This window comes from Lutra lutra, chromosome 9 (assembly GCF_902655055.1).
Source record: "Lutra lutra chromosome 9, mLutLut1.2, whole genome shotgun sequence".
Lineage (NCBI taxonomy): Eukaryota > Metazoa > Chordata > Mammalia > Carnivora > Mustelidae > Lutra > Lutra lutra.
In genome coordinates, this window is record NC_062286.1 from 88,859,614 (window position 1) to 88,931,702 (window position 72,089).

The 72,089-nt window shown below is 39.0% G+C and overlaps 1 long non-coding RNA gene across 1 annotated transcript; it reads right to left on the reverse strand.

Moving 5' to 3' along the window:
- Positions 1–9,629: 9,629 nt before the first annotated feature.
- Positions 9,630–44,664, reverse strand: LOC125109200 (uncharacterized). The gene is made up of 4 exons (XR_007130149.1): positions 44,442–44,664; positions 43,982–44,179; positions 42,128–42,186; positions 9,630–10,043 (listed from the first exon to the last, which is right to left on the reverse strand). It is a non-coding gene; the product is annotated as an uncharacterized LOC125109200 (long non-coding RNA).
- Positions 44,665–72,089: the final 27,425 nt, after the last annotated feature.

Consider the following 72,089-nt stretch of genomic DNA (forward strand, 5'->3'; position numbering starts at 1 on the left):
TTTAATCTTGGAACTGATACTAAATAGCAATGTAGCCTTGGCAAGTCAACCTAATTTCTTGGACCTCAATCTCTTGAGACAGGATATTTTAGATTAAATTTCTGAGTTCCCTTCCCACTGAAAGTTGGTGTTCATGTGTGTATATCTATTTTATAGTAGCCAAATAAATCACATAAAAATTAATCATACTGGGACACCTGGGTGGCTCAGTGGGTTAAAGCCTCTGCCTTTGGCTCAGGTCATGGTCCCGGGGTCCTGGGATTGAGCCCCGCATCGGGCTCTCTGCTCAGCAGTGAGCCTGCTTCCTCCTTTCTCTCTGCCTGCCTCTCTGCCTACTTGTGATCTCTGTCAAATAAATAAATAAAATCTTTCAAAAAAATTAATCATACTCATGGTTTTAAATAATTCTACCATCTGCTGGAGTTCAGAAACATTTCAGTGCTCTGTAGCTAGTTTAATGCTCCAATTTTATGGGAATTATCATCATGACATTTTTCAATCCAGGTAGTTCTATTTCCTACAATAAAAATCTAGTTCCAGTTAATAACTTCTATAAATAGAAAGGGAGGAAAGGGGCGCCTGGGTGGCTCAGTGGGCTAAGCTGCTGCCTTCGGCTCAGGTCATGATCTCAGGGTCCTGGGATCGAGCCCCGCATCGGACTCTCTGCTCAGCAGGGAGCCTGCTTCCTCCTCTCTCTCTGCCTGCCTCTCTGCCTACTTGTGATCTCTCTCTGTCAGATAAATAAATAAAGTCTTTAAAAAAAAAAGGGAGGAAATACATCTTTATGTTCAATCTAAGGATTAAACCTGTAAAAAAAAAGTTGGGGTGCACTTGGATGGCTCAGTTCATGATCCCCAGGACCAGGGATCAAGCCCTGTGTCAGGTCTCCTGCTCAGCAGGGGAGACTGTTTCTCCCTCTGCCCTTCCCTTCACTTGTGCTTTCCCTCTCTCTCTCTTTCTCAAATAAAAATAAAAGTTGGACAGACCAAACACAGTTAGAGATAAAACTTCCCAAAACAAAAATTCCTTCACATTTTCCAGAAGTTTTCATCTTACATTCTTTACCTGCTATCGGTTCAGATCTTTGAGGCTATTACCCAGAAGCCAAGCCAGTGGAAAATAGCTCATTGGTTTGGCAATTTTAACTCTGTTATTGTTTTCTCAAAAAAAAAAATTAACTGGATCAACAGATAAGACATTTCGAGGTAGATATTATTGTTCCTCTTTCCTTATGAACATCCACAAAAAGAGTTCACTATACCATACAGCATTTTTTAACACAAGCTGTTTCTGTGACTTCTACATGGAGGTAAGAAAGTCTTCCTGATGGGGATCTGAGGGAATCAGAGCTGACTCTGTGGAGTCCTTAGGAGGAGACTGCTTGGGGGAAATGGTGGGGAACTTTCACAGAACATGTCCTCAATAAATGGCTGTGAAACTAAAAAATCTTACTCAAATTGAAAACATCATTTCGTGGGCAAAGATATCAATCTACAAGTTCTACTAAGAATCTTGTTGAACACTGAAAGACATCATTAGTGTCAATTGAGAAATCTGGAATATCATCACCATTTCCTAATGAAACTTGGATGTTTGTTTCATTTTGTTCCTTTTCTTCCTTGTTTGGTTGTTTTATAAATCTGCCCATATCCTATTCTGTCAAAACTAATCATGAGGGGCACCTGGGTGGCTGAGTGGGTTAAAGCCTCTGCCTTCAGCTCAGGTCATGGTCCCAGGGTCCTGGGATCAAGCCTGCATCGGGCTTTCTGCTCAGTGGGGAGCTTGCTTCCTCCTCTCTCTCTGCCTGCCTCTCTGCCTACTAGTGATCTCTGTCTGTCAAATAAATAAATAAAACCATTAAAAAAAAACAATCATGAGCCATACTGCTCTCACATTGTGTGTCTTTAGCTTGGGGGGTGAGTTAAAAAGGGGTGTTATGACCCAAAACAACAAGACACATGTAGCAACACACTGGAAATATTTTAAGTATTAAATACCTTACATCCACACCAACTCTTCAATCTGAAAGGCTACCACTTTTATGGGCTAACTTTCATAAGCCCTCGGAACACTGTTAGAATACTTGTTAAGCTTTTATTTTCATTGTTACTAGAATCACCATAAAAATGCCCTTACACAAATGAATAAGTCCCAAAATTAAAAACAGTAGAACAGCAGCATATCTATTTAAAGATTTCTATTTTTGTATTATCTCTGCTCTACACATTCAGTCTGACTTTACTTAGCATAGTCATTCTTCTTCATTAGCTTGTTTGTGCATAGGTTTCCAAATTAAATGCAATTACTTAAAAGGAATCAATAGCACAGCTAAGACAGTTCAGGCCATGGCTGGTTCCTAAAATAATTCTCAGTCTTTTTCACCAGAGCAATGTTTAGTCAAGTTGGAAGAATATTTTAAGAGGCCCTAAATCAGATTAAGTGCTGGCTTTCAGGTCTTGATATCTCGGAATACTGCCAGGTAGCAATCTCTGCGATTGAGTCATTTTGCATTAAGAGAGCTTGTTCTGATGAGGCCCAAATGACTCATGGTTTCTAATTCTCTTAAAAAGAGCCTTGAGACCTGCAATGTTAATTACATTATGGGACAGAGTAGAGGAGTATTGAATGGAGATGTTTCCAAATTATGCATCTCAGGCTCCTGTTTGCAGAGTCATTGTGGAACACAGGTTTGTCCTCACAGTGAAGGCATCTTGGTTTCATGGTATCTACAGTTGTTAGTATTTTACTTTGCAAATATATCTTTAACAAATTAAATACTAGCTAACATGGTCTGAGTAATTAGAATGTATAACACTTGGCCTCATCTGACCCAGGCTGCAGTAGAAAGCAACCATGTCAGGAAGCAGCTGCGGAGTCTCTAAATGAAATACTGGATATAGATCCATTCTGAAAGGGACATATTATAAGAAATGGTCATTTCCCCTGGGTATGAATGATAAATCTGATGGACAGCCTGCTCCAGACATCATTTGTCTGATGGAAGGAGATTTTGTTATGCCTTAACCAAACTGACACTATCTCTATTAATCAAGGGTTGTTTGATTTAGGTGTTCTTAAGGGAATAAAACAAAGGTGTTTTATTTAGTGAAATTCATCCAGAAACACTGACATTTATCCACAAGAAAATCTCTTCTACTTCTCATTTTATGCAATTGCTTTGGTAGGAATGTGCCTTTGCTGAAATAAAGTAATCAAGTTATATCAATCCAAGACCTATATTCCCAGTAGCTACGTAGACTGTACAGATATTGGGATTTATTTTCAATATACCCAGAGCATGCTAGGGTCATGAGTGATCAAATGCATTGGGAGGGTTTTGGCTTTTTCCAGGCTGCATAGAATTTAATTCTGTTAAATAAAGAGGGCAAACCATACTAGACACTCTAAGTTCTAGGAGCATCTTAGAGAAGACAATATGAATCAGTAGCAACTAATTAACTGGAAGATTTATAAGTCAAAAAACTACCTATCATAAGTAGAAACCTGTGAAACCTGGGCCAGAATGCTCATAGCTGTGAGGAAATAGCCCCAGCACCCTGGACCTTCTGAATAACAGCAAACAAAGGGGGGCTATAGAGAATGGTTTTTCTGAAGTGGGGAGACCAACCACAAAGGAAGAGAACAGCTCAGCATCTGACACAGGGAGAGAAAGGAGAATGAGAGGTGGAATAGAAATAGTCATCGTAAAACAAAACAAAACAAAACAAAACAAAAAACCAGTGCCTGGGAATTGTAAACCCAGCCACTGTTGTGGGTTTTTGTTTGTTTGTTTGTTTGTTTTTGCCTTTATATGTATGTATTGTATGTATTTAACATATAATGTATTATTTGTTTCAGGGGTACAGGTCTGTGATTCATCAGTCTTACACAATTCACAGCACTCACCATAGCACACACCCTCCCCAATGTCCATCACCCCAGCCACCCCATCCATCCCACCCTCCTTCACTCCAGCAACCCTCAGTTTATTGTAAACCACCTATTCTGTCACAGATTCCCCTAGCTCTTGGGAATATCACAATAGTTTTATTTCATTTTATCTAATAACCCAAATAGTTTATAAAAATATTCAAATAATAGAGAGTTAAAGCAAAAGTACTCCTTAACTATCCTTCCTCAAATTCTAGAAGCTTCATTAGGGGTCACCACTGAGACAAGGTTAGTACCCTTCCAGAGCTCTGCAGATGATTTGGGATGGGGAAAATGGAGTCTAACTTCATCCTTTTTATCTATGTTTTTTATGTTGACCCTCAACTAAGACCACAAAAATCAATTTAAGCTGTTTGCAACATTTTGCTACCATACTTGATATCATAAATATTGTTCTTCATGAAACCATTCTATGAGATGTGTTGGAGGAATGGTGAATTCAGGTAGGTTTGTTTTACAGGACATCTCACAGACAGCAGTGGGGTCATTGGCAGCATTGTAGAAGATAAGTCTTCAGTCTAGGCAAGAGGATTCCCCATCCTCCAGGCCCGAAATTGTACAGGCCATCCAAATCAGTAAAAGATAAATGGGCTAAATCCTCTCTTGGTCACTTGGGATCCAGTGCTCTCTGGTGGCCTCACTATTCATAGCCCAGAAATCCACTCAAGTGACTAACACTGGTCAGGCCCCAAGGAAACACTGCTCCACATTTCATGCCCTGTTCCTTTAAAAAGGCTACTGTTCCTACATGCTGAGTAGGTTTGTCGATGTGCCACTGCTGTAGTGGAGACAAACACCATTCCACAGTGCAAGCACAGTTTGAAGGGAAGACAGGAAAGAGAAGACTAACTTGTCAAAATTTTCCTCTCAGATAGCATGAAATCAGGGCCTATGATACTACCATTTTCCAGAAACACTGAGCACCCATTGCCTTGCTTCCCTTCCTGCTCCCAGAAATAATCACAAATTACCACAGTATTCACACTAGTTACATACGGCAGTTTAGAAATGTTTTGCATTGTTAAATGAGTAATATAACTCTTAAAAATTATATTATAAATATATGTATAGGGACACCTGGGTGGCAAGATCAGTTAAGCCTCCAGCAAATTTATGTTATAAATATAGTAGTATATGGATTATACACATGTTTATTTTATTACTCATCTGAACATTGCTGGCCCATCGTCAGAACACCCAGCCATGTGCAATAAATAACAGTTTACCTAAAAAAATAAAAAAATACTAATTCAAAGGGATACATGCACCCTGATGTTTATAACAGCATTATCAAAAATAGCCAAATTATGGAAAGAACTAATCGACTAATGAATGAATAAAGATGTGGTGTATATATATATATACACAATGGAACACTACTCAGCTATCAAAAAGAATGAAATCTTTCCCTTTGTAACAACATTGATGGAGCTAGAAAGTATTATGCTGAGTGAAATAAGTCAGTCAGAGAAAGACAAATACCATATGATTTCACTCATATGCAGAATTTAAGAAATAAAACGAACAATCATGGGTGGGGGGAAGAGAGAGAAAAACTACAGAGAGCAAACTGATGGTTGCCAGAGAGGAGGTGGGCCAGGGGATGAGTTAAGTGATGGGGATTAAGAAGGACATGTGTAAGGAGAAAGTGGGAATTGTATGGAAGTATTGAACCACTAAATTGTATATTTGAAACTAATATTACACCATATAAACATAAGTGTTGATGTAAAAAAAAAAGAAAAAGAATAAATTCGGTTCTCATTGATATTTTGCAGTTTCAGTTATATATACACATATTGCTGTGATAAAATATGATTTATAAAGATAGAAGACTCTACATGTGTGTCTACATATGCAAACATACAGGATCCAAATATATGTTCACTAGCTTGATTCATGATTTATGACTTAAATGTTTGAATATATGGCATATGGGCCTCAACTTGTGCTTCTACCTTATGTCCTGCAAGTGGGCTGGGCCCACTTGCAGTGGTCATTTCCTACATTAGATTTTGTTTTATTTTGTACATTTATATTTGTATCTCACTTATTTGCAAGTGTATCTCACTTGTTTGAGGTAATACACAATAAAAACATGTGTTTTTGAATGTAGTCAAAACTAAAGTAATTAGAAACTACATAGTGGGGGTGCCTGGGTGGCTCAGCGGGTTAAAGCCTCTGCCTTTAGCTCGGGTCATGATCCCTCAAGCCCCACATCAGGCTCTCTGCTTAGCCAGAAGCCTGCTTCCTCCTCTCTCTTTCTCTGCCTGCCTCTCTGCCTACTTGTGATCTGTCAAATAAATAAATAAAAAAATCTTTAAAAAAAAAAAGGAATTACATAGTGTGTCTACCAAAAATACTCACTGTGAAGAAATATTGTGATATAAAACCATATGAAAATACAAAAGTGCTACAAAGTCAGGCTCAAAGAAAAGAATTTGAGAAATTCAACATTTTTTTTACTCTGCTGATGACTTCTTGTTAGCCTGTGCCCATATGAGAGCAATTAATTATACATTTCTCCTCAAATAGAAAATGAGAAACACACAAATTTCTCAAGAAAAGGAAAATTCTAAAGGAGTTCCTCATGTGAAAGTCCACATATAGCAAGTGCTATAGTGAATAATATGTAGGACTTTAATTTTTCATGGAAGCTTACAATAAAAATTGAAATAAATTAAAATGCAAGTTAAATGAAATGCTTCTTATTATCCAGCAGGTGATTTTCCTGTAACCCAATCCGAGAAAGATCCAACTTATTTTTAGAAAAAGCCAGGAGATTACCGTTGCCCACAAATTTGATGGTGGTTTTTTTAAGTCACTGATGAGTAGGACAGGTTATAATTATGTAACTATTGCTTTAACTGTTCTTTTTTTCTTTTAAGGTTTTATTTCTTTATCTGACAGAGAGAGAGAGAGAGAGATCACAAGTAGGCAGAGAGGCAGGCAGAGGCAAGGGAAGGAAGCAGGCTCCCTGCTAAGCAGAGAGCCCGATGTGGGGCTCGATCCCAGGACCCTGAGATCATGACCTGAGCCAAAGGCAGAGGCTCAACCCACTGAGCCACTCAGGCACCCCTGCTTTAACTGTTCTTGACTGCCACATGCAGATAAGGAACTAGAAATTGCTAGGTGTACAGTAAGTCCTCAATAAACAGTGGTGACTAAGAACAATCCCACCAGGACATAAATGGACATGGGGTGAAATCTCTTTAGCACCTGCTGGGGAAGGCCATGGAGGTCCCCTTGCTGGAAAGCGCTTTAGCTCAACCTGGAGTTCTGGGAATTGCTGACTGGTCTGGAAGATAGTGTTCTACCAATTTGTGCATCATTACTTTCCTTCTTTAATTTTCCCAAAGTTCTTATCTGGCTCCTGGAGCAAAATACTTTTGTGATAAATTGACCTTAATTAAGCCTAAGTTATGTTAAAAGAACATTTCGTTGCCAGCAAATCCATTTAGAGATTAGAAATATTTACCTCTTGCTGAATATGGCAGGCTTTACATATTTAGTCAGAATAATAAAGTTTTCTCAGGAGTTGCAACCAGAGTCAGTTGGAGTAGTTTCCATAGTGTGAACTAAAACAATATTATTATCAACGGAACCCTGGGAGGTATTTATCATTCCCTCTCCTGCCCACTGCAGACTGACTCATCATGCAGGACCCAAATTAATCCTGATGTGAACTCCCAACTGCTCTCCATGCTCTCTCAGCAGGGCCTGGCTATGCTGCACACTTTGGAAAGTTTGATTGAAGTGCTGCCTTTTTATACAACTAATTTTTTATGGGTAACAAATAGGAGAATTCATTTGGGGATGAAAATAGAACATTCTGATGCTAGACTCGACATCATCATTGTCTGTAACTGTCAAAACAAAAACTGATGGGATGGCAGATCATCTTGTTAAGAGAGCATCGCTTCACTGGGCAGGCACTGACAGGCAATTTAGTCCCACTGGCCATCTCACATCAGGGCATCATCCAAAAACCACATTACACATTCAATATGCTTTTTATTTATGAAAGAAACTCTATGAGCTTATTCACATGAACAGGAACTGGGACTCACAAGGAAGATCACAATGTAAGATCATCTTTAACATTAAATCTCTACAGATATAAAATTATTCTTGGACAAAACTCTCTTCCATGATTCAAGGAGCTTATATAGGATACACTTTATTTTACCACTGGAAATAACTGTGTGAAGTATAAAAATGAAATATTTTGGTATTTCATTATTGCAGATTTACGGTCATCTTAATCTTGATTCAAACTTTTCATCTTATTTACAGATGTTATAATGAAATCGTAAAGATTTCACAATAAGACATTATATATATGCCCACATTCTCTTTTCACATGTAAGAGGACAAGTAAAATAGGAGCATCATCTCAGGCCAACTACTCTGCATAATGTCATCACAGTATGAGTAAATATTTGTATTTTCATGAAGCAGACCTGTAAGAATGTTCATTCATTCAGCCACAAATATTTATTGTGTGCCAGTGTTATGGGAACCATGAACAGAATTCTATGAGACTGACTAGGGGCAATATTATGCATTAGGTAACAGATTTCAGAACTCCTCATTCCTCTTTTTTTCTATCCCTCTGTATTCCAGAAGGACACCCTCTCCTTGCATTATTCCAAGGGAGAAAGAAAAACATTAATGATACTTAGAGCCTGTGTGGTTTAAGAATTTAATCCCCTCTCATAATACTTACATTTCTTTAAAAAAAAAAAACTATAAGAGAGGATTCTAAGGGCATAAAAACTTTGATGGTGGCCAAAGTTCTTGCCATGAACTATTTCACCATGAACTAAAATTTTTCTGAATTTTTCCAGTAATTCTCACATCATCATGCAAAGATCACTTGTCATTGTTCTCCCAAGATCATCCATTTTGCTAAGTTAATAAAATATCATAAACCAGTCCCATTATTTACATATGATGGCATTTAAAGAAGCTCAGCAATACATTATTCTCCACTGGGCTTGGATAAATTGAAGGCTATTCATTAATGTTAGATAGAAAAAATCAAAATAACAGGCTTAATACTTACAAAACCTTGAGTGGAAATGTAGTTTAGGTATATAGCCATAGTGGGCTGTATTAAATGTGTGTCTCCAATCCATAGGCAAGGCAAGAAAGTAAATCCTTATAGGCAGGTTGACTTAGAGAAAAGCAGGAACTGAGGACAGCATGCTCAGCCTGTTTTCCTAAACTTACCAGTTTAGGGTATATTGTGGATAATTCACTTCTCTCTCCAACAGGGGGAGAATGTGTATAGAGGTTAGGAGTTTAGTCTAGCTCTTAAGATCAATTAGCAAAATCTAGTTGGTGTAACATTTAATAAGCCCTTACTAAGAACCAGAACCATGGTTCCACACTTCACCTTTATCATGATTCATTTTTGTTAAACTTGTATGAACTACCTATTATTATTCCCTATTATACTTTAGGAAAGAGAAGCTATTAAGATATAGTGAACTTGGGGTGCCTGGGTGGCTCAGTGGGTTAAGCCTCTGCCTTCGGCTCAGGTCATGTTCTCAGGGTCCCCCCACCCTCCTCTGCCTGCCTGCCTCTCTGCCTACTTGTGACCTCTGTCTGTCAAATAAATAAATAGATAGATAGATAGATAGATAGATAGATAAGGTGAATTCCCCAAGTGGCAGAGCTAGGACTCAAAGTTGGTTCTCTAGCCATCAAAAGCCAGAATGCTTCTTGTCTCCACACACTACCTTCTAAGTCATTTTTAAGGGAAACTAAAACCATTCTCTCTTTCAAGACATGCTTTTATTCAGATCTTAAGCAGGTGAAATGTTTATGTGTATCATTTTCAGTCTTGCATTACTAACATCTGCAGATTGTGTTTGAATCAGGACTCCTGATTAGGCAGACTTTCCATCAAGGAAACAAAAGGCAGTACATTAACATAGGTGTTCAGCTCCTGGTCTATGTTGTTCATCCCTCCCCGAGCTCATTGTGAGTAGGTAACAGACGAGAAACAGGTACAATCACTGCATTTCCTCAGAGTTCAGTTGGATCAAATATATCTTCTTTCTCCTCAGCTAGATAACAGATTACTGAAAGAACAAACAAAAACATTAATATTGTGTCTACTTTCCAAATTATAGAAAATGCACATGTATTTCAGAAGACACTGAGTTATAAAAAATGAATATAGGAAGTTTATAGCAGTGGGCCTCTTATCCTGAGAGACACACACACACACAAAATCTGAAATCTCAAAAACCAGAATTTTACAAAACCTGGTAAAAGAATGGATCTTTTGGTTCAGGGATATAAAATTACAAATCTAAGTATTATCATCAGTTGATATTAATTACATCTCAAGATTAAAATTAGTTCATTATTAAGATAGTACAAAGTCAGGGTCAAGTAAAAAGTAAATCTTTTTTAATGATTAATTTGCCTTCAGTGACTCTTGGTAAAGCCCCCAGCCACTGAGAACTGCACTGTGGTTTTCCACCTCAAGCACTTTAAGGAACTGGCCTCTAAGAAAGAATGTTTGATGCTGATGGATTCAGGAAAATCATACAAATTGCTGAAACACTAACCTTAATTAAAAAAAAATCACTCCTCCAATGTAATAATGAATTGAATAAGGGAAGGGTCACTAAGTTAGATATGTGAGCTGGAAATATGCACAAATGGCTGTTAGGAAATCTCTAACCAGAAGTAAAATAACCCAACGGAGGTAAGCCATTAGCCATTCTCTGTCTAATTTTTCTACTTTGACCAAAAGTCAAATTATTGGCAGCAGAAAGAGCTTCAATTCTGGGATCACAGATACCTGGGGTCAAAGTCTGATTTTACCCTGGTTCTCCCATCTCTAAAATCAGGAAATTAAGTCTTACCCTTTCTGGGTTGATTGGAGTCACAGGAGTTGATACATATGTCTGACATAATGTGAGCCACTGAAAATACCAGTTCCCTTCCCTCTCTCCTCTATAAGTCCAAAGTCAGAAGACACAGATTGCCACCAGTGGGTCCACTCCCCCTGCTCAGCATGTCACAGAGTTGAAGCTGTACCTCACTGCAGAGCCCCTGGGAATTCCAACTCCAATTTGAGGAAATAAAATTTAAATGTAGGGAAGTGGAAAACTATTTAGCAGACACTATTTTAAGCCTCTCTACATATCATTTCATTTCATTCTAACTGTAACCCTCTTAAATAGAGGCTCTAGTAACACCCAGAGGAGGAAACTGGGGCACAGAGAGGTGTCCTGGACAGAATAAGTTCTGGAACTGAGGGTGGTGAGCACTGCATCTATTCCTTGGGGGAGAATATTAAAACTCTCATTAAAACTGAATGGCATTAAAGAGGGCACAGATTGCATGGAGCACTGGGTGTTACATGCACACAATGAATCATGGAACACTACATCAAAAACTAATGTTGTACTGTATGGTAACTAACACAACATAATAAAAAAATAAATTAATTAAAAATAAAAATGAAGGGGCGCCTGGGTGGCTCAGTGGGTTAAAGCCGCTGCCTTCAGCTCGGGTCATGGTCCCAGGGTCCTGGGATCGAGCCCCACGTCGGGCTCTCTGCTCACCAGGGAGCCTGCTTCCTCCTCTCTCTCTCTGCCTGCCTCTCTGCCTACTTGTGATCTCTGTCTGTAAAATGAATAAATAAAATCTTTAAAAAAATAAAATAAAATAAAAATTAAAAAGATTAAAAATGTTAAAAACTGAATGGCAAGTCAATATTTAGAGCCTTGGACATTGATAACAGTTGAGTTCATTAAAGAAACTGTTTTACCAAAGCGTCTATACATCTTTAACTCTTAAACTCATTAGTTTTTACCTAAATCAGACAGGGAGAAGGTACTATCCATTATTTCCACAAAAAGGAAGCATGTTGACTTTTAGTAATGGCCAATGAACTAGAAACCTGCAGTCTTCCTCCTTTATTCTCAGTTGGTCTACAGCAGACAAGCAAGACTGAACTGACCTCGGCAGGGCTGGAGCCAGGGTTTGTTCTGATAAGATAAGATATACCACTCCTAACCAAGTCAGAGGGTGCCTTCATCATAATGGGTAAGAAAAGCTGAAGGCTGCTGGGGAAGACAGGCCCATGGAAGAGCACAGGCTATCAACGACTCAGAGGGAAGCAGAGGTGGGATCAGAGCAAGAGGCCTGGACAGACACACAGAAGAAGGTGAGCGTGAAAAAGCTGGGAAAGTGAGGACAAGAGAAAAGGAAGGTGCTGTCCAGAGTGCTTTCCTCCAACATCAGCTGGTCCATCATTCACATGTGCTAGCCTCACGAGTCCTAATAGTGAATAAGATGCTTTAACTTAAGGAGTAAAGGGAACAACAGAGAATTCTCAGTGCCTAGAAATAAGTGCTCTCTCCACTTCACACTTAGAGTCTCACATGGGGCTAGTAGCCAGCTGGTAAAACTGTTAGTTTTCCAGGCATGGACCCAGAAGTACCAAATCAACTTCTGTATATACAATCTTCGAAACCCACACTTATGATGTGGCTTAAGTATCGTACCCTTCAACCTCTTGAAAATTTATTTTCTCATGTTCCATCTCCCCATGCCTCAGAGAAAGAATTTGATTAAAGAAAATAATTCATGTGTTACACATAGGCATTTAGCCATAATTTTATATTAAGATCTCAAAGATCTAATACCCCCTTTTTCTCTTCTTGCCTGGTGGATCACAAAAGATAATGACTCAAATAATAAATAGGAAGGAACATACCAGAAAGCAGAACCAAATTTCTCTGTGACTCTTGGATGACCCACTGCCCTCACCAAGTACCTCTTCCCAGAAAAGCTTGGTTTTTGCTGTAAACTGATTTGTCTCTCTCCAAAATGCATATGTCAAAGCCCATTGTTAATTAAGTTTAAAAGAGGCCATGATGTTGAAGCTCTAATGCTTCAGGACTGTGACCTTGTGAGAAGAGGAGGACCTTCACCAGGAATGGAACCCTGGAAGAACCTGAATCTAGGACTTTCCAGCCTGCAGAAGGATGAGAATATAAATTTCTGTTGTTTAAGTCACCTGGTCTATGCTATTTTGTTATGGCAGCCTAAGCTGACTAAGACAGCTTTCAACAAGGATTTTGTCAGTAAGAAAGGTAAAAGTCTACCATGAAATTTGAAGCAGCCCTAGAGGAAGCTGCAACATTCTAGAAAGAGTCCCAATAGGATTAAAAGTATTAGCTTTCATCTACTGAATGACCATGTACTCTGATTTACACACTCACACAGATACAGACACACATGAAAGCATGCACAGGCACATAATGTACACGCTCACTATCACAATAAGTCTTCAAAGTAATCCTATCAGATTGATATTTAATTCCCCCATTCTACTGACTGATGAAAATGAGTCTCAGAAATGTTGATCAGTTTGCCAAAATATGCATAACTAGTGGATCCAAGATTTAAAGCCAGATCTCCAAAGCCTATTCTTTCTACCATTATGTTATACTGAATCTAGGCAATGGGTCCATCTTTGACATTATTTCAGAATGTCTTTTGTACTCTATGCCTTCATACCAGTCAGAATCATCCTGACCCCAGATCCTGTTAAACCCAGATATGCTCATTTCAGTCATGTGTTGGGCACTGGAAGGAGGTAAGTTCCTCAAATCAGGTTATGGAGGAAGCTTCAAACCCAACCTCTAAATGTTCTCAGTCTTTTCAATATTCACCAACAACATAAACTCTTCTGAAAGTCCTGCAGGGAAACCAGCATAGAAGCATTTAAGTCTGACATGTTACATCTATAAAGAGTAACCAAAACCTGCTTTTGTGGCCTTTCCTTTCTTTTCAGTCATCAGTAGACCACCATACTTGCCATACAGCCAACACATGCCAACCACAACTGCTACTTCCACTACCTGAAGGAAAAGCCTTCTAAGCACAATATCCAGCAGACAGCAAAGTGGAATTCAACCTGCCTTAGCATAACAGGAGCCATTTCCTTACAGACTCTGGGGAAAACAAGCTGTATTTCCCAGCACCATTCATTTTGTCCTAAAGCAACATTGCAGGGCTGGAAACTTAAAATAATCCAGTTAATGCAAAATATTTCCTCTGCCCCTCACTGAGCCTACTCTGAATGTGTGCCAAAATAGCTATTAGCAGTGATTAAAACTGTGAGACTACCTAGCGGAGATTCTCTCAGGAGCAAAGAGAAGTGCCTTTCTACCCTGAGCTCATCAACGCTAATGAAAGATCAGCAGAGAGCCCAGCCAGGCATGGACTAAAGAAACCAGGAGAGAGACAGCTCAAGAACATTGCTTCTGATTAATTTACCAATAGCGTGTTGTGAGAGAAAGTCAAGCAGAGGTTTTGTTTTTTTCATGTGGCTCTTTTTGATGAGAGCCAGAAACAAAACAAAGCAAAACCATAACTCTATTATAAAGAGACTTCATCTTATTCTGAAACAATGACAGTTTAAGCTATTGCCACTTACATGTGAGCAACCCAAGTTCACCAAATTATGGGTAGCAACCTATGCTTAGAACTATAAAACTCAAGCATTGTAAAAGATGGTGCCACCTCAGCTCTTCCTGGAAACATCCCATATTCTCTGCCATCACACAATTATACCTAGAAGGCAGAGAGAGTAGAGCATCTTCCATATTCCCACCTAATTTTGTTTGGGTCCTGATAGTATTAAAATTAAAATCAGGCTTAGTATTCCTGATTAACCAATCCAATTCTGGGAAAAGAGTTAATATGAGCCCTGAACTAACCTCTTCTCACAGTAGTACTTGAAAAAGGAGTTCAGAAAAGTATGGAATGTTGTGCCTGTCTTATTTGCTGTGAACATTTTTTTTTCCCTGTGTTATGGCACCTGAATTTGGGGACCATGAGTTGGCAGGTAAGGCTTGGGCCTATGTTATAGAATCATTTTTAAATGACAGGAAACTTAGCCACATCTTCTCTGTCAAGGTGACACACACACACTGGTTTCATCTACAGCTGGTGCACGTGCCCCATAAGTGTGAAGGCACTAAAGATCCAGAGTACCCACAATACTGTACTGCCCAATGACATTGGAATGTTATGTGAAGAAAAAAGGGAGAGAGATAACAAGAGAAAAATGAGAAGATAAAAACTCATTCTGGACAACATAACCCAATAGGTGGAATAAACCTACAAATGCTTTAAGCTATAGAAGAACTTCAGAATTCAAACTCGGTAAAACTTGAAAAATTCCAAATCCAGATGATTAAACAGAAGAGTAAGGTGAGAAAAAAGAAAACAAATTAAAAATGAAAGGGTCATTAGGATTCAGAGAAAGGGGAACCCTCTCACACTGTTGGTGGGAATGTAAACTGGTGCAGATGCTCTGGAAAACAGTATGGAGGTTCCTCAAAAACTTAAAAATAGAACTACCCTAGGACCCAGTAATTGCACTTTACTATATAAAAGATTCTATGTGAAAAAGCAGAAGGCTGCCCCCAGGAAGAGAAATTACACCAATAAATGCTCAAATAAGGACGCAGACCAGGACTTCCTAGTTTATAGCCTTAGATAAGAGGAAAAGGACTAGAAGGGACAACTTAGAAGAACTAATAGCTTTTAGGAAGAATTAGACTAAACAGAAGTGGTAGACTTTGAAGACAACTCAGTGGGGAAAAGGAGGAAATGAGAGGGAAAATTAAAAATTTTGCAGATATGAAAGGCATGCTAACCCTTCCCTATTATGAGTGTGCTACCAACACTACCATCTGCAAAATAAACTGCACAGATGGAGCATGGTCAAACTAAAAATCCCTTTCATGAAATGAGTAGGAGTAGCATAGCAGATCACCTTCATATAAAATGACTGCAATGTGTCAGAAAATGGAAGGAAATAAATATATACATAAATAGAAAATCTTTTCTGCTGATGAAAACACTTGACTGGCAAACTAAATATTACACTGAAGAAAACTGTAGTAGAAAGCTTCAAATTATATCAAATATCCTCAGTCAGGAAGGTGGGGATATGGCAAAATACCCTGAATCAGAAATACAAAAGCAAAGAACAAAAAATGTATATAAAGCAGAAAGAAATGAAACAGAAATGAATTTGAATTCAGGAAAGAAATAGAAGATAAAACAAAATCATCTAAAATTAAGATTAAATGTCAAGATACACAGTGGAGAACAGAATCAAATAAAAACTTAATAGCATTAAGACATTTTTTTAAAGAACAACAGAAGAAATATGAGGTAAAGAAGGGAATAAAAGTATCAGAAAGAAAGTGAATAGAAATGGAAGATAGACTTAAGAAGTATTATCAAGACAATCGAACAGAACTAATATTTAAAACTATAAATTCAAGAAAATCTTCAAGAAAAAAAGAAGTGCCCCAACACAAATTCTAGTAAAACTATTACTTTAGAGATAAAGAAAAAAAAAATTTTCCATCATCTGCGGACAAAGGAGGAGGAGGAGGAAGGAAGAAAGAAAGGAAAGAAAAAATTTAAAGGGCAAAGGAATCAGACTGAGATATTTCAAAATAACATACAAAGAAAAGCAACAGAGGACTATAATTTTCAAGAAACTTAAGGAATTTATAAATTTTCATATTTATCCAGCAAAACTTCCTAAAAGTAGTAAGGCCATAGACAGAGTTTATTGTATGCCAGAATAAGGGAATACCTGAGCACTTCCATAGGAATCTGACAGAGAAAGGCTTTCATCCAGCCAAAGGATGGCCTCAAAACTACACAAAAGGACTTTCAGTGAGTATTTCACATTTTTAATTGAAGAACTAAGAACAATAAAAGAACATGGTCATGAATTAAAGATAATATGTAAACATTATGTTCAGGCAAAGTAAGAAAAAGCAACTAAAAGAGAAAAGAGAAAAGGGAAAAGAGAAAAAGTAAGTTGTCAGTGGAAGGGAAAGAGTACCATTTCAAGCTGGCAGATGGTGAAAAGTTAAGTAAGAACAAAAACATTAGTCACTATAAGAAGTATTAATCCAAAGGTAACCCTTACAATATTTTTACCTTCTTAAAAACCAAAAGAAAAATTTTAAGAAGCAAATGACCAAGCCAAATACATAGAAATAGTATATATAATAAAATATGTAAATAAATGTCTGCATAAGATAATAGACAAAATTGAGGCCATATATATTAGTCATATCAATAAATATGAACAAGATTAATGTGCTTATGAAAACAAAAGATTTCAAATTGGGTCACAAACAAAAATACAACTTTTTACTATATACAAGACACACTTAACATGTAGTGATTCAAGTAGGCTAAAAATAAAGAGATTAATGAATATGTACAAGACAAATAGAAGCAATAAGAAACCAAGGGCTGCAATCCTGATTCCAGACAAAGTAGACTTCAAGGCAAAAAGCATTAAATTAGACAAAGGACACTTTATAATATTAAAAGACACATTCTACATAAAGATGTGATGTTCATGAATAACTATGCACTAAATAACACAACAAACTAAGTGATGCAAAAAGAAATAGAAACACAGTAATAATAAAGATTTTAACATACCACTGTCAGTAGGAGACAAATCAAGTAGATAAAAAAATAAGGATATAAAATACTTAAATAAAATAATCAATAAGACTGACCTTTTGAATATACACCAAACATAATTTACTAATAATAAAGCATATTATTTCTTTTCAAGTGCACATAGAATGTTCACAAAAATTGAAAATATACTAGAGCACTAGTAGGAACATTTAAGGAGACCTTTTTTTTTAAGATTTTATTTATTTGGCAGGGATCACAAGTAGGCAGAGAGGCAGCCAGAGAGAGGGGGGGAAGCAGGGTCCCTGCTGAGCAGGGAGCCAGATGCAGGGCTGGATCCCAGGACCCTGAGATCATGAACCAAGCCGAAGGCAGAGGCTTTAACTCACTGAGCCACCCAGGCTCCCTAAGGAAGCCTTTCTAAGAAAAAAAAAGAAAGAAAGAAAACCTTTGTAACTATGACTAATATTCCAGAGTCACTGGCTATTATACACAACTAATGAATCATTGAACACTATAAAAAAACTCACGATGAACTATATGCTGGCTAACTGAACATAATAAAAAAAGAAAGAAAAAGAAAACATTAATAACTTTTACTACGTAAGAGTGAAAAAAATTGCATAGTAAAAATACACCATAACAATATGCAAAAGACATGACAGACCAAGAGATAATATTAGCAGAATATTACAAATAAGAGACTAAAGTCCCTAATTTACAAAGAAGTTTAAAAAGAATATCACTCCTAGGCAAGATAGAGTAGCAGAGGATGAATTTTTCTTCCCCTCAAACAACTTTTAAAAAGCATAAAAAATATGTGAGAGAGAAAAAGGGGGTCTTCAAGACATGGTCATCAAGCAACAAAGTGCAGTGTTTCCTAATATATGAGGAACAAATAAGGTAAGCCATATGACAGTCCCAGTTCACAGCCTGCAGTAAGTTTCCAGAACTTGGCACAAGGAGTGGAAACAGATGGAGCTGGTGGACTCCCAGAATGGAGGACATGGAGCTGCGAATTAGGAACCAAGACATCAACAGTTTGTAAAACAGAGCACTGGGACCACAGAGCTGCACCAAGACAGCTGCAAAGATGTGCAAGTTTCCCCTTAAGTGTTCAGCAATAGTGACCAATGTATGTCTGCCAGGGAACTATCTAAGGCCAAGAATCACTGAAAGGACTAGAAGGAGTAGTATCTGCATTCGCAGAGGGCCAAAAATAGTCCTACTCCCACCAGCTGGACTGAATAATCTTATCATCTACAGGGCTTTGAGTAAAGTACTCAAGAAGGTCTTGCCTCAGTAGTGGGAGAATAATAAGCACTAGAATGAGCACTGCACCAGACCTACCTAATAAATCATACAAGCAAGAGCAAAAAGATCAAAGTGTTTCTAAGTAACTTCACTATATCCCTGGATCATGGAAGAAAAAAATCCCTGGATAAATCAAGATTTACTGAAAAACAAACATATCCGGTGTCCTACCAGATTAAACAACCAGGTAAAATGTACAATGTTTGGTGCCCAAAGATTATCAAACATGCAAAAATCAGGAGAAGATGACCCATATGGGGAAAATAATCAATTGATTGAAATCAAGCCAGAAGTGTTACAGATGTTAGAATTAGCAAATTGGACATTAAAACAGTTTTAGTAGCTGTATCACATAAGTTCAAAACATTGAGTACAGACATGGAAGTTAGAGAAAAGACCCCCCCAAAACATTCAGAGATGAAAACTCTAAATTCTAAGATGAAAACTGTCCTGGATATAATTAACAGCCACTTAGATTTCAGGGAGGTGGGGTGGAATGATCAATGATAGTAAAGAAACACTTCAAAATAATAAAGGCCACATATGACAATACATAGCTAACATTATCCCAATAGTGAAAGGTTGAAAGCTTTCTCTCTAAGATCAAGAACATAACAAGAGTGCCCATTTTCACCTCTCCTCCTCAACATGGTGCTAGAAGTCCAAGTCAGAGCAATCAGGCAAGAAAAAATCTATAAAAGGGATCCAAATCTAAAAGGAAGAAGTAAAATCGTGACTGTTTGCCTAGAACACCCTAAAGAGGCCACCAAAAAGTGTTATAATTAACCTATAAATTTCTATTAAAGTTGCAGGATATAAAATCAACATATAAAAATCAGTTATATTTCTATATACTGATAATGAAATATCTGAAAAGTGATAAAGAGAACAAACCCATTTATAATAGTATCAAAAAGAATAAAATACTTAGGAATAAATTTAATCAAGGCAGTGAAAGATCTTTACACTGAAAGCTATAAGACACTAATGAAAAAAAATCAAAGACACAAATAAATGGAAAGATACCCATTTTCATAAATCAGAAGATTTAATATTGTTAAAATATTCATTACCCAAAGCCTTGGGTTCATGTAATTTCTACCAAAATGCCAAAATTCCAATGGTATTGTTCACAAAAATAGAAAAAGTAATCCTAAAAGGAAATGAAATCACTGTCTGGAAGAGGGATCTACAACCCCATGTTCATTGCAGCATGATTCACACTAGTCAAGTCATGAAACAACCTAAATGCCCATCGACAAATGAATAGATTATGAAGATACAGCATATCTAGACAGTAGGATATTCACCCATAAAAAAGGAAATGCCATTTTCAGCAAGATAAATGAGCTTTGAGGACATTATGCAAAATGAAATAAGTCAGACAGAGAAAGACAATTACCATATGATCTCACTATATGTGGTGGAACAAAACAACTGGTGGAAACAGAGTAGATGGTGGTTGCCTGAGGCAAGAGGTGAGAGTGAGGGCAAGAAGTGAAGGTGGTCAAAGAGTACAAACTTCCAGGGGCGCCTGGGTGGCTCAGTGGGTTAAGCCTCTGCCTTCAGCTCAGGTCATGATCTCAGGGTTCTGGGATCGAGTCCCGCATCAGGCTCTCTGCTCACAGGGAGCCTGCTTCCCCCTCTCTCTCTGCCTGCCTCTCTGCCTACTTGTGATCTCTCTCTGTCAAATAAATAAATAAAATCTAAAAAAAAAAAAAAAAAAAAGAGTACAAACTTCCAGTTATAAGATGAATAAGTTCAGGGATCTAATGCATACATCAGTGACTATAGTTAACAATATTGGATTGTATACTTGAAAGTTACTAAGAGAGTAGATCTTAAAAGTTCTCACCACATAGGGCACCTGCGTGGCTCAGTGGGTTAAGCCTCTGCCTTCAACTTGGGTCATGATCTAAGGGTCCTGGGATTGAGCCCCACATCAGGCTCCCTGCCCAGCGGGAAGTCTGCTTCCCTCTCTCTCTACCTGCCTCTCTGCCTACTTGTGATCTCTCTCTCTGTCAAATAAATAAATACATTTTTTTAAAAAAGTTTTCAACACACACACACACACACAAAATGCTATGTGAGGTGGTAGATGTTTTAACTAACCCTATTGTGATAATTATTAAACAATTTATATGTATATCAAATCAATACTTTGTACATCTTAGACTTGCAAAATGTTATATGTCAATTGTATCTCAATAAAGCTGGGGAAAAAATAAAACACTCAAAAAAAATTTTTTTAAAGAAGGCCACTCATTGGCCATAGATGAGGGAGAAAAATTGAACACACCCTGAAATACAATGTCAGTCAGCAGGAACCCTGGAATTACTCATACCCAGATAGATATCTAAAATGCTTATAGTAAGTAAGAATTTCAACATCTTTTATTCAATAAAGTTTTAAATTTATAATGGGACTAATGTATGTTTTTTCCTGAGGTCTGAGAGCCAGATTCTTAAATCCAGTTAAAGTACTTTTAAGTCTCCAGAGTATACTTACTATGCAAGCACAAATGTCTTTTTCCCTAAGTGGTAACATCTGCTCAGAAACACAGATGAATCATCTCATGTGTAAGTCCTATAAATGAATAGAAACTGATATAAACAGTTATCATTGTAAAAGCATAGGGCATTGCCATAGTGTCACAACTTATTAAAATTGCTTTTATGATTTCTTCTCATAAAAACAATTAAAAACTTAAGGAAGATGTTAAGGAACAACACAGATTTAAATACATGCTAGATACCTAGATTAGAAAAAATAGGGAAATCTGAGAAACTGCTTGTGATTGAATTATTTGATTGATTTGATTAAAGTATGAGAACATGAAGTTTGAGGCAGGTGGCTTTAACCAGCAGAAACTTTCTCTATAGGAATAATGTGTCAACAGTACACTTATTTCTAGTCATTTTATTTTTGTTTTGATTTTTTGTTTTTCCATTTTGTTTTGACGTTATTTTTCTTTTTCAATACCTGGAAAATCTCAGGAACACATGCATGCAACTGTGCAATGGGAACTCAAATATATAATTGACTCAAAATGTAAAGAAGAAAAAGCATAGATCTTATCTAGCTCCAAAATTTTCTCACACATTTCAAAATACTAAATCCCAGCTAAGTGGAAGCCATTATCTCCCTGCTAAATATATTTTTTGAGTTGAAAACAATAAGGTAAGAAAATATGGTTAGATAACAGATCATGTGGAATCGTGCCCAAGACTTTCTTTGTAGTTTATTCTAAATAACAATGGAGACAGTATCAGGAGCCTGGGAATTATTTTGCCATCACTAGTACATCATCACACCATCTGTAACTGGAAAATACTAACAATTTCAATATGAGAATGTGTGCAATTGTGCTTTGAGCCTTCTTTCCTTTGTTTTGTTTTGTTTTATTTTTGTTTTTGTTTTTTGTAAGAATCCTTAATGTAAGATCTACTTTCTTAACAGATGTTTAAGTATACATTATTATTATCTCTAGGCACAGTACTGTATATCAAATTTCTAGAACTCATTCATCTTTCATAACTAGATTTTACCATTGATTAACAAACTCATTTACTCCTTACCCAGCCCTTGGGTATCACCAAGTTCTATTCTTTGCTTTTATGAGTTTGACTATTTTAGATATATCATAAAGTGGAATCAGAAGTTGGAAGAACCCTTGTAGACTATTGGTAGAAGTGCAAAACAGCACAGCTGCCATGGAAAACAGTATGGGTTCCTTGGAAAAACAAAAATAGAACTAATTTATGATCCAAGAATCCGACTCCTAGAAATTTCTCCAAAAGAATTAAAATCAGGATCTCAAGGAGGTATTAACACTCCCATGTTCACTGCAACATTGCTCACAACAGCCAAGATGTGGAAACAACATAAACACCCAACAGCAGATGAATGGATAAAGGAAATGTGGTATATACATAAAATGTAATAATATTCAACCTTAAAACAGAGGAAAATCCTCTACTGTATGACAACATGGACGAACCTTGAAGATATTATGCTAAGTGAAATAAGCCAGTCACAGACTTGCTTTTTTCTTTTTTTTATTGCTTTTTTTTTATTTCTTTTCAGCATAACAATATTCATTGTTTTTGCACCACACCCGAGCTCCATGCAATCCGTGCCCTCTCCAATACCCACCACCTGGTTCCCCTAACCTCCCACCCCCCGCCCCCTCAAACACTCAGGCTGTTTTTCAGAGTCCATAGTCTCTCATGGTTCACCTCCCCTTCCAATTTCCCTCAACTCCCTTCTCCTCTCCATCTCCCCTTGTCCTCCATGCTATTTGTTATGCTCCACAAATAAGTGAAACCATAGGATAATTGACCCTCTCTGCTTGACTTATTACACTCGGCATAATCTCTTCCAGTCCCGTCCATGTTGATACAAAAGTTGGGTATTCATCCTTTCTGATGGAGGCATAATACTCCATAGTGTATATGGACCACATCTTCCTTATCCATTCGTCCGTTGAAGGGCACCTTGGTTCTTTCCACAGTTTGGCGACTGTGGCCATTGCTCTATAAACATTGCGGTACAGATGGCCCTTCTTTTCACTACATCTGTATCTTTGGGGTAAATACCCAGTAGTGCAATTGTAGGGTCATAGGGAAGTTCTATTTTTAATTTCTTGAGGAATCTCCACACTGTTCTCCAAAGAGGCTGCACCAACTTGCATTCCCACCAACAGTGTAAGAGGGTTCCCCTTTCTCTACATCCCCTCCAACACATGTTGTTTCCTGTCTTGCTAATTTTGGCCATTCTAGCTGGTGTAAGGTGATATCTCAATGTGGTTTTAATTTGAGTCTCCCTGATGTCTAGTGATGATGAACATTTTTTCATGTGTCTGATAGCCATTTGTATGTCTTCATTGGAGAAGTGTCTGTTCATATCTTCTGCCCATTTTTTTTCTCCTGTCATATACTTTTATCAGTCTTTTTGCTTGTCTGTTTTTGATTGTATACTTCATAAATCTTACCTTGGGGCCCATTTGGGCTGAACCTTCTCTTTTATCTTCCCTTTTTTTCCTGTCTCTCTCTCTCTCTCTCTCTTTTTTTTTTTCCTTTTACTTTTCTTTTTTCTCTCATTTGGGTGGAGAATCCTGATTGCTCAGAAGTGTTCCAGGGTGCACCTTGACTGCACCACGGTCGATACGTCCAGCTACATCTATTCAGTCATCTCTCACCAAAATGAAGAGGAGGAGGAATGCACAACAGAAGAAAAATACAGAGGATGGACCTTCTGCAACAGAGCTAATGGCTATCAACATAGACAATATGTCGGAAAGAGAATTCAGGCTAACAATTATCCAGGCAATAGCTAGGTTGGAGAAAGCCATGGGTGACCAAACGGAATTGATTAGGGAAGAACTGAAAGCGACCAGAGAGGATGTTCACAATGTTAGGGCAGAGCTAAAAGCTACCAGAGATGAGGTTCATAATGCTCTCAATGAATTCCAATCTAATCTAAATTCTCTCAAAGCTAGGGTAACTGAGACAGAAGATAGAATTAGTGATCTGGAGGACAAACAGATAGAGAGAAAGTATCAGGAGGAGGCATGGAACAAACAGCTTAGAAGCCACAAAAACAAAATCAGGGAAATAAATGATGCCATGAAACATTCCAACGTCAGAATTATTGGAATCCCTGAAGGGGAGGAGAAAGAAAGAAGTCTAGAAGATAGAGTGGAACAAGTTCTTCATGAAAATTTTCCCAATCTCGCGAATGGAACCAGCGTTCATGTACTAGAGGCCGAACGGTCTCCACCCAAGATTATAGATTCCAGAAAAACATCAAGGAACCTGATAGTCAAATTGAGGAATCATAATTGTGGATATAATCTCTTGAAAGCCACTAGGACAAAGAGGCTCCTTACTTACAGAGGAAAGCCCATCAGAATAACGTCAGACCTGTCCACAGAGACCTGGCAAGCCAGAAAGGGCTGGCAAGATATATTCAGGGCACTAAATGAGAAGAACATGCAGCCAAGAATACTTTATCCAGCAAGACTGACATTCAAAATGGATGGAGAGATAAAGAGTTTCCAAGACCGGCAAGGCTTAAAAGACTACACAACCACCAAGCCGACACTGCAGAAATATTAAGGGGGGTTCTATAACAGAGGAAAAATCCTAAGAAAAGCATTGAACAGAAATATGGAGACAACCTACAGAAAGAAAGGCTTCAAAGATCACACGATGACAATAAAAACGTATCTATCAATAATCACTCTCAATGTGAATGGCCTAAATGTGCCCATAAACGACACAGGGTTGCAGATTGGATAAAACGACAGGACCCATCCATATGTTGTCTACAAGAGACCCATTCTGAACCTAAAGATACACCCAGACTTAAAGTGAAGGGATGGAGAAGCATCTTTCATGCCAACAGGCCTCAAAAGAAGGCCAGGGTAGCGATTCTCATATCAGATAAATTAGATTTTAAACTAAAGACTGTAGTCAGAGATACAGAAGGACACTACATAATTCTTAAAGGGACTATCCAATAAGATGAACTAACAATTGTAAATATCTATGCCCCCAATATGGGAGCAGCCAATTACATAAGAAAACTGTTAATCAAGATAAAGAGTCATATTGATATGAATACATTAATAGTAGGAGATCTTAACCCGCCTCTCTCAGAAATAGACAGATCATCGAAGCAGAAAATCAATAAAGAAACAAGAGCATTGAATGACACATTGCACCAGATGGACCTCATAGATATATACAGAACATTCCACCCTAAAACAACAGAATACTCATTCTTCTCAAGAGCACATGGAACCTTCTCAAGAACAGACCTCATACTGGGTCACAAATCAGGAATCAACCGATACCAAAAGACTGAGATCATTCCCTGCTTATTCTCAGATCACAATGCTTTGAAACTGGAGCTCAATCACAAGGAAAAGTTCCGAAGGAACTCAAACACCGGGAAGCTAAAGACCACCTTGCTTAAGAATGCTTGGACCAACCAGGAGATCAAAGAAGAACTGAAACAATTCATGGAAACCAATGAGATTGAAGACATTCAGTCCAAAACCTATGGGATACAGCAAAGGTGGTCCTAAGGGGAAAATACATAGCCATCCAAGCCTCCCTCAAAAAAATGTGGAGAGAGGGGTACCCTCTTTTTTTTTTATAATTTTATTTTTTTTTTCAGCATAACAGTATTCCTTGTTTTTGCACCACACCCAGTGCTCTATGCAATCCATGCCCTCTCCAATACCCACCACCTGATTCCCCCAACCTCCCATCCCCTGGTGATTCAAACCCCTCAGATTGTTTTTCAGATTCCATCCTCTCTCAGGGTTCACCTCCCCTTCCAATTTCCCCCAACTCCCTTCTCTTCTCTAACTTCTCTTGTCCTCCATGCTATTTGTTAAGCTCCACAAATAAGTGAAACCATATGATAATTGACTCTCTCTGCTTGACTTATGTCACTGAGCATAATCTCTTCCAATTCCGTCCAAGTTGATAGAAAAGTTGGGTATTCATCCTTTCTGATGGAGGCATTAAACTCCATAGTGTATATGGACCACATCTTCTTTATCCATTCGTCTGTTGAAGGGCATCTTGTTTCTTTCCACAGTTTGGCAACTGTAACCATTGCTGCTATAAACATTGGGGTACAGATGGCCCTTCTTTTCACTACATCTGTATCTTTGGGGTAAATACCCAGTAGTGCAATTGCAGGGTCATAGGAAGCTCTATTTTTAATTTCTTTTTTTTTTAAAGATTTTATTTATTTATTTGACAGAGAGATCACAAGCAGGCAGAGAGGCAGGCAGAGAGAGAGGAGGAAGCAGGCTCCCTGCTGAGCAGAGAGCCCGATGTGGGGCTCGATCTCAGGACTTCGAGACCATGACCTGAGCCGAAGGCAGCGGCTTAACCCACTGAGCCACCCAGGCGCCCCTCTATTTTTAATTTCTTGAGGAAGCTCCACACTGTTCTCCAAAGTGGCTGCACCAACTTGCATTCCCACCAACAGTGTAAGAGGGTTCCCCTTTCTCCACATCCCTTCCAACCCATGTTGTTTCCTATCTTGCTAATTTTGGCCATTCTAACTGGTGTAAGGTGATATCTCATTGCGGTTTTAATTTGAATCTCCCTGAAGGCTAGTGATGATGAACATTTTTTCATGTGTCTGATAGCCATTTGTATGTCTTCATTGGAGAAGTGTCTGTTCATATCCTCTGCCCTTTTTTTGATATGATTGTCTGTTTTGTGTGTGTTGAGTTTGAAGAGTTCTTTATAGATCCTGGATATCAACCTTTTGTCTGTACTGTCATTTGCAAATATCTTCTCCCATTCTGTGGGTTGCCTCTTTGTTTTCTTGATTGTTTCCTTTGCTGTGCAGAAGCTTTTGATTTTGATGAAGTCCTAAAAGTTTATTTTGGCTTTTGTTTCCTTTGCCTTTGGAGACATATTTTGAAAGAAGTTGCTGTGGCTGATATCGGAGAGATTACTGCCCATGTTTTCCTCTAGGATTCTGATGGATTCCTATCTCACGTTGAGGTCTTTTATCCATTTCGAGTTTATCTTTGTGTACGGTGTAAGAGAATAGTCGAGTTTCATTCTTCTACATATAGCTGTCCAGTTTTCCCAGCACGATTTATTGAAGAGACTGTCTTTTTTCCACTGTATATTTTTTCCTGTTTTGTCGAAGATTATTTGACCATAGAGTTGAGGGTCCATACCTGGACTCTCTACTCTGTTCCACTGGTCTATGTGTCTGTTTTTATGCCAGTACCATGCTGTCTTGGTGATCACAGCTTTGTTGTAAAGCTTGTAATCAGGTAATGTGATGCCCCCAGTTTTGTTTTTTGCTTTCAACATTTCCTTAGCAATTCGGGGTCTCCTCTGGTTCCATACAAATTTCTAGATTATTTGCTCCAGCTCTTTGAAAAATACCGGTAGAATTTTGATCGGAATGGCATTAAAAGTATAGATTGCTCTAGGCAGTATAGACATTTTAACAATGTTTATTCTTCTGATCCAAGAGCATGGAATGGTCTTCCATCTTTTTGTGTCTTCTTCAATTTCTTTCATGAGTGTTCTGTAGTTCCTCGAGTCCAGTTCCTTTACCTCTTTGGTTAGGTTTATTCCCAGGTATCTTATGGTTCTTGGTGCTATAGTAAATGGAATCGATTCTCTAATTTCCCTTTCTGTATTTTCATTGTTAGTGTATAAGAAAGCCACTGATTTCTGTACATTGACTTTGTATCCTGCCACATTACTGAATTGCTGTATGAGTTCTAGTAGTTTGGGGGTGGAGTCTTTTGGGTTTTCCATATAAAGAATCATGTCATCTGTGAAGAGAGAGAGTTTGACTTCTTCATTGCCAATTTGGATACCTTTTATTTCTCTTTGTTGTCTGATTGCTGTTGCTAGGACTTCTAATACTATGTTGAACAAGAGTGGTGAGAGTGGGCATCCTTGTCGTGTTCCTGATCTCAACGGGAAGGCTGCAAGCTCTTTCCCATTGAGGATATTTGCTATGGGTTTTTCATAGATAGATTTTATGAAGTTCAGGAATGTCCCCTCTATCCCTATACTTTGAAGCGTTTTAATCAGGAATGAATGCTGGATTTTGTCAAATGCTTTTTCTGCATCAATTGAGAACCATGTGGTTCTTCTCTCTTCTTTTATTGATTTGTTCTATCACATTGATTGATTTGCGAATGTTGAACCATTCTTGCAGCCCGGGAATGAATCCCACCTGGTCATGGTGGATAATCTTTTTAATATGCTGTTGGATCCTGTTTGCTAGGATCTTGTTGAGAATCTTAGCATCCATATTCATCAGGGATATTGGTCTGAAATTCTCCTTTTTGGTGAGGTCTTTGCCTGGTTTGGGAATCAGGGTAATGCTGTTTTCATAGAAAGAGTCGGGAAGTTTTCCTTCTGCTTAAATATTTTGAAACAGCTTCAGGAGAATAGGTGTTATTTCTTCTTTGAAAGTTTGGTAGAATTCCCCAGGGAATCCATCAGGTCCTGGGCTCTAGTTTTTTGGGAGGTTTTTGATCACTGCTTCAATCTCGTTACTAGATATCAGTCTATTCAGGTTGTCAATTTCTTCCTGGTTCAATTTGGGGAGTTTATAGTTTTCCAGGAATGCATCCATTTCATCTAGGTTGCTTAGCTTATTGGCATATGACTGTTGATAATAACTTCTTTTTTTTTTATTTTATTTTGTGTAAACATATAATATATTTTTATCCCTAGGGGTACAGGTCTGTGAATTGCCAGGTTTACACACTTCACAGCACTCACCATAGCACATACCCTCCCCAATGTCCATAATCCCACCCCCCAAACCCCCTCCCCCCATCAACCCTCAGTTTGTTTTGTGAGATTAAGAGTCACTTATGGTTTGTCTCCCTCCCAATCCCATCTTGTTTCATTTACTCTTCTCCTACCCACTTAAACCCCATGTTGCATCTCCTCTCCCTCATATCAGGGAGATCATATGATAGTTGGCTTTCTCCGATTGACTTATTTCTTTAAGCATGATACCCTGTAGTGCCATCCACACTTGGTCGTGGTGAATAATCCTTTTAATGTACTCTTGAATCCTATTGGCTAGTATTTTGGTGAGAATTTTCGCATCTGTGTTCACCAAGGATATTGGTCTGTAGTTCTCTTTTTTGATGGGATCCTTGTCTGGTTTTGGGATCAAGGTGATGCTGGCCTCATAAAATGAATTTGGAAGTTTTCCTTCCATTTCTGTTTTTTGGAACAGTTTCAGGAGAATAGGAATTAGTTCTTCTTTAAATGTTTGGTAGAATTCCCCCAGGAAGCCATCTGGCCTTTGGCTTTTGTTTGTTTGGAGATTTTTGATGACTGTTTCAATCTCATTACTGGTTATGGGTCTGTTCAGGCTTTCTATTTCTTCCTGGTTCAGTTGTGGTAGTTTATATGTCTCTCGGAATGCATCCATTTCTTCCAGATTGTCAAATTTGTTGGCATAGAGTTGCTCATAGTATGTTCTTATAATTGTCTGTATTCCTTTGGTGTTAGTTGTGATCTCTCCTCTTTCATTCATGATTTTATTTATTTGGGTCCTTTCTCTTTTCTTTTTGAGAAGTCTGGCCAGGGGTTTATCAATCTTATTAATTCTTTCAAAGAACCAGCTCCTAGTTTCGTTGATTTGTTCTATCATTTTTTTTTTTGGTTTCTATTTCATTGATTTCTGCTCTGATCTTTATGATTTCTCTTCTCCTGCTGGGTTTAGGGTTTCTTTCTTGTTCTTTCTCCAGCTCCTTTAGGTGTAGGGTTAGGTTGTGTATCTGAGACCTTTCTTGTTTCTTGAGAAATTCTTGTACCGCTATATATTTTCCTCTCAGGACTGCCTTTGTTGTGTCCCACAGATTTTGAACTGTTGTGTTTTCATTATCATTTGTTTCCATGAATTTTTTCCATTCTTCTTTAATTTCCTGGTTGACCCATTCATTCTTTAGGAGGATGCTGTTTATTCTCCATGTATTTCGGTTCTTTCCAAATTTCCTCTTGTGATTGAGTTCTAGCTTCAGAGCATTGTGGTCGGAAAATATGCAGGGAATGATCCCAATCTTTTGATACCAGTTGAGACCTGCTTTAGGACCGAAGATGTGATCTATTCTGGAGAATGTTCCATGTGCATTAGAGAAGAATGTGTATTCTGTTGCTTTGGGATGAAATGTTCTGAACATATCTGTGATGTCCATCTGGTCTAGTGCGTCATTTAAGGCCTTGATTTCCTTGTTGATCTTTTGCTTGGATGATCTGTCCATTTCCATGAGGGGAGTGTTAAAGTCCCCTACTATTAGTGTATTATTGTCAAAGTGTTTCTTTGATTTTGTTATTAATTGGTTTATATAGTTGACTGCTCCCACGTTAGGGGCATAGATATTTAAAGTTGTTAGATCTTCTTGTTGGACAGATCCTTTGAGTATGATACAGTGTCTTTCCTCATCTCTTATTATAGTCTTTGGCTTAAAATCTAATTGATCTGATATAAGGATTGCCACTCCTGCTTTCTTCTGATGTCCATAGCATGGTAAATTCTTTTTCACCCCCTCACTTTAAATCTGGAGGTGTCTTCGGGTTTAAAATGAGTTTCTTGCAGGCAACATATAGCTGGGTTTTGTTTTTTTATCCATTTTGATACCCTGTGTCTTTTGATTGGGGCATTTACCCCATTAACATTCAGGGTAACTATTGAGAGATATGAATTTAGCGCCATTGTATTGCCTGTAAGGTGACTGTTATTGTATATTGTCTCTGCTCCTTTCTGATCTACTACTTTGAGGGTCTCTCTTTGCTTAGAGGACCCCTTTCAATATTTTCTGTAGAGCTGGTTTGGTGTTTGCAAATTCTTTCAGTTTTTGTTTGTCCTGGAAGCTTTTAATCTCTCCTTCTATTTCAATGATATCCTAGTTGTATAAAGTATTCTTGGCTGCATGTTTTTCTCGTTTAGTGCTCTGAATATATCATGCCAGCTCTTTCTGGCCTGCCAGGTCTCTGTGGATAAGTCTGCTGCCAGTCTAATATTTTTACCATTGTACGTTACAGACTTCTTTTCCCTGGCTGCTTTCAGGATCTTCTCTTTGTCACTAAGACCTGTCAATTTTACTATTAGGTGATGGGGTGTGGACCTATTCTTATTGATCTTGAGGGGGGTTCTCTGAACCTCCTGGATTTTGATGCTTGTTCCCTTTGCCATATTGGGGAAATTCTCTCCAATAATTCTCTCCAGTATACCTTCTGCTCCCCTCTCTCTTTCTTCTTCTTCTGGAATCCCAATCATTCTAATGTTGTTTCGTCTTATGGTGTCACTTATCTCTCGAATTCTCATCTCGTAGTCCAGTAGCTGTTTGTCCCTCTTTTTCTCAGCTTCTTTATTCTCTGTCATTTGGTCTTCTATATCGCTAATTCTTTCTTCTGCCTCATTTATCCTAGCAGTGAGAGCCTCCATTTTTGATTGCACCTCATTAATAGCTTTTTTGATTTCAACTTGGTTAGATTTTAGTTCTTTTATTTCTCCAGAAAGGGCTTTTATATCTCCCAAGAGGGTTTCTCTAATATCTTCCATGCCTTTTTCGAGCCTGGCTAGAACCTTGAGAATCGTCATTCTGAACTCTAGATCTGACATATTACCAATGTCTGTTTTGATTAGGTCCCTAGCCTTTGTTACTGCCTCTTGTTCTTGTTTTTGTGGTGAATTTTTCTGCCTTGTCATTTTGTCTAGATAAGAGTATATGAAGGAGCAATAAAATACTAAAAGGGTGGCAACAACCCCAGGTAAATATGCTTTAGCCAAATCAGAAGAGATCCGAAATCATGAGGGGGGAGAAAGGGATAAAAAGAGGTTCAGAAAGAAAAAAAACAATTAAAAAAAGAAAACCAATTAAGAAAAAATATAAAAAGGAAAAAATATATATATATTAGATAAACTAGTTAAAAATTGTTAAAAAAGAAAAGATTAAAAGTTAAAAAAAATTAGCAGAAGAAGAGAAAAAAAGTGAAAAAGAAAAAAAAATTAAATTAACTGCAAGGCTAAAGAATCATGGGGAGAAAGCCATGACTTCCGTGCTTTGCTTTCTCCTCCTCTGGAATTCCGATGCTCTCCTGGTATTGAACCTGCACTCCTTGGTAGGTGATCTTCGTCCTGGCTGGGTTTCTTGTTGATCTTCTGGGGTAGGGACCTATTGTAGTGATTCTCAAGTGTCTTTGCCCCAGTCAGATTTGCACCACCCTTACCAGGGGCCGGGCTGACTAATCTGCTCGGGTTTGCTTTCGGGAGCTTTTGTTCCCTGAGCGCTTTCCATAGAGTTCCGGAGGACGGGAATGAAAATGGCGGCCTCCCCGTCTCTGGCCCAGGGGAGCCGAGAGCCTGGGGTCCCATTCCTCAGTGTGCCCTCAGAGAACAGCACCCAATTACTCCCGTCACCCTGGCCTCCGGCCGCGCTCTGAGCTGACCGAGCCTGCGACCGGTTCAAGGTAACCCAGAGCTTAGAGCTCACTCCTCGGCTCTGTCTCTGTAGCCGGCTTCCAGGTTCTAATACCTGTAAGCTCTGCGACACTCAGACACCCCCAATCCTTCTGTGACCCTGCAGGACCTGAGGCCACGCTGACCCCGCTTGGGCTTCACCCCAGTTAAGCCTCTGGAGCGATGTCCCTCAGTGGAACAGACTTTTAAAAGTCCTGATTTTGTGCTCCGTTGCTCCACCGCTTGCTGGGAGCCGGCCCTCCCTCCGTGGTCTATCTTCCCGTCACTTTTGATTCACTTCTCCGCCAGTCCTACCTTCCAGAAAGTGGTTGATTTTCTGTTTCTAGAATTACTGTTCTTCTTCTCTTCGATCTCCCGTTGGATTTGTAGGTGATTGCAATCTTTTGATAAGCTATCTAGTTGATCTCCCGCTACCTGAAGTGGTCTCAGCCTGCTACATCTTCGCCATTTTGACTCCTTGTTAATAACTTCTGATTATTGTTTCTACTTCCTTGGTGTTAGTTGTGATCTCTCCCTTTTCATTCATAATTTTATTAATTTGGGCTTTCTCTCCTTTCTTTTGGATTAGTGTGGCCAATGGTTTATCGATCTTATTGATTCTTTCAAAAAACCAGCTTCTAGTTTCATTGATATGTTCTATTGTATCTCTGCTTTCTACCTCATTGATCTCAGCTCTAATCTTGATTATTTCCCTTCTTATGTGTGGAGTTGATTTGATTTGTGTTGATTCTCCAGTTCTTTAAGGTGTAGAGACAGCTAGTGTGTTCTGGATTTTTCAATATTTTTGAGGGAGGCTTGGATGGCTATGTATTTCCCCTTAGGACCTCCTTTTCTGTATCCCATAGGTTTTGGACCGAATGACTTCATTCTCATTGGTTTCCATGAATTGTTTCAGTTCTTCTTTGATCTCCTGGTTGGTCCAAGCATTCTTAAGCAAGGTGGTCTTTAGCTTCCCGGTGTTTGAGTTCCTTCGGAACTTTTCCTTGTGATTGAGCTCCAGTTTCAAAGCATTGTGATCTGAGAATAAGCAGGGAATGATCTCAGTCTTTTGGTATCGGTTGATTCCTGATTTGTGACCCAGTATGAGGTCTGTTCTTGAGAAGGTTCCATGTGCTCTTGAGAAGAATGAGTATTCTGTTGTTTTAGGGTGGAATGTTCTGTATATATCTATGAGGTCCATCTGGTGCAATGTGTCATTCAATGCTCTTGTTTCTTTATTGATTTTCTGCTTCGATGATCTGTCTATTTCTGAGAGAGGCGGGTTAAGATCTCCTACTATTAATGTATTCATATCAATATGACTCTTTATCTTGATTAACAGTTTTCTTATGTAATTGGCTGCTCCCATATTGGGGGCATAGATATTTACAATTGTTAGTTCATCTTATTGGATAGTCCCTTTAAGAATTATGTAGTGTCCTTCTGTATCTCTGACTACAGTCTTTAGTTTAAAATCTAATTTATCTGATATGAGAATCGCTACCCTGGCCTTCTTTTGAGGCCTGTTGGCATGAAAGATGCTTCTCCATCCCTTCACTTTAAGTCTGGGTGTATCTTTAGGTTCAGAATGGGTCTCTTGTAGACAACATATGGATGGGTCCTGTCGTTTTATCCAATCTGCAACCCTGTGTCGTTTTATGGGCACATTTAGGCCATTCACATTGAGAGTGATTATTGATAGATACGTTTTTATTGTCATCGTGTGATCTTTGAAGCCTTTCTTTCTGTAGGTTGTCTCCATATTTCTGTTCAATGCTTTTCTTAGGATTTTTCCTCTGTTATAGAACCCCCCTTAATATTTCTGCAGTGTCGGCTTGGTGGTTGTGTAGTCTTTTAAGCCTTGCCGGTCTTGGAAACTCTTTATCTCTCCATCCATTTTGAATGTCAGTCTTGCTGGATAAAGTATTCTTGGCTGCATGTTCTTCTCATTTAGTGCCCTGAATATATCTTGCCAGCCCTTTCTGGCTTGCCAGGTCTCTGTGGACAGGTCTGACGTTATTCTGATGGGCTTTCCTCTGTAAGTAAGGAGCCTCTTTGTCCTAGTGGCTTTCAAGAGATTATATCCACAATTATGATTCCTCAATTTGACTATCAGGTTCCTTGATGTTTTTCTGGAATCTATAATCTTGGGTGGAGACCGTTCGGCCTCTAGTACATGAACGCTGGTTCCATTCGCGAGATTGGGAAAATTTTCATGAAGAACTTGTTCCACTCTATCTTCTAGACTTCTTTCTTTCTCCTCCCCTTCAGGGATTCCAATAATTCTGACGTTGGAATGTTTCATGGCATCATTTATTTCCCTGATTTTGTTTTTGTGGCTTCTAAGCTGTTTGTTCCATGCCTCCTCCTGATACTTTCTCTCTATCTGTTTGTCCTCCAGATCACTAATTCTATCTTCTGTCTCAGTTACCCTAGCTTTGAGAGAATTTAGATTAGATTGGAATTCATTGAGAGCATTATGAACCTCATCTCTGGTAGCTTTTAGCTCTGCCCTAACATTGTGAACATCCTCTCTGGTCGCTTTCAGTTCTTCCCTAATCAATTCCGTTTGGTCACCCATGGCTTTCTCCAACCTAGCTATTGCCTGGATAATTGTTAGCCTGAATTCTCTTTCCGACATATTGTCTATGTTGATAGCCATTAGCTCTGTTGCAGAAGGTCCATCCTCTGTATTTTTCTTCTGTTGTGCATTCCTCCTCCTCTTCATTTTGGTGAGAGATGACTGAATAGATGTAGCTGGACGTATCGACCGTGGTGCAGTCAAGGTGCACCCTGGAACACTTCTGAGCAATCAGGATTCTCCACCCAAATGAGAGAAAAAAGAAAAGTAAAAGGAAAAAAAAAAAGAGAGAGAGAGAGAGAGAGAGAGAGAGACAGGAAAAAAAGGGAAGATAAAAGAGAAGGTTCAGCCCAAATGGGCCCCAAGGTAAGATTGATGTAGTTTACAAACAAAAACAGACAAACAAAAAGACTGATAAAAGTATATGACAAGAGAAAAAATATATATATATCTATATCTATCTATCTATATATATACGTATAGATATAGATATATATAAGCAAATAAAGGAAGAACCTCATCAAAAAGAACCCCAAGTATAAGATTTATATACTATCAGGACAAACACAAAAACACAGAAACACTGGCAGAAGAAAAAAATGGGAGAGTGGTTATAATTTCTCAGTGTGGGCGAGGAAGGTTGTTTTGATTCTTCCTGGATGTATCTTGATATCTTTGTTAAAGGACTCAACTTTCCTAAGATAAAGGGGGATTAAAAATTGGTTTACCTATAGGGGTAGCATTGTTTGGGGAAAGGGGATTACCTTGACGTTTAACTCTATATGAATATTAGAAAATAAAAATAAAAAAGGAATAAACTAGACTAAACTAAACTAAAATTTTTAAAATAATTTAAAAAATAGAAATGCAAAAGAAAAACACAGGTGTATGTATCAAAAAGTTCAGGTTAGAAGGTTATTATGGAATTTGATGTGCTGGTCATCTCACTGTGGTGGTAAATAGGTTAAAAAATTATCTATATAAAAAAAATGAACCAGAATAGTGGGAATTAGTTAAAAATAAAAGTTGTCCTATGAAGTATTGGTGGTTGTTCTCTTGTAGTCTTTTTTTTTTTCTTTCCTGGTTGGTTTTCTGGGGAGGGGCCTGCCACGTGGGTTTTCAGTCAATGATGTTCCCTGAGTTAAGTCCTCCCGACCCCTTCAAGGGGGTGGGCTCTGAGGGAACCAGTTTTTTTCAGGCTTTTGTTCTCTGGAGGTCTTTATGTTTGTTCACTTTTTTTTCTCTTTCCTTGACCACTTTTGATGGTTTTGTAGGTTTGGAGGAAAGCAAACTGCACCCAGACCTCCCTTTCAGAGAGAAGCCTCAGTCTGGTCCCCTCTGGGTGCTGCAGAGGCCATATAAATTCCTTCTTGGCCACTGGCAGAGCAGGTTCCAAGTCACGGTCCCTGGGGACATAGGATCTTCTGCTTGTACCCAAAACCACGGAGACAGCGGCGGCTGTCTGGGCAGCTCCATACCACCAGAGAGGTTCCAAGCAGCGATTGCACAGATTTTCCTGCTGGCCCCGCCTGGGAGAGCCTGGTCTTTCTGGGTCTAAGAGTGCTGGGCTTGCTCACACCTCTCTCAGGGGAGGGTGTGGGTCATGCGCACGTCTCAGGCTCTGTAGCAGCTCTGTAGCAGCTCTGTAGCTACGCTCAGATAGCAGGACGCGGGTCTGAGAGCACCAGGCTGGGCCTTTGCGCACCTCTCTCAGGGAGGGTGAGGGGCACGCGTGTCTCAGGCTCTGTAGCATGGCTCGGCATTCTGCCAACTGGCAAGGCTCCCAGTCCCTCACAGGAGCCAGACCCCACAAGTTCTCAGGCGCGCTGGCAGCTCAGGGACCAAGATTTGGTTTCTCTGCCGCATTCTCTCTGGCTCAGGGCCAGGGGAGGCTGTCCTGGGTCCGGAGACTTAAGCCCCTGTCCCTAGCCGCCCGGATTCCCACAATTCCACCCCCCCCCCACTGCGATCCTTTGCTCTTTCTGAGTGCTTTCAACCAGTCTCCAAGTTAATGCTGGTCCCCAGATGCAGGGCACTCTCGTATTAGGGGTATTACTTTCCAATCGGTCGCCTCTGGTGGCTCCCTCCCCCTTTTGTTTATCTTCTGATATCAGTCCGACGTTCCCACTCCGCTTTACCTGCCCACTTGCGTCTTCTGCCCCTGTAGAGATCCAGATGTGTATAATTCTGATCTCAGGCTGATTTTATGGGTGATTGAGTTCTTTGGCAGGTAATCAGCTCACTTTAGGGTACAGGTTGAAACGGCTCCTCCTCCTACTTCCCCGCCATCTTGTCTCCCCCACAGACTTGCTTTTTTTACAGAACTTTTCCATCTCTTTCTCCTCCTCCCTACCTCTACTCCTTTCTTTTCTCTTTCTCTCTTTATCCCCCAAGTCCTTTTCTTACAGGGCAATTACGGTTTTGCTTGCAGGGAAAGTCCTACAGATGCCCAAGTGCTAACACTTGTATTACCTGCCCAAATTCCATTAAAGCTCTCTTAAAGGCAGAACGTTTGAGCAGAGGAGCAGTGCCTGGGAGTCAAGAGAACTTCTTTTCAGCCCATTACTACTGTTTGTTCCCTGAGTGACTTTAGTCATTTGAATACCAATGAGATTCAACAGGAGAATCTCAAACACATCTTGGAGTTGTTAACATCTCAAAGTCTGGTGCTTCTAACATCAAAAAAGACTTCACAATGCAGAAACCTAAAGTTCTATGGTGGAGCACCTAGGGCTTAGTAAGATCTGGGACTTCATCATCCGAGTGAGGAAGGAAGAGCTAGAAATGGAGGCAGGGAAGGGTGGTGTGGGACCTAAGACACAGCTGGCCTAACTACTTCAAATGAAGGAGGTGTCATGAGGGGAGGGGTAGAGAAGGAAGCCAAAGACCAAGAGAGAAAGTGGGCAGTTGGAGACAGCTTGTCTTCCTTCCAGTTTCAGGAACATGGCTAGGGTTCATAAAGTGTTTATAAACAAAAATATGAGATATAGAATAAAAGAGAAGGACTGTGTGGAAAGGGTCTGACACCCAACCTGGAGAAAATACTTGTAGTACAAAGGGGGACACGTGTTGAGATGTCACCAATTTAGTTCAAGTCATGGCATGGAATTTTAAGTGTCTTGAACTCGTTTATTCATTTAAAAATGATATCATGTATTCAGTGGTCACTCTGTGTCCAGTATTGTACATGGTCAAGTAAAATGATGGTGGAGTCACATGCACTTACCATGAGAATGTTCCCTAATAATGTCTCCCCACTTCTGTAAGGACCTCAACAAATTGCTAAAGATTGCATAACACAGGTGGCCTTTACTGGCTAAAATCTATGCAAACAGAAGGACATTATTACAACTAATAGGAACAATGAATAGAAAGGCACTTTCCTCCCCACTCTGAGCCTTGTACTTGGAGACACTCTGTGGAGCAGAAAGGTGAAAATTATCATTGCAGTGTAGTGAGTTGTAACTGGACTGAATTCATTTGTGAGTATGCCCAGCAGGCTTTACCATAGAAAACAAGCTTCCCTAACTCTGTAAGCTTAGCTTTCTAGCATTAGAATCTTCCAGTGGCTAAAACTGCCCTTAGAGTACAATCACAGATGCTTGTGATTCTCTTATTATTTTCAGAACTCCATAAAGGCCACTTGACTAAATGTTAAAGAGAAGAAAGGAAGTGCTCATGGCCCCTTGACATCTATAAATTCAACACAGGAAATTTTAATAATTTAAGGTATTTATTTACAGAACTCTCAAATTTGGCAACTTTAATTTCCTTTCCAAAATAAAAGGGAAACATTTTTCCTGTGGCCTACTACAGTGAAAACAGAAAACAAAAAAAACCACCACTCCCAAATTCCCCACCCCAATTACCTATCATCCACGCTAGCTGTTGGAAGAGACACAAATGTTCAATGATTTCTGTCACCCATACCCATCTCTTGAGATGATCATGGACATAATTCTCTTAAACCAATTTCTTTTAGATTTCAGAGAGTGTGTATCTTGGCACTGTACAACTATAGCAGTTCCTAAGCAGCCTTATCACTAATCCCTCTGGCCACCTCTATCATAATACACTTACTAAACCCAATAAGTAAAAAACAACTTCTACTAATCTCTACCTTAACATATGTGCACACCGGGTAACCATATTGATTTATGGTTATGTGCTTATGCTTCAGACAAATAGTGCAGCTGTGTCTTTCCATAACAAACACCCAGGAATACAGAGGGAATTTCATTTCAGTCAGTGTTGCCTTGAAAATCTCCAAAGGAGGTTGATAACATGTAACTTTGGATGGTAAATTATTAATGGTCAACACAGGCTAAAGTAAAACGTGAGATCATGGTGAAAGTCTACAGTGAAATCAAGTTTACAGGAAGTATTACAAAATTAAGGAAAAAAGCACAGCATCAATAATTCAATACCTCATATATTAAATGAGCAACCCATACCTGCAAGAAAAATTACACACGGTTTCTGGCTTTTAGGATGTCAGGAAAATAATTTTTTTATTGGAAAAGGCAGCACGGATACGTCTGTCTTAATCTTTTTCCTTCTGCTCTGGAATTAAAGAGAACAAGAAGGGGGAAGTGGTGAATTTCAGACACCAAGGTCATTTTCTCTCTCAAGAGAGCACCAGCTTTGTTAAAAGTCAGACAGAACGATTAAAATATACAAAAAAATTCTGACTTTGTACCCTAAAATAGAAATAATCGTTTTGTTAGAAAGAGTACAGTTATTTTAGATCTTTAAAGAAGAGTAAGATCTGAAGGGAAAACATGAGACGTGGTCAGCGTGGACCCCATAGGTATTAATATTAAATATAAATATTACAATGTTTTTGAAGAATTCTTTCCTAGACATCCAAGTCCAGTATATACTACACCCTTCTCCCTATTCTGGTTACACTGAGGCTGGGACCCGACAATGTACAAAAATGAAGTCAGAACTGGGCAGGTTGGGCCTACTGCATGGGCTGCCCCCTCTATTGAGTCTTCACAGAAGATTTCCCCCAGAAATGAAAGTCACTTTCTATATCCTTCTGTGGACAGGGTCATGACAGCAAGTGGTTTAGGGCCTTGGTGAAAGAGCTTTTTCCATTCTTCAGCCAGTAAAAACTGAAGTGTAAATACCTGAACACCAGTTTCCTATCAATGTGCAGTATAGTTGAGCTCTGGGCCTGTCTAAGCTAATGGGCCAGTGACGAGCACTGTCTTCCTTCAGCTCTGATCAGGGTCAGCAGCTTCATGCCCCTCTGGGATTAGGAATTCTGTTCCAGCCCCCTCTTGCTTTGTTATTTGCCTAAGTCATGTCCCATATCACCTCCAAGACTCTAAACTCCAATAACAGAGCTGTTGGGATTATATCCTTATTAAAATAAATGCTGAATAAATGACCATATTCTTTTCAGCAAGCCTGAGACTTATATCTGCAATATTTAGCTGTCACTCGAAGGACCAAACTAAGAGAGGCTCTTGGTATCTATTTGCCCTCTCTGGATTTCAGTTTCTTCACCTTAACAGGAAAGATGTTGAATTAGACACTTTAATGATCTGAGCATGGCTCCTTCCATCTACTTGGTACTCTACTGATGAAGTTTTGGGGTATAAGTGAGGTTCAGTGGGGTGAGGTCCAGAGCCAATGACCAAGAAAGAATTCTTGAGATATCTTTGGTGCAAAATGGTAGTTTATTAAAGCACGGGGACAGGACCCATGGGCAGGAAGAGCTACTGCCCCAGGGTTGTGAGAGGTGGCAGGTTTTGTACCATGAGGGTGCGGGAAGGAAAAGGGCGGTTTTGATAGAACTTTCATATGCTAAAGAGGACCTACAAGATACTGGAGGCCTTGAGGCCTTGCTATTGTCAAGGTCATTTTTCCCTCTAGCAAGGTATTAACATTAAGATAGTTGGGAGATTCCTAAAGAATGTCATAATATGTCCCACCCAGGAGTGGGGGTGGGGGAAGGTTGGAAGGTGTAGCTTTTGCTTTGTCCTCAGCCAGCCTTCTGTTCCCTCATCACTACGTCTAGCCCTGTACACCAGGAAGCCTTACCTACTTGGAGCTCCCCAACCACATGACAATGTCCCGTGCTTCCCAGCAAACACTGGTGCTGCTCCCTGCCAGATGCATCTTCACCCCACTGAAGATGCCATCCTCCACTTCTTCTAGCCCTGCCCATACTTCTGTGAATCAGTTCAGATATCAAACCCTTCCAGAAACTTCACCTCTTCCCCTCTTCCACCATTAGTGACCCCAGTCTGGATTTGGGCTCCTCTTCCAAACTCTCCTGAGCATGTTTTAATCATAACATTTGCCATCCTATGTGTTTTCTGTTTTCTTGTCCACCTCTACTAGACCTCGATCTTCTGGGAAGCCACTTTCATGAGTGCAGTCATGGCACCCAGCAAACTTTCTGGAGGAGGTTAGTAACTAATGTTAATTGGAGGAACTTAAAGGAGAGCCGAGATGAGAAAAGGTACAAGTTACATTGTGTCTATTCAAATGTTTTACTTAATGTCTGTCTCAGACTATGAGGATGATTCTCACTTGTCAGAGCAGTGCCTGTTACATGTAGGACTTACTTCAATAGATATTTGTTTAGTGGATGACAAGGAACTTTCTAACAGTCATCCTGGATGCTGACATTGTCCTTTTCTAAGAAGGAGGAAAAACTGGTATTTATATACAAACATACACATACACATACACATATCTTTTGCATCAATAAAGACTTTACTTTAGCAAGGATCAAATTCAACACTAACATTTACCTTAAACAAAGTGAAGAAACCTTTGTACAGCCAATTGCTCTGGAAAATCACACCTGTTTCTGGAAGAACGGAAGGGGAAACACAGCCTTTAGTTACAGGTTATTGAGGAATTGAAATATTGCTCATCTGAATGCAAAACACCTATTAAGAAATTTTTATGGTTATTACACTCTGAAATTTTAATATATTGTATCAATTGGGTTAAATAAAATATTTTATTAAAGTTAATTTCACTTTTTATTTTACTTTTTTTAATTAGAAACTTCAGAGGGGCGCCTGGGTGGTTCAGTGGGTTAAGCCGCTGCCTTCGGCTCAGGTCATGATCTCAGGGTCCTGGGATCGAGTCCCGCATCGGGCTCTCTGCTCAGCAAGAAGCCTGCTTCCCTCTCTCTCTGCCTGCCTCTCTGTCTACTTGTGATCTCTCTCTGTCAAATAAATAAATAAAATCTTTAAAAAAAAAAAAAGAAACTTCAGAAACATCTGTGACTCACATTATATTTCCATGGGATAGTGCTGATCTAGGACCTGGTAAACATTCTCTAGTCTTTATTCTCTTATATTATTTCATCTTTAGTAACAAAGCTTTGGAATTCATGACAAGGAAATCTTCATTTAAAGAACTGCTCTATTCCACTTTTCCAAACTCAACCAAATCCTAATCATTCAAAACAGTGCCATCTGCTGAGAGAAAATAGTAACAGCTCTGGAAGTAATTTCACTATGTGAGCCCTGGCACAGGTAGTTTCCCTCTGGCTCATGTTTACAGTGAAATAAGAATATAGTGAGCCCAGAGTAAGAGCAGGGTAGAAACTACTGCATTTTAACCTCTGATGCTCTGTATATACAACTGGCTTCTTTACCCTCTCCTAATGTAGACAGCTCAGCCTATCTGGCCAGCTGAGTGTTCCCTGAGGGTGAGGGGGCAGATGGTGGTAGCAGAGCATTTCCTGTTGGCAGTGGCATTCTTTATTGTGGGATCTTCCCTGTCCTCACAGATGCTCCTTTGGGCCATTACAGTGCTCAGAGCTTGCCTTTGTGCCTGAAGACATTTTAAATGTTTCCAAGTGAAGTCTCTGAATCAATGTGTATGCTTCAACACATTTTAAACATCCTCAACTTTAACTCCACGTTTCTCAATTGCCCTATTGGAATATTTTCCACAGCTAAGACACCTGCCCACTGCTGGATAGAGGGAACAGAGGAGAAGGGACATCAAAGATGACACAAAACAATCCTTTGATGGAGAAATGTTGACTACCTACCCATTCACCCCCCTCAAAACAGGTCTCAAAATGGGAAGGAGACTATGTCACTCTATGGAAATATATTTTCAGAAAATCCATTTTTGTAAATGACACTAGCATTTCCCATTGGCTATATCTTGAACTATTAGTTAAGAATAACCTACTTATTTTTTCTTAAGACACCAAAAGTTAACGCTGGCCATTTTGGCTAATTGTGTATTCATACATATGTGTGTGTGTGTAGTTATATGTGTGCACACATGACTCTGCATGCACCCATATACCCACACTCATTTTCACTCCAAATATAAAGCATTCTTTCTGTGAAATATGATTCCAGATGCTTTTGATAATATCCATCTTTATGGCTTTCTATATTTTCCAAATTTCAAGTAGAATAGGAAAAGGAAAGGAAGAAGTAGAGAGAGAATATGGGGGGGGGGGACAGGGAACGGGAGGGAGGGAGAACTGCTGTCTCAGAGCTACTTCTTTTAGAAAAGAAATGTCAGTCAGAATAAAAGCCCTTCTGTCAGGCAGCTTGGAGGAAACATCTAGGAAAGCTCAGTAAGGCACTTATAGGATCACGCATGCCCTCTCCTATACCACTTACTAAAGACATTTTCTCCCAGAAGGAATGGGTAGTATTGCATGCAGGAAAGGTCATGTTTTCCTTTACATTCATCCAAGATGAAAGCTGCTTAAGAGTCTTCTAAATTGCTTAACCTTAGGTCCAGCTGGAGACTCTTTTTTGGCACTGATTTTAAAGCTGATTCTTCAGGTCAGTCTTCAGATTTTCAAACGTAATAATCTTAAAAAAAAAAAAAAACAACAGAATTAATAACTGAGTTCTGCTTCATTTCTTCCTACCAGGAGGCACACAGAGATTGGTCTATGGCCATTGAAAATCAATGCTTTCAAGAATGATATTGACCTACTAATTAGTGAACAGCCTTGCTAGGAGGAAACAGAATGCTCTGAAAATTCAATTTGCATACATGTATTTCAGGTTTTAAAAAATGCACTTAATGTCAGAGACCCCATTATGCATGATGACCTATTTCTGGACTAACCATCTCAATGCAAAAGACAGATTTACATTCTGAGGACCTCCCCAGTCCAAGACCAGACCAGACCAGACCAGATGTGGGCTGAGCATCTATTTATGTTGACTGATGGCCTTTTGTCATTCTGTCTTGTAGGCTGTGACCATTTGAAACTTCAAAAGGGATGCAGTCAGACATAACAGGCTCTTCCATTCAATGAAGCAGAGAGACAGGCTTGAGAAGTCAACCACACCTGTCAAAAAAAGAAAATGTTCTGTCCAGACTAATCCTTCAGATTTTCAAGCCTTCTGACATGATGCATGTCCAGTGCATAAAAAAGTATCAGTGATGAATGCAGAAAAAACAACTAATGACATTTCTTTTATATCTAAAATATACAACTTAAAAAAAGTAATAATCCAAACCATCCTTTTAACTCAGTAATTACTTAATAATGAATTATTCCAAATACATAGAATTGTATTCTAAAATTCAGGAATTTGTTGTAATATTGTTTACAATCTTTAAAAAAAAAAGAATTGGTTAGCAAATTATAACTAATTAAAGCAATGAAGCACTATGAAATCATTAAACATCGCATTTTAGATTAGTTAAAATATGTATGGATAATAAATCAGAGAAAAAAGATTTCTAATTTGTATGATATCAGTTTCATATCAAATATATGTGTATCAGTATAGATAAGATCTATAGATTTAATAAGACTATGGATACAACACATTTTTCGTGTCTGGGGCTGTCCAAAGAGCTATGGGGTCAAGACTTTGTATGGATGAAGTATTAGTGGAGGGCTGCCTGGTGTTACACAGCAGAGATGGGAGGATGCCAGAATAATTTTTATAAAGCTTAGAAGTTCCTTAGGCTTGAGGGCTTATGAACACTAGAGATTTCAAATAAATTTAAGCTTCCAATACCATTAACAAGCAGATAATTCTTTTTTTTTAAGATTTTATTTATTTATTTGACAGACAGCTATCACAAGCAGGCAGAGAGGCAGGCAGAGAGAGGCGGGGGGAAGCAGGTTCCCTGCTGAGCAGAGAGCCCGATGCAGGGCTCGATCCCAGGACCCTGAGATCATGACCTGAGCTGAAGGCAGAGGCTCAACCTACTGAGCCACCCAGGCGCCCCAACAAGCAGATAACTCTTAATCACAATTTGATGAATGATGAAAACTGGATGAAAATCCAGAATGTGATTTTCATCAGGCGTGGATTTAAATAAGTAGAAGAAATAATGAAAGTGTGCAGGTGGAAATTATTCCCTTGATGTGTGTCTTTATTTTGCCATCCCAGTGAGGTGTCAGAAACGGGAAATGGCTGAAAATGCCAGATAAACATCTTCCCAATATATCAGGGGGTAGATTGGAAAGCTTACAACTCCAGGATAACCTATCCTACCTTCAGTTATGGCTATTAAGCAATAAGGAACTTCCTTGGTCAGAGAACAACTTTACAAGTCTTTGACAAATTCCAAACGTTTTTCATGTTTTACCAATGAGAATTATAATTTATGAGACTCCAAAATTTAAACTCAGGATGTTTTATTTGCATTTACTTATTTATTTACTTATTTATTTATTTTAAAGAGTGCGTGTGTCCAAGATGGGGGCAGGGAGGAAAGGGTAAGTGGAGAGGGAGAAAGAATCACAAGCAGGCTCCCCCACGTGGGGCTCCATTTTACAACCCTGAGATCACGACCTGAGCCAAAATCAAGGGTTGGACCCTTAAACCCTGAGGCATCCAGGCACCCCAGGACATTTTACATTGACTTTAGGGCTTTTTGTAAAAACTGCAATTTGCAATTCTTCATTCAGTCTTCATTCTCCATTTGCATTGTTCCTTTCTAAATGTTCTCTAACCTTTCCTATCCTGCTCTGTACCCTGGAAGTAACCCACAGAGGACATTATCAGGTCTCTCTTGCTGATTTGTTTCCAAGTGGTTTAAGCCAGTGAATGACATCACCCAAGGGTCAGAAGACAAAAGAGAGGGAAATCAGGTATTTATTCCCTATCTGTTCTGTACTCTGGAAGTAGCTATACCTTTTCACAACTACAGCTGTCATGAGGTAGTCCTTCTCCCATGGCTTCAGCTCTTACAGCAATTCTCTGTGTCCCTTTGCTCTAGGGTTTTCAGCAACTTTATTCTAGTGCTAATTTCTCAGGGTCTAATCACTCCTCCTGGAAGTGGAAGGTACTGTTAATTTATATCAGTAAGTATTATGTATAATAACATATATGCAATATGCATATATATACTCTTATAATAGGAATGTATACTATATTAAAAATATTATGTATATTATATTATCTTATATCTAAATCATATAAATCTCATATAACATGTATTCTTATATACATATAAGAAGCATTATAGAATATATTCTAACAGTGTTAGATCAAAAAGTGCACTGTTGGGTTAGCATACCTAGCAGGGAATGTTTCTGTTTATTTGATTAGTTCAAGCCTGGTCCTAGTAGTGACCAACAAACAATGAATCGAGACATGGAAACTTCTCTGGCATATTGTAATTATAGGAAAATGGAAGCTAAAATAGATGGAGATGTTGGAGTGAACCTCTAATGTGCAAGATTTGTAGCTACTTCCTAAGCTTAACCCATGACAAATCAAAAACAGACACATTGATAAGGGGCCTCAGCATCCCAGAACCTCTCTGTATTGCTCTCCTATGGAGCCTTGAGATAATGGTGAGAGATTTTGCTATTGACTGGGGTGTTCTAATTTCAATGGGAATAATGATGGCCCAGGTGTAGAGACCCAGTTGTAAGGCTAAATTATTGGAGACAAAGTTTGCATTTACTTATTTATTTATTTTAGAGAACGAGTGTGTCCAAGTGGGGGGCACCACCCTGTATTACACCACAGAAAAGCAGTAGCAGTCAGGGTATATTGACACTTGGAAATGTGTCGGATTTATTATTGGTTCCTTATTAATGAAATAGATGGGTGATTTCCTAAGGTATCCCCTGGTTAATATAATCCATAAATCACTATGTCTGATGATCAAAACAAAACAAAACAAAAAACTGAAGTGTTGGTATGAATCCACACCCAGATTCTAGACCTAAGTCAGTGTACATACCCTCAGGCCCTTGAGTGAGGAGATGGTCAGGGAACCATTAGGAATGGACCCAAAACATACCATAAATCCTCCCCAGTTCTTTTTCAGAGAAGCCTGCAGCCATGTAAAAGGGAGACTATGGGAGGAGAGATGCCCAGATTTTCAGGGTAATAGGTATTAACTCAGAATGGACATGACTCCCAGGGGACACAAATGCCACGGTGATCAAATGGTTACAGTAAGGCTTACAGAAATAGTTTTGCCCTAACTTTGTCTCACAGAGTGTTCTGTGAGCTCACAGACCCACCCTGGGCTCATTTCCCTCATTTCTGAATGTGTAAATTAGAATAATTACGCTTAGAACTGGTATAGTTCCCACACGGACCCCCTGGTCTATAGAGTAAGGACTAGTGTGGTAGGAAGGACCAAGTGAAAACCCCTGGAACCATCTGCTCCTTCTCTGGACAAAATGGTAAACCAAAAGTAATACTGCATTTCTGAGTAGCAGACTTTAGTGTTACTATAAAAGATATTAAAAATGCAAGAATGGTGAAACCTACTAGCACTTCTAGAATGATGGTGAGTTTTTATAAATAATAATTTTTATGTTTGTGATTACAAATGTGTTTATTAAGGAAACCAAGAAAACCCCTGGCACCTGTTATACAGATATTGACTTGGTATATACTTTTTTTTTTTAATCCCAGCAAGTCATAATAAATTAGAAGCAGCTTGCCTTCACCTAGTAGAGACAGCAGAAGGAAACTGTGCCACTTGGCCATACTGGTTGTCACAACTCTCCTCCTCTATCATTATATAGTTGACAGAGATCCTGATCATCTGATCCAGTATATTGATAAATCACATGAATAGCAACAAGAAATAGTGTTAAGTAGTCTTGTTACCATGTTGTAAGAATGAGAATAAGAAAACCCATGAAATTCAGCCACATTCTTAATTTCTTCACTTGACAAAGAATATCAGAAACCTGTCTGGTTCTTCAAGAAATTTGAAAAGTATCACACACTGGCACCAAAAGCAAAATACAAAAGACACAAGACACCTGAAAATGTGTGGGAGGCACTGCAGAAGGCAATGTAGGAAGTGCAAATAGCACACACACACACCCATCTGGCCACTGGTTGGTCCTGTGACCTTAGCAAGTTTCTTCCTTTCTCTGAGCCAAGTTATCCTCATCTGTATGGAGAGAATAAAAACCCCTATAATTTAACATGTCAAGATGAAAAGCAGCATCATACATAGGGTAAGAGGGTAGCCTCTGGATACAAATACCTGGATTTCTGTCCTAACTCAATCTCTTACTAGCTGTGTAACCCTGAGCAGATTACTCAACTTCTTACTTAAGCTCCTTCATCTGTAAAACAGACAATGGTAGTATTTACCTTTAAGGTTCTGGTGAGGATTACAAAAGTTGGCCCACAAGAACTCATTACCATGCTGGCCCATCCCTAATGTTCAGTAAATATCAGCTATGATAATATTGATGATCATGAGATAACCAAGAATAGAAGTAAGGACTACCAATGTGTGAGAACATAAAAGAGGCCCCTACATGTGTAACCCTTCCCATGATTCAATGATTTATATCCTTAATCCCCCCTTAAGATTAAGACTCCAATTTAAGCTAAAAATGGTACCTCATGACAGCAGAATTGTAAAGACATTCACAGAGAAATTATAGCCCCTTCAAGTCTAGTCAGAACCTAAGGTAATCTGACTCACTTATATTTTTTTCAGGGTTCATCAATGCCTTAAGCTTGTTCATCTCAAATTTTTCCAAAAATAATTCAACTATTTCATTCTTTTGTTTTGAGATTCTTAGAAGCCTATTCAATACTTTTACTATAAAGTTCTGTCCTAGATCATCAAAACACTCCAAGAATTAAAACATCACCAAGCATTTATATAGGGTTTGATGACAAGTGAGAAAGATCTGTCCAGACAGACTCATGAAAAGGCATTATATTAAACTCCATATCTTTCATGTGTACCCCTCAGACACTATGGGGGGAATAAATTGACAGCTCCATGTAGCATGATTTAAGTATTCCAGAGATTTTGGCTTTGCTGTGAAACATACATTTCTTGGCACTTTCATATTAGTATTTTCAAAGAAAATTAACAAAATGGACCAGACAAAAATATAGCATACATACACAAATACACACACACACACACACACACACACACACACACACACACACACTTCCTCCTGTCTCTAGTATATTTATATTTACATGTTGGAAGAGCTCATAGTCCATTACTGCACCCAGATAATAATGCTGAAACTGAGGCTATACTTGTATCTTTGTAATAAATCACAAAAGAGCAGCTTTTTTAATAGTGATACCTCAAAATGAAAAAACAAATACATATTTGTCCTGAGGAAAAAAACTAAAAGTGCATGTGTATGTGTATATCAGTCTGTCTTGGTTAATATCAAAATACCCCTGTTTTTCTCTTCTTTTTGTACACACCCTTATCCTCAGGTTTTTCTTGCATGCCTGCCTCGCTGTGCAGAAATGCACATAATCATGTTAGAAACATTATAAGCCCAACATAATAGTAGTGGTTCTCAAACTTAATCATCCGTTAGAATGTCTTGGGGGAGAAGGTTGTTTTAACACAGATTCCTACACCTGACTCCAAAAAATTCTGGTTCAGCAGGTCTGAGGTCAAACATGAGAATGTGCATTTCTAACAGTTTCCACATAATGCTGATGCTGCTGGTCAAGGCACCACAATTTGAGAACCGGCAATGTAAAATGATCACTGACCTTACTGTGAGTCATGGAATCAGGGTCTTATCTCAGCTCTCCTCTATGACCCGAGACACAGTGTTTAATATCCCTGGATCACAGTTTCTAGAGAGTGAAATGATGAATTTGTGCTCAAGAACCTCAGGATTTGTCCAACACCAATGGTCCATGAACCTTATGCTTTCACTGTGGCTTCTGACCCAGGGAAGTTTCCACACCCTCCTGGTGAGTTGCTCCTCCATGATACTTGGGAATTTTTTTTCTTTAGGTCAGTTGGCCAGCAGTTGTTTGCAAAGATTTTCAGAAGGAACAAGAGCAATTGAATACATTTATCTATTTCTTATTTCTAAAAAGTAAAATGTTTTGCAACTCTCTGACTCCTCTTCATATGCTTAGCTGAAAGAGGATATACTTTAGGCTTTAGTTTCAAATGGCCAGTCCTTCTTTTTTTTTATTATTATTATATTCAGTTAGCCACTGTATAGTACATAATTAGTTTTTGATGTAGTGTTCAATGATTTATTAGTTAAGTATAACATCCAGTGCTCATCACAGCATGTGCCCTCCTCAATAACCATCACCCTGTTATCTCCTCCCCCCTCTCCTCCCCTCTGAAACCCCCAGATTTTTCTTGTGTCCATAATCTCTTATGGTTCATCTCCCTCTCTGATTCTCCCCTTTGGATTTCCCTTCCTTCCCCTATGGTCCTCCATGCTCTTACTTATGTTCCACATATGAATGAAACTATATGATAATTGTCTTTCTCTGCTTGGCTTATTTCACTTAACATAATCCCCTCCAGTTCCATCCATGTCAATGCAAATGGTGGGTATCCATTGTTTCTGATGGCTGAATAATATTCCATTGTGTATATTGGACCACATCTTCTTTATCCATTCATCTTTTGAAGGACATCTCAGCTCCTTCCACAGTTTGGTTATTGTGGACATTGCTACTATGGACATTGGGGTGCATGCACCCCTTCTTTTCACTATGTCTGTATCTTTGGGATAAATACCTAGTAGTGCAATTGTTGGGTCATAGGGTAGCTCTATTCATAACATCCTGGGGAACCTCCATACTGTTTTTGAGAGTGGCTGCACCAGCTTGCATTCCCACCAGCAGTGTAAGATGGTTCCCCTTCATCCACATCCTCATCAACCATTGTTGTTTACTGTCTTATTAATTTTGGTCATTCTAACTTGTTTGAGGTAGTATCTCATTCTGGTTTTGATTTGTATTTCCCTGATTGCTAGTGACGTTGAGCATTTTTTCATGTGTCTGTTAGCCATCTGTATGTCTCTTTTGGAGAAGTGTCATGTCTTCTCCCCATTTTTTTACTGGGTTATTAGTTTTTTGGGTGTTGAGTTTCAGAAGTTCTTTATAGATCTTGGATACTAGCCCTTTTCCTGATACATCATTTGCAAATATCTTCTCCCATTCCATAGGCTGCCTCTTAGTTTTGTTGACTGTTTCCTTTGCTGCAGAAGCTTTCTATCTTGATGAAGTCACAAAAGTTCATTTTTGCTTTTGTTTCACTTGCCCTTGGAGACATGTCTTGAAAGAAGTTGCTGTGGCTGATGTAAAAGAGGTTACTGCCTATGTTCTTCTCTAGGCTTTTGATGGATTCCTGTGTCACATTGAGGTCTTTCATCCATTCTGAGTTTATCTTTGTGTACGGTGTAAGGAATGGTCTGGTTTCATTCTTCTATATATAGCTGCCCAATTTTCCCAACACCACTTATTGAAGAGGCTGTCTTTTTTTTCTATTGGATATTTTTTCCTGGTTTGTCAAAAATTAGTTGACCCCAGAGCTGAGGGTCCATAGTCTCTATTCTGTTCCATTTATCTATGTGTCAGTTTTTGTGCCGATACCATACTGTCTTGATGATCACAAGTTTGTAATATAGTTTGAAGTCAGGAATGTGATACCCCAGCTTTTTTTTTTTTTTCTTTTTCATCATTCCCTTGGCAATTCAGGGTCTTTTCTGGTTCTATACAAATTTTAAGGTTGTTTGTCCCAGCTCTTTGAAAAATGCCAATGGTATTTTAACAGGGATGGCATCAAAAGTGAAAATTGCTCTGGGCAGGATAGACTTCTAATTAACAATTAGAAGCTATATCCTAAAGATCCGCTTCTCTTTGTTGGGAGATATTTTATTTGGGAATAAGAGACAAGCACTTTCTGTCCAGTAGCAAACCATCTCAAGGAAGGTGTTCAATTTCAGTGTCTCCAGACTCTTATACCTCATTAAGTATTCATCCAGAGGGCACTCATGACTCTCCTGCATTGTCCAGTATAGCTGTGCACTGTTCAGTTATAAATTACAAGTTTACCTATAATAAGCAATCTAATCAAATCAAATAGTTCTGCTAAAGCATTTTTGGATAAGAATTTATCATTTGGCATCCTCCAACAGTCTCCCTGGAATTGCCCAACTAGGAAATCCCACCAATATGTAACATAGATTTGTTTGAGGTTAAAAAAGATATATATAGGTGGAGACAAGATGGCGGGGAAGTAGGAGGAGGCGCCGTTTCAACCTGTCCCCTAAAGTGAGCTGATTACCTACCAAAGAACTCCGATCATCCATGAAATCAGCCTGAGAACAGAATTATACACGTCTGGATCTCTATGGGGGCAGAAGACGCCAGTGGGCAGGTAAAGTGGAGTGGGAACGTCAGACTGATAATGAAAGATAAACAAAAGGGGGAGGGAGCCACCAGAGGTGACCGATTGGAAAGTATTACCCCAATATGAGAGTGCCCTGCAATTGGGGACCAGCATTAACTTGGAGTCTGTTTGAAAACACTCAAAAAGAGCAAAGGCTCATGGAGGGATATTGTGGGAAATGGGGCAGTTAGGGACAGGGGCTTAAGTCCCCAGACCCAGGACAGCCTCCCCTGGCGCTGAGCCAAAGAGAGTGCAGCGGAGAACCAGGTCTTGGTCCCTGAGCCACCAGCTTGCCCGAGAATGCATGGGGTCCGGCTCCTGTGAGGGGCTAGGAGCCTCACCAGACTGCAGAACGCTGAAATGTGCTACAGAGCCAGAGACACGTGCGCCCCTCACTCTCCCCTGAGATAGGTGCACACAGGCGCTAGCCTGGCACTCTCGGACCCAGAAAGACCAGGAACTCCCAGCCCAGGCCAGCGGGAAAATCTCAGTGTGAAATCACTGCTTGGAACCTTTCTGGCGGTCTGGAGCTGCCCAGACAGCCGCCACTGCTGTGGTTTTGGGTACAAGCAGGAGATCCTGCATCCCCAGGGATCACGACTCAGAACCTCCTCTGCCAGTGGCCGAGGGGGAACTTATTGTGTTCTGGAGACTCAGAGGGGAACATACTGAGGCTTCTCTCTGAGAGGGAGGTCGGGGTACAGTTTGCTTTCCTCTAAACCTACAAAAACCATCAAAAGCTGTCAAGGTGAGAGAAAACAAATGAACAAATATAAAAACCTCCAGAGAACAAAAGCCTGAAAAAGCAGTTTCCTCAGAGCCCACCCCCTTGAGGGGGGTGGGAGGACTTAATTCAGGGAACATCATTGAATAAAACCCATGTGGCAGTCCCCTCCCCCAGGAAACCAACCAGGAAAGGAAAAAAAAAAAAAGACAACAAGAGAACAACCACTACTACTTCATAGATACAACTTTTATTTTTAACTTGTTCCCACTATTCTGGCTCATTATATATATATATATATATATATGATTTTTAACCTATTTACCATCACAGTGAGATGTCCAGTACATCAAATACAACAATAACCCTCTAACCTGAACTTTTTGATACATACACCTGTGTTTTTCTTTTGCTTTTCTATTTTTTAAATTTTTTTAAAATTTTAGTTTAGTTTAGTCTAGTTTATTCCTTTTTTATTTTTATTTTCTAATGTTCCCATAGAGTTAGACCTCAAGGTAATCCCCTTTCCCCAAACAATGCTACCCCTATAGGTAAACCAGTTTTTAACCCCCCTTTAGCTTAGGAAAGTTGAGTCCTTCAACAAAGATATCAAGATACATCCAGGAAGAATCAAAACAACCTTCCTTGCCCACACTGAGAATTTATAACCACTCTCCCATCTTTTTCTTCCACCAGTGTTTCTGTGTTTTTGTGTTTGTCCTGATACTATATAAATCTTATACTTGGGGTACTTTTTGACGAGGTTCCTCCTTTTTTTGCTTATATATATATATATATATATATATATATATAGTCATATACTTTTATCACTATATATATATAGTCACTATATATATATATATATATATATATATATATATAGTCATATACTTTTATCAGTCTTTTTGTTTGTCTGCTTTTGTTTGTATACTTCATAAATCTTACCCTGGAGCCCATTTGGACTGAGCCTTCTCTTTTATCTTTGCTTTTTTTCCTGTGTCTCTCTCGCTCTCCCTTTTTCTCCTTTTTCTTTTCTTTTTTCTCTTGTTTGGGTGGGGAATCCTGATTGCTCAGAAGCGTCCAGGGTGCACCTTGACTGCACCACGGTCAATACATCCAGCTACATCTGTTCAGTCATCTCTCACCAAAAGGACTAGGAGGAGGAATTCCCCACAGAAGAAAAATAGAGGATGGGCCTTCTACAACAGAGCTAATGGCTATCAACATAGACAATATGTCGGAAAGGGAATTCAGGCTAACAATTACCCAGGCAATACCTAGGTTGGAGAAAGCCATGGATGACCAAACGGAACTGATTAGGGCAGAACTGAAAGCCACCAGGGATGATGTTCACAATGTTAGGGCAGAACTGAAAGCCACCAGGGATGAGGTTCAAAATGCTCTCAATGAATTCCAATCTAATCTAAATTCTCTCAAAGCTAGGGTAACTGAGACAGAAGATAGAATTAGTGATCTGGAGGACAAACAGATAGAGAGAAAGGATCAGGAGGAAGCCTGGAACAAACAGCTTAGAAGCCACAAAAACAGAATCAGGGAAATAAATGATGCCATGAAACATTCCAACATCAGAATTATTGGAATCCCTGAAGGGGAGGAGAAAGAAAGAAGTCTAGAAGATAGAGTGGAACAAGTTCTTCATGAAAATTTTCCCAATCTCATGAATGGAACCAGCGTTCATGTACTAGAGCCAAAACGGTTTCCCCCCAAGATTATAGATTCTTGAAAGTCCTCGAGGCACCTAATAGTAAGAATGAAGAATTATAATTGTAGGCAGAACCTCTTGAAAGCAGCTAGGACAAAGAAATTCCTTACGTACAGAGGAAAGCCCATTAGAATAACATCAGATCCGTTCACAGAGACCTGGCAAGCCAGAAAGGGCTGGCAAGATATATTCAGGGCACTAAATGAGAAGAACATGCAGCCAAGAATACTTTATCCAGCAAGAATGACATTCAAAATGGATGGAGAAATAAAGAGTTTTCAAGACCAGCAAGGCTTAAAAGACTATGCAACCACCAAGCTGACACTGCAGGAAATATTAAGGGGGGTTCTATAAAAGAGAACAAAATCCTAAAAATATCATTGAACAGAAATATAGAGACAATCTACAGAAAGAAAGACCTCAAAGGTAACATGATGTCAATAAAAACGTATCTACCAATAATCACTCTCAATGTGAATGGCCTAAATGAGCCCATAAAATGACACGGGGTTGCATATTGGATAAAACAACAGACAGGACCCATCCATATGTTGTCTACAAGAGACCCATTTTGAACCTAAGAATACACTCAGACTGAAAGTTAAGGGATGGAGAAGCATCTTTCATGCCAACAGGCCTCAAAAGAAGGCCGGGGTAGTGATTCTCATATAAGATAAATTAGATTTTAAACTAAAGATGATCTAACAATTGTAAATATCTATGTCCCCAATATGGGAGCAGCCAATTACATAAGAAAACTGTTAATCAAGATAAAGATTCATACTGAAATGAATACATTAATAGTAGGAGATCTTAACATGCCTCTCTCAGTAATAGACAGATATCCAAGCAGAAAATCAATAAAAAAACAAGAGCATTGAGTGACACATTGGACCAGATGGACCTCATAGATATATACAGAACATTCCACCCTAAAACAACAGAATACTCATTCTTCTCAAGTGCACATGGAACCTTCTCCAGAATAGATCACATACTGGGTCACAAATCAGGACTCAACCGATACCAAAAGACTGATATTATTTCCTGCACATTCTCAGATCACAATGCTTTGAAACTTGAGCTCAATCACAAGGAAAAGTTCAGAAGGAACTCAAATACCTGGAAGCTAAAGACCACCTTGCTTAAGAATGCTTGGATCAACCAGGAGATCAAAGAAGAACTGAAACAATTCTTGGAAACCAATAAAAATGAAGACACTTCTGTCCAAAACCTATGGGATACAGCAAAGGAGGTCCTAAGGGGGAAATGCATAGCCATCCAAGCCTCCCTCAAAAAAACTGAAAAATCCAGAATACACTAGCTGTCTCTACACCTTAAAGAACTGGAGAATCAACAACAAATCAAACCAACTCCACACATAAGAGGGGTAATAATCAAGATTAGAGCAGAGGTCAATGAGGTAGAAATCGGAGATACAGTAGACAGTATCAATGAAACTAGAAGCTGGTTTTTTGAAAGAATCAATAAGATTGATAAACCATTGGCCACACTAATCCAAAAGAAAAGACAGAAAGCCCAAATTAATAAAATTATGAATGAAAAGGGAGAGGTCACAACTAACACCAAGGAAGTAGAAACAATCATCAGAAGTTATTATCAACAGTCATATGCCAATAAGCTAAGCAACCTAAATGAAATGGATGCATTCCTGGAAAACTATAAACTCCCCAAATTGAACCAGGAAGAAATTGACAACCTGAATAGACCGATATCTAGTAATGAGATTGAAGGAGTGATCAAAAACCTCCCAAAAAACTAGAGCCCAGGACCTGATGGATTCCCTGGGGAAGTCTACCAAATTTTCAAAGAAGAAATAACACCTATTCTCCTGAAGCTGTTTCAAAATATTGAAGCAGAAGGAAAACTTCCCGACTCTTTCTATGAAAACAGCATTACCCTGATCCCCAAACCAGGCAAAGACCTCACCAAAAAGGAGAATTTCAGACCAATATCCCTGATGAATATGGATGCTAAGATTCTCAACAAGACCCTAGCAAACAGGGTCCAACAGCATATTAAAAAGATTATCCACCATGACCAGGTGGGATTCATTCCCGGGCTGCAAGAATGGTTCAACATTCGCAAATCAATCAATGTGATAGAACAAATCAATAAAAGAAGAGAGAAGAACCACATGGTTCTCAATTGATGCAGAAAAAGCATTTGACAAAATCCAGCATTCCTTCCTGATTAAAACGCTTCAAAGTATAGGGATAGAGGGGACATTCCTGAACTTCATAAAATCTATCTATGAAAAACCCATAGCAAATATCATCCTCAATGGGAAAGAGCTTGCAGCCTTCCCGTTGAGATCAGGAACACGACAAGGATGCCCACTCTCACCACTCTTGTTCAACATAGTATTAGAAGTCCTAGCAACAGCAATCAGACAACAAAGAGAAATAAAAGGTATCCAAATTGGCAATGAAGAAGTCAAACTCTCTCTCTTCACAGATGACATGATTCTTTATATGGAAAACCCAAAAGACTCCACCCCCAAACTACTAGAACTCATACAGCAATTCAGTAATGTGGCAGGATACAAAGTCAATGTACAGAAATCAGTGGCTTTCTTATACACTAACAATGAAAATACAGAAAGGGAAATTAGAGAATCGATTCCATTTACTATAGCACCAAGAACCATAAGATACCTGGGAATAAGCCTAACCAAAGAGGTAAAGGAACTGGACTCGAGGAACTACAGAACACTCATGAAAGAAATTGAAGAAGACACAAAAAGATGGAAGACCATTCCATGCTCTTGGATCAGAAGAATAAACATTGTTAAAATGTCTATACTGCCTAGAGCAATCTATACTTTTAATGCCATTCCAATCAAAATTCTACCGGTATTTTTCAAAGAGCTGGAGCAAATAATCTAGAAATTTGTATGGAACCAGAGGAGACCCTGAATCGCTAAGGAAATGTTGAAAAAGAAAAATAAAACCGGCGGCATCACATTACCTGATTTCAAGCTTTACTACAAAGCTGTGATCACCAAGACAACATGGTACTGGCATAAAAACAGACACATAGGCCAGTGGGACAGAGTAGAGAGCCCAGGTATGGACCCTCAACTCTATGGTCAAATAATCTTCAACAAAGCAGGAAAAAATATCCAGTGGAAAAAGGTCTCTTCAATAAATGGTGCTGGGAAAATTGGACAGCCATGTGTAGAAGAATGAAACTCAACCACTCTCTTACAAAGATAAACTTAAAATGGATAAAGGACCTCAATGTGAGCTAGGAATCCATCAGAATCCTAGAGGAGAACATAGGCAGTAACCTTTTCGATATCAGCCACAGCAACTTCTTTCAAGATATGTCTCCAAAGACAAATGGAACAAAAGGGAAATGAACTTTTGGCATTTAATCAATATCAAAACCTTCTGCACAGCAAAGGAAACAGTCAACAAAACAAAGAGGCAACCCACGGAATGGGAGAAGATATTTGCAAATGACAGTACAGACAAAAGGTTTATATCCAGGATCTATAAAGAACTCCTCAAACTCAACATACACAAAACAGACAATCATATCAAAAAATGGGCAGAGGATATGAACAGACACTTCTCCAATGAAGACATACAAATGGCTATCAGACACATGAAAAAATGTTCATCATCACTAGCCATTAGGGAGATTTGGATTAAAAGCACAATGAGATATCACCTTACACCAGTTAGAATGGCCAAAATTAGCAAGACAGGAAACAACATGTGTTGGAGGGGATGTGGAGAAAGGGGAACCCTCTTACACTGTTGGTGGGAATGCAAGTTGGTGCAGCCACTTTGGAGAACAGTGTGGAGCTTCCTCAAGAAATTAAAAATAGAGCTTCCCTATGACCCTGAAATTGCACTACTGGGTATTTACCCCAAAGATACAGATGTAGTGAAAAGAAGGGCCATCTGTACCCCAATGTTTATAGCAGCAATGGTTACAGTTGCCAAACTGTGGAAAGAACCAAGATGCCCTTCAACGGACGAATGGATAAGGAAGATGTTGTCCATATACACTATGGAGTATTATGCCTCTATCAGAAAGGATGAATACCCAATTTTGTAGCTACATGGATGGGACTGGAAGAGATTATGCTGAGTGAAATAACTCAAGCAGAGAGAACCAATTATCATAAGGTTTCACTTATTTGTGGAGCATAACAAATAACATGGAGGACAAGGGGAGATGGAGAGGAGAAGGGAGTTGAGGGAAATTGGAAGGGGAGGTCAACCATGAGAGACTATGGACTCTGAAAATGCCCTGAGGATTTTGAAGGGGCGGGGGAGGTTGAGGGAACCAGGTGGTGGGTATTAGGGAGGGCACGGTTGGCATGGAGCACTGGGTGTGGTACAGAAACAATGAGTACTGTTATGCTGAAAAGAAAGAAAAAAACGAATGAGGTACTGTACTAACATACATAATATGTTATGTGATTAGGTGACTAACATAACATAATAAAAAATTATTTTAAAAATATATGTATAAGCCTACTGAGACTGTCTAGTCCTTGGGAACAAACCCCTGTGCACCCAAGGGCAGTCCTGATGATTGCTAGAGTTATTCTTGCAGAGCAGAGCACGGACCAAGGAGCAAAACCAGATCAGTTCAAACTGGTGGGAGACAGGATGGCATAGAATTTGATCTTTCACAGACTTTTCTCTTCATTTTAATGCTAATACACACACCCAGAGGTGGAGACTTAACATCCAAATGAGACATACGATGTATGCCAAAGAATGTTCTGTCAGGTGCACCTGTGCACCTACTTCTCTGGGACTCCTGGGCCCTGCTTGCTTAAGCATCTCTCCTTTCCTCCCTTGGCTCCTTTAAAAATTTAAAACTCCCTTGTCCCCTAAGAACTTTACAATTCCTTGGTTAGTGTCCCAGGATCCAGTCTGCTACCTTTGTTGTGACTGTGTCACCATTCAGCTACAGCTGTTATTACCCCAATAAAGCCTTGCCTGTACCTTTAAATTTGGGGTCCAGCCTTGTTTTTGCCATTGCTGGGTCCAAGAACCCAAATCTAATAACACTATGAGAATGGAGAGAGTGAGTTACAGAACCACTGCTGATTCTTTCCCATCATTTCACACCATATGCAAAAATCAATTCCAGATGAATTATAGATCTAAATGTGAAAAATAAGACAGAGAGCTTTAAAAGACCTAGGCAAAGATTTCTCACCCAGGACACAAAATACCATTAATTATAAAAGAAAAATTCATAAATTAGTTTACATTAAAATTAGTCACTTTCATTCATCTGAAAAGACACTGTTAAGACAATAAAAAAGCAAGCCACGGGGTGGGAAACAACATGGGCAATACACATCTACAACAAAAGATGTCTTATCCAGAAAAAAAAAAAATATATATATATATAGGATTTTATTTATTTGAGAGAAAGAGCAGGAAAAAGGGTGAAGGGGGAGGGAGAGGGACAGGCAGACTCACAGGGCTTGATCTCAAGATCCTGAGATCATGACCTGAGCCAAAACCAAGAGTTGGCTGCTTAACAGACTGAGCCATTCAGCTGTCCCCAGAATATGTTTTTTTAAATGAGCTCTTATAATTCAATAAGAAAAAGATAAACCTTTTTGTAACCCAAAAGGGAGTGGGGGGACCTTAAATAGCTTCTTCTCCATAGAGAGTATCCAAATGGCCAATAAATATATGTAAAGTGACTCAACTTCATCGGTCTTCAGGAAAATGCAAATTAAAACAACACAAATAGCTTTTCCACCCTCTAGAATGGTCAAAATGTAATAGATGAAAAATACCCAGAGTTGGTGAGTCTATAGAGCAGCCAGACCTCCTGGGCATTGCTGGGAGGAGTACACATAAAATGACTGTTATATTTTAAAAAAAAAATGACTGTTATAGAAAATTGGCAGGATTTTATATAATAGAAAATACATCTGCCCTATAGCCCACCAAATCCACATCTATGTATAAAGTTAACATAAATAAATACATATATATATACTAAAATAAATAGAACAGATTGTTTATAAAAGTGCTATAGCACTATCTGTAGTACACACTAACTAGAACAACCCAACAATCCAGGCATGAACTGAATAATTACATTTCAGTATATTCATACCATGGAATATAGTCATAAATAAAAATGAACAAATTAAAACTAAATAGAACATAGACAAACGAACCTCCCAAATACAAATTGAATGAAAGAAGGTAGACACAAAACATATCATCTATTTACTCTATTTTTAATTCAAAACCAGAAAAAAAAACTAATCAATGGTGTAAAGAGTAGATAATGGTGGTTATTTGGGCAGGGGGGAGGGTAGGGGCAACAGGATAGAGAGGATGTGACTTAAAGGAGCAGAGGTAGACTTTTGAAATGTTGGTAATAGTCTGTTTCTTGATCTGTATGTCAGTTACACAGAGGCACTCACTTTGAAATCCACTGAACTATACCCTTTTCTTTTCATAATTCTATAAAAATGTACTAAAGAATGCAAACACTGAATTTTAATGTATTTAGATGAGATCTGTACTGTCTAGACCACTGTGATACCCATCTCTGTTGTCTTGCCTGGATCTGCCTCAGAGTTAACTCCTGGAGTTGCTGAATAAGTTAGCTAAGGTCTCCTGGCCTTTTCTCACCCCCTCATCCTTCCATTCTGTATATTATTTTCACATTAGGTCGACTTCCTCTTAAAAACAAACAAATCTAAAGTACTTTTTTCATCTCTGTGTGGACAAAGCTATGAAATGGGACATGATCATCCTTTTGGGTGAAGCTTTGATTTAAATTTCAGGAGAAGTTATTCACATAAAAAACAACCCATTGTGCATATTCTTCTATCACATGATATTGGAGAAAGGTGCTGAAAACGCAGTTCAAAATTTCTTAGGTCACCAGGTAGTTCCTGGAATCCTGGAATGGAATGTGCACATTCACTTTCATTTAATAGTTTCAAACAGACAAGATGAGAGCAGAAGCAGACATGCCCTTGTTTAAGCAAACAGCAGCATCTGAAGTACTAGCCCAGTGAGGTCCCAGAGTGAGCATCCAACTCCATATGAATGTTCTAGATATGATCTGGGACTTGATGGTTCAGGCATCTCAAGCTTGCCCTCTGCAGAAGGGGTCTGGACATCTATCTATAACCATGAGCATGTGTCTCTACCTGGACTGTAGTCCTCCCCTTAACATTTCAGGTTTTGGGTAAGAGTACAAATGGAGGCTCCTGTATCAAAAGTCTAAATATCTCAAAATTACACATCAAACATGCCTAGACATTTCTACACAGATTCACACAGGCTGGTTGCTGAGGACTATCCTTGTGACCTAGAGACCAAAGGAGATATGCTTGCCTTCTGCTGCCTGAGAAGTTGGGGTAGGGGTGGGGAAGAATTAGCTGGAGTGGGATGGATGAGAAGCCACCCTAGGACCAGGACCCAGGTGAAGATTGGAACAGCCAGGCTTTGAGGACTAACACCCTGGTGAACAACCCCCAGGAACCAGCTAGTAGATTTCCTTTCAACGTGTCTCATTTTTCAGACAAGGAATTTTCAGGTGGTTCTAAGTGCCACCACAAACCACACCAAATAATTTAATACTGTTAACAGAATAAAGGAGAAAAGTATGATCATCCCCATAGCTGCATAAAAATAATGTGATGAAATCTGAAACCAATTCACAATTTAAAATAAAAGTATTTGTTAGGAATAAAAAGGAAGGGGCACCAGAGTGGCTCAGTCATTAAGCATCTGCCTTTGATCCTGGGGTCCTGGGATCCAGCCATGCATCAGGCTTCCTGCTCAGTGGGAAGCCTTCTTCTCCCTCTCCCACTGCCCCTGCTTGTGTCCCTCTCTCACTGTCTCTCTCTGTCAAATAAATAAAATCTTAAAAAAAAAAAAAAACAGAATAAATAGGAACTTGGTAACTTTATAAAAGATAACTACCAAAAATCAGTAGCAAGCAACATTCATAATAGGAAAATTTGTATTTTAATTTTTGAAGTTTGTATTTAAAAATTAGTAATCAAACACTTCCCAACAAAGGAAAGTCCAGGATTCACTGGTGAATTCTACCAAACATTAAAAAGGGTAATCCCAATCCTTCTCAAATTTTTTCAAAAACAAAACAAAACAAACGAAAAAAAAAATAGAAGAGGAGGGAACATTTCCAAACTCATTTTAAAAGGCCAGCACTACCCTGATACCAAAGCCAGAAAAGGACTATCAGAATAGAAAACAAAACAGACCAAAATCCCTAATAAATATAAATGCAAAAATTCTCACTAAAATACTAGCACACCAAATTCAGCAGCACACTTAGATCATTCACCATGTTCAAGTGGGATTTATCCCTGGGATGCAAAGATGGTTTAATATATACAAATCAATCAAAGTGATACCCTACAGTAATAAAATGAAAAAAAAATCATATCATCATCTCAGTAGGTGCAAAAAATGCACTTGACAAAATTTAACATCTGTTCATGACAAAAACTCTTAATAAAGTAGGTATAGAAGGAATGCACCTCAACATGATAAAGGTCATATATGGCAAGCTCACAGCTAACATCATAATTGATGGTGAAAGATTGAAAACTCTTCCTCTAAGAACAGGAACAAGACAAGGATGCTCACTCTCACCACTTTTTTTCAACATAGGACTGGAAGTCCTCCCCTAAACGATCAGGCAAGAGAAAGAAATAAAAGGCATTAGAATTGAAAAGGAAGAAGTAGTATTCATTTATAGATTATATGGTTTTATATAAAGAAAATTCTAAAGATTCCACCATAAAATGGTTACTAATCAACTAATTCAGTAAAGTTGCAAGATACAAAATTAACCTACAAAAATCAGTAGTATACACTATATACCAAAAATGAATTACCTGAAAAAAATTTTTAATGATTTCCATTTACAATACCATTAAAAACAATAAAGTACTTATGAATAAATTGAAGGAGGTGAAAGATCTCTATGTTGAAAATCACAAGACATTGATGAAAGAAATCAAAGAAGACACAAATAAATGGAAAGAATAATCCATATTCACGGATTAGAAGAATTAATATTATTAAAATGTCCATACTATTCAACAGCATCTATAGAGTTGATGCAATCCCTATCAAGATTCCAGTGTGGGTTTTTTTATAGAAACAGAATAAACAATATTAAAATTTATATGGAACCACGAACAACCCTGAATAGTCAAAGCAATCCTGAGAAAGAACAAAATGGGAAGCATAACACTCCCTGATTTCAAGTTATATATAATATAAAGTAGTAGTAATTAAAACAGTATGGTACTGGCATTAAAAAAAAGACACATACTTCAATGGAACAGAAGGGAGAGCCAACAAATAAACCTGTGGAAATACAGACTACTAATATATAATATATACTAATATATATAAATACAGTAGACTGTATTTATATATACTAATATATAAATACAGTCTACTAATATATACAATATATAACTAATATTTAATATATAGAGAGAGCCCAGAATATACAATAAAAAAAGACAGTCTTGGGGCGCCTGGGTGGCTCAGTGGGTTAAGCCACTGCCTTCAGCTCAGGTCATGATCTCAGTGTCCTGGGATCAAGTCCCGCATCGGGCTCTCTGCTCGGTGGAGAGCCTGCTTCCCTCTCTCTCTCTCTCTCTGCCTGCCTCTCTGTCTACTTGTGATCTCTCTCTGTCAAGTAAATAAATAAATCTTTAAAAAAAAAAAAGACAGTCTCTTCAATAAATGGTGCCAGGATAATGAGCTATTTACTTGCAAATGAATGAAATTAGACCCCTATGTTTTGTCACTCATAGAAATTAACTTCAAACAGTTTAAAGACCTAAATGTAAGACCATACATGTAAAACTATTTGAAGAAAACAAAGGAAAAATCTCCTTGACATGAGTGTTGGCAATGATTTATGGGATACGATACCTAAAGCACAAGTCACAAAATCAAAAATAAATAAGTAGGACTACATCAAACTTAAATCTTCTACATAGCAAAAAGATACAATCTACAAAATGAAAAAACAAAATACAGAATGGAAAAAAAAATTCACAAACCATATTTCTACTAAGGGCTTAATATCCAAAATTTGCAAAGAACTTCTACAACTCCGCAACAAATAATAATGGCAAATCATCATCACCATCATCATCTTATTATCATCATCATCCAACTAAAATGGGCAAAGAACTTCAATAGACATTTTTCCAAAGATTTATAGATGGTAAACAGATACGTGAAATGATGGTGCTCAACATCACTAATTATCAGGGAAATGCAAATCAAATGAGATATCACCTCACACCTATTAAAATGGCTATCATCAAAAACAAGGGGGAAAAAAAAGACAAGAGAACAAATCCTGGTGATGATGTGGAGAAAAGGGAACCTTTGTTGGTAGGAATGTAAATTGGTGCAAGCACTGTGAAAACCGTATGGAGATTCCTCAAAAAATTAAAAATAGAACTACTATATGATCCCACAAGCCCACTTCTAGAAATATATTCAAAATGCTATCTGCACCCCCATGTTCTTAGCAGCATTATGACAACAGTCAAGGCATAGAAACAACCTAAGTATCCATCAAAAGATGAATGAAATGAAATCTTGCCATTTGCGACCATTTGGATGGAACTAGAGGGTATCATGCTTAGAGAAATAAGTCAATCAGAGAAAGACAACTATCATATGATCTCCCTGATATGAGGAAGTGGAGATGCAACATGGCGGGGCTTAAGGGGGTAGGAGCAGAATAAATGAAACAAGATGGGATTGGGAGGGAGACAAACCATAAGTGACTCTTAATGTCACAAAACAAACTGAGGGTTGCTGGGGGAAGGGAGGTTGGGAGACGTGGGTGGGGTTATGGACATTGGGGAGGGTATGTGCTATGGTGAGTGCTGTGAAGTGCGTAAACCTGGCGATTCGCAGACCTGTACCCCTGGGGATAAAAATATATGTTTATAAAAAATAAAATTTAAAGTAAGACTTAAAAAAAAAAAGAAAGCAACTGATTTCTGTACATTGATTTTGTATCCTGCCACATTACTGAATTGTATGAGTTCTAGTAGTTTGGGAATGGAGTCTTTTGGGTTTTCCATATAAAGTATCATGATATCTGTGAAAAGAGAGAGTTTGACTTCTACATTGCCAATTTGAATACTTTTATTTCTCTTTGTTGTCTGATTGCTGTAGCTAGGACTTCTAATACTGTGTTGAACCAGAGTGGTGACAGTGGGCATCCTTGTCATGTTCCTGATGTCAATGGGAAGGCTGTGAGCTTTTTCCCATTGTGGGTGATATTTGTTGTGGGTTTTTCATAGATAGACTTTATGAAGTTGAGGAATGTTCCCTCTATCCCTATGCTTTGAAGCGTTTTAATCGGGAACAGATGCTGGATTTTGTCAAATGCTTTTTCTGCATTAATTGAGAGGATCATGTGGTTCTTCTCTCTTCTCTTATTGACTTGTTCTATCACATTGATTGATTTGCGAATGTTGAACCATCCTTGAAACCAAACCCAGGGATGAATCCCACCTGGTCATGGTGGATAATCTTTTAAATGTGCTGTTGGATCCTACTTGATAGGATCTTGTTGAGAATCTTATCATCCATATTCATCAGGGATATTGGTCTGAAATTCTCCTTTTTGGTAGGGTCTTTGCCTGGTTTGGGCATCAGATAATGCTGGCTTCATAGAAAGAGTCTGGAAGTTTTCCTTCTGCTTCAATTTTTTGAAACAACTTCAGGAGAATAGGTGTTATTTCTTCATTGAAAGTTTGGTAGAATTCCCCAGGGAATCTATCAGGTCCTGGGCTCCTGTTTTTTTGGAGGTTTTTTGATCACTGCTTCAATCTCGTTACTAGATATCTGTCTATTCAGGTTGTCAATTTCTTCCTCGTTCAATTTTGGAAGATTATAGTTTTCTAGGAATGCATCCATTTCATCCAGGTTGCTTAACTTATAAGCATATAGCTATTGATAACAATTTCTGATGATTGTTTATATTTCCTTGGTGTTATGAATTTTCATTCATAATTTTATTAATTTGGGCCTTCTCTCTTTTCTTTTGGATTGGTTGGCCAGTGCTTCACTGATCTTATTGATTCTTTCATTGATCTTTCATTGATGCACTCTACTGTACCTCTAGTTTCTATCTCATTGATCTCTGCTCTTATCTTGATTATTTCCCTTCTTGTGTGCGGAGTTGGCTTAATTTGTTGTTGATTCTCCAGTCCTTTAAAGTGTAGAGACAGCTAGTGTATTCTGTATTTTTCGATTTTTTCAAGGGAGGCTTGGATGGCTATGTATTTCCCCCTTAGGACCTCCTTTGCTGTATCCCATAGGTTTTGGACAGAAGTGTCTTCATTCTTATTGGTTTCCAAGAATTGTTTCAGTTCTTCTTTGATCTCCTGGTTGATCCAAGCATTCTTAAGCAAGGTGGTCTTTAGCTTCCAGGTGTTTGAGTTCCTTCGGAACTTTTCCTTGTGATTGAGCTCCAGTTTCAAAGCATTGGATCTGAGAATATGCAGGGAATAATCTCAATCTTTTGGTATCGGTTGAACCCTGATTTGTGACCCAGTATGTGGTCTATTCTGGAGAAGGTTCCATGTGCACTTGAGAAGAATGAGTATTCTGTTGTTTTAGGGTGGAATGTTCTGTATATATCTATGAGGTCCATCTGGTCCAATGTGTCATTCAATGCTCTTGTTTTTTAATTGATTTTCTGCTTGGATGATCTGTCTATTACTGAGAGTGGCATGTTAAGATCTCTTACTATTAATGTATTCATATCAATAGGATTCTTTATCTTAATTAACAGTTTTCTTATGTAATTGGCTGCTCCCACATTGGGGGCATAAAAATTTACAATTGTTAGATCTTCTTGGAGGATACTCCCTTTAAGAATTATGTAGTGTCAGCACCTGGGTGGCTCAGTGGTTTAAAGTCTCTGCCTTCTGCTCAGGTCATGGTCCCAGAGTCCTGGGATCAAGCCCCACATTGGGCTCTCTGCTCAGCAGGGAGCCTGCTTCCTTTCTTCTCTCTCTGCCTGCCTCTCTGCCTACTTGTGATCTCTGTCTGTCAAATAAATAAATAAAATCTGAAAAAAAAAAAGAATTATGTCGTGTCCTTCTGTATCTCTGACTACAGTCTTTAGTTGAAAATCTAATTTATCTGATATGAGAAGCACTACCCTAGCCTTCTTTTGAGGCCCATTAGCATGAAAGATGCTTCTCCATCCCTTCACTTTCAGTCTGGATGTATCCTTAGGTTCAAAATGGGTCTTGTAGACAACATATGAATGGGTCATGTCGTTTTACCCAATCTGCAGCCCAATGTCATTTTATGGGCGCATTTAGGCCATTCACATTGAGAGTGATTATTGATAGATAGGTTTTTATTAACATTGTGTTACCCGTGAAATCTTTGTTTCTATAAATTGTCTCCATATATTTCTGTTCAATTATATTCTTGGGTTTTTTCCTCTTTTATAGAACCCCCTTAATATTTCTTGCAGTGTCAGCTTGGTGGTCACATACTCTTTTAAACCTTGCCAGTCTTGGAAGCTCTTTATCTCTCCATCCATTTTAATTTTAGTCTTGCTGGATAAAGTATTCTTGACTGCATGTTCTTCTCATTTAGTGCCCTGAATACATCTTGCCAGCCCTTTCTGTCTTGCCAGGTTTCTATGGACAGTTCTGACGTTATTCTGATGGGCTTTCCTCTGTATGTAAGGAATTTCTTTGTCCTAGCTGCTTTCAAGAGCTCCTTCTACAATTATGATTCATCATTTTCACTATCAGGTGTCTTGAGGTCTTTCTAGATTCCATCATCTTGGGGTTAGACCTTTCTGCCTCTAGTACACGAACGCTGGTTGCTTTCACGAGATTGGGAAAATTTTCATGGAGAATTTGTTCCACTCTATCTTCTAGTCTTCTTTCTTTCTCCTCCCCCTCAGGGATTCCAATAATTCTGATGTTGGAATGTCTCATGGCGTCATTTATTTTCCTAATTCTGTTTTCATGGCTTCTAAACTGTTTGTTCCAGGCTTCTTCCTGATCCTTTTTCTCTATCTGTTTGTCCTTCAGATCACTGATTCTATCTTCTGCCTCAGTTACCCTAGCTTTTAGAAAATTTAGATTAGATTGGAACTCATTGAAAACATTGTTAACATCATCCCTGGTGGCTTTCACTTCTGCCCTAATCAATTCCATTTTGTCATCAAAGGCTTTCTCCAACCTAGCTATTGCCTGGATAATTATTAGCCTGAATTCCCTTTCCAACATACTGTCTATATCCATATCATAGGATATGATGGAGAGGGCCCAGTCTCTGAATTTTTTTTCTCTTGGACATTCCTCCTCCTAGTCATTTTGGTGAGAGATGGTTCAAAGGATGTGTAGCTGAATGTACCAACCATGATGCAAGCAAGGTGCACCCTGGAATGCTTCTGAGCAATTGATAGTCCCCACCAAAAAGAAATAAAAAAAGAGAGAGAGAGACAGGGGGAAAAAAGGAAAGATAAAAGAGAAGGCCCAGCCCAAATGGGCCCAAAGATAAGATTTATGAAGTATACAAACACAGACAAATAAAAAGAGCAACAAAAGTAGATGACAAGAGAAATAAATAAATAAATAAATAAAAGAACCCCATAAAAATGAACCCCAAGTATAAGATTTATATCCTACCAGAACAAAAACAAATACACAGAAACATTGACAGAAGAAAAAGATGGGAGGTTGGTTATAAATTCTCAGCACAGGCAAGGAAAGTTATTTTGATTCTTCCTGGATGTATCTTGGTATCTTTGTTAAAGGACTCAACTCTCCTGAGATAAAGGGGGATTAAAACTGGTTTACCTATAGGGATAGCATTGACTAGGGAAAGAGGATTACCTTGAAGCTTATCTCTATATGAATATTAAAAAAATGATAACAAATAAATTAATTAAATTTAAAAATAGAAAACAAAAGAAAAACACAGGTATCTGTATCAAAAAAGTTCAGGTTAAAAGGTTATTATGGAATTTGATGTACTGAACATCTCATTGTGATGGTAAATAGGTTAAAAAGTTTTATTTAAAAAAAATAATAAAAAGAACCAGAATAGTGGTGTAAGGGCCTATTTAGCCAGAGTGGCCCCACCTCGGTTGAACAGCCATGTTGTAGTTTATGCAGTAAAATTTAAATTGACCCTGCCCCCCGACCCCCCGGGGAACTTACTTAAAAGCAAGTCCAGGAAACCAGTCCCAGGTAACAAAGCCCAAAAAGAAGGGCGGGTCAGGTCAGGTGGAGACATCCAATTAGTAGAGCGTGCATACTCTCTCCCTAGCTACCAAGGAGTGTGGGCCCCACCCTTTGGGCGCCAATTCTGACCAAGGTGATAGGCTAGCTGAAATAGCTACTATGGGGTGAATTGTAATTCAATTGGCCACCCATGTGGGACCTAGAATGACTGTAGAGCTTTCTCTGTGTGTTGCAATCTCATTGGCCACCTGTATGTGGCCAGGCTCAACCACATGGCCTTTGCTCTATAAAAGTTAGTCTGTAAGGCCAGGAGGGGTCGCCTCTTTGCAAGAGATGGCGTTGGCCAGTCAGTTTGATTCTTGATGCTTCGCATGAAATAAAGCTTTGCTTGACCTTTGCTTTGTATCAGTCTCGCTCCTTTGACCATGGACCCAACAGTGGGAACAAATTAAAAATAAAAGTTGTATCTATGAAGTAGTGGTGGTTGTCCTCTTGTTTTTGTTTTGTTTTTGTTTTTTGGGGGGCTGGCTTTCTGGGGGAGGGGCCTGCTGCATGGGTTTTCAGGGAGTCTTGCTAGAGTTAAGTCCTCCTGCCCCCATCAAGGGGCTGGGCTCTGAGGAAACCGGTTTTTCAGGCTTTTGTTCTCTGGAGGGTTTTTTTGTTTGTTTGTTAGTTTTTTCTCCCCTTAGCGGCTTTTGGTGGTTCTTTGGAGGTTTAGAGGAAAGCAAACTGCACCCAGACCTCCCTCTCAGAGAGAAGCCTCAGTCTGTCCCCTGTGGGTGCTCCAGCGCACATAAGTTCCCCCTCTGCCACTAGTAGAACACGTCCCCAGTCACGGTCTCTGGGATCATAGGAACTCTCGCTTGTACCTGAAACCAAAAGAAACACTAGCCGAGGCTGTCTGGGAAGCTCCAGACGCCAGAGAGGTCCCAAGCAGAGACAGTGCACTGAGATTTTCATGCTGGCCCTGGGCTGACAGGGCTCAGACTCTCCAGATCGTAGAGAGTGCTGGCTGGCTCCTGCATGCACCCCTCTCAGGGGAGGGTGTGGGACGTGACTCAGACTCCGGTTACACATGCAGAGTGCAAAAGGCTGTGGTTCTGCTGGCTGGTGTCCACAGCAGGTCCCTCACCCTCATGGGCACCGCCACTCAGACAGTCCCAGGTGGACCAGCAGCTCAGGGACCAAGACCTGGCTTCTTCTCTGTGTTCTCTGGTTCCCTGCCAGCAGTGGCTATCCTGGGTTCATGGGCTTAAGTCCCTGTCCCTAACCGCCCAATTCCACCAATTTACCTGTAAGATCTTTTGCTCTTTTTGAGTGCTTTTAACCAGACTCCAAGTTAATGCTGGTCCCCAATCACAGGGCACTCTTGTATTGGGGTATTACATTCCA